Here is a 71865-nt window from a genome sequence, read left to right on the forward strand (position 1 = left end):
GAGGCAGAGACGTGATTTTAACCAGATCCCTCATTTAAATTCTTGCTCCAAACCATGTGTCCGATCGCGAATCTGTCAGCACAACTGGGCCTATATTGGCTTGGCTTTTTACCCGTGCAATGAACAATAAACACCCTTCCGAGCCATCATGTAAAGACAGGTGCTTCTGACTTTATTGCCCTAATCAAAAGTGTCTGACTCAAGTGGAATGTGGATTATTGAACCTTCCACTGGCTCCAACAAATGCATTCTCCATAATGATCAGATACAAACCTAAGGCAGGGGAGGATCCGAAGTGCTTTCCACGGGCATGACTCCAGAGCTGTGAGTGGGGGACATGGCGAAGATGCAGGAGGATGTTGGCCTCCCCTTTGCTTTTTAAACCCGCAGGTTGTGTAGTGCTTGTATGGAGTGGGGTGTGTGGGTGGAATCCTGAAATGGACTTAAATTGCCCCCGAATGCTTTTTTAATGACAAATACACGTTTCATTATTGCAGAAGAGGGGGTCTTTGGAAACAAGAACAGCGCACTGGGTGTAACGGGTGGGTGGAGGAGGCCGATGTATATTGTCAAGGAGCTTCACCAATTTTAGGCTCTCAAGATAAACAGTTACCCTCAGACGGTGCCTTGGTTCAATCGGAAAGACAGAGGGAGGGGGAGATGAAAAGACAATCGTGTTCTTTTTATTGATCAGTTCATCTGCCAAAATGCAGTTGCAGGTTTTTTTTTTCGAAATGGGCTGTAATATAAACGCTTGTACATTTCAACCGGGGCAGACTCCACAGTGTAATATATTCATAACGAAGGAGGATGGGGGGAGGTTGGAAGCTGGGGAGGGGGCTGGGAGCTGTTTTAGCAACAGTGGGGTTTTTTTGTGAAGAAAACAAAACTAATGAAGTGCACCATCTCGTCTCCCTTTCCCCCGTCGTGCAAGGACTTAAACCGTGCGCTATTAATTATATGATTAATTATTATTATTAATTTTAAATACACCTCTAGAAAACGTAAACTTAGTTTTATTCTTGTTGGGAGACTCCTTCATCATAGTGTGCATTTTCTTTAGTTTGATTAATTATTTTCGTCTCTTGCAGGTTTAAAATAAAGAGTCTAAATCGACCCTCTAACAAATCGCTTCTTTAAATAGCCAGATCCATATTCCCCGATCATATGTGACGCGTTTGCAAACTTTTTTTTTTCAATTTCCACTTGATTTTGAAGCCGTGTAGCTGTCCGCTTTGGAAACAACCCTAAAATAAAGATGGAGCGTAAACCATGCCTGGTAACTCCTAAAAATGCTACTGCTGGTGACAGGGGATATTACTGGGAACCCAGAGATGAACAATGTCCTTCGGAATTTAATTTACACCTCCAGTCACTGATCTTTCTCTTACAGATTGATGCAGGGACTGCTATATAAATTACCACCCCTCCTGGATAACTGAGCACAATCCTGATTTCCACCAAAAAATCAGCTCTCTGTTAATGCTGCCCCCATAATGATAAAAGATTCGCCGGTGCTCCGATCTGGGAGACATTTGCCATCCAGCAGTTATTAAAAAATGGCTAAATACCTGTAGCCATAGATGGATTTGTGGACTTTTAAAGAAGTGCATGCCCCGAGTTGGACATGACAGGTTAGGTGGTACCTTTGATCTCAAGGAACTTGATTACACTTACGAGTCAAAAAATGGCAAACGAGAACCATAGGGAGACGACTGAGAACTGGGCATAAGGAAATCCAGAATAGGCAACAGTTTTATTGCGCTTTAATTCCGCCAGCATTCTGCGGGAAGCCACGTGAATTGCAACCGACGTTGGCTATCTTGAAAATCTCTCTTCTTTTTATTTCCACAAATCTCTGTTTGTAACAGTGGCAATCATTAGAGGGCCCAGCCCTGCACTGATTTCTCAGACAAAACTCCCCCCTCAGCTCAGGATCGGGCTCACAGGGGATTCTTTCTTTAGTGAAAGCCCTTTGGTTTATCATTAATATTCCATCCTCTTTCTCTTTTTTTATATAAAGAGATTACGTATGCACAAGGGTTGGGGAACTCCTATTCTGAAAATCTAGCGTCGTGTAACTGCAGTGTCCGGTTTTTTTATTAACACATGGGGAAATGATACTTGTTATGGGCCAGCAAAATACTTATTGGTCCGAAAGGAAGCAAGCCCGCGGCTTAATCAGTTGAATCACAGTCCTAATTTAAATAAACAACTATGTTTAGAGAGTTTTGTTTGTTTTTAAAACCGGTGTAAACTCAGCTATTTCGTCGTGAATCCAAAACTGTCCCATCTGTTCAGAACTATAGGTCCAGCAAGGCAATCGACTTCAGAACATCCACTAGAAAGGATTTGTGACATTTTCCGTCGTACATATCTGATGATAATTTTGGTGTTTTAAATATAAGACGAAAGTACACCTAATTCTGTCGTCATATAGATATAATATATTTCACTCTCACCACATAAATACAAAACATCCAAATATCCAAAAACATTCAGAACAAAAGTTAGTAGCAAGTTCTCGGCGCTCGATTCATTCATTATTTTCTCCACTATTGCCTAGAAACTTCAGACGTAAATAATTCACAATAAAATTACTATTTTGTTTTCTGTCCTGCTCTCTCTCTCTCGCTCTCTCTCCAGTTCTGTTTTGTAGTTAATTTTCTAAACTACAGCAACCATTCCATTTTTTGTAATTATTTTTGGTTAAGGTTTGGTGGCACGTATTTATACAGTTTGTAAACGCCTTATATTAAAGGTTAAAGAACGAAAAACTAAACAAACAAACAAACTCGCTAACTACAGAATTCTTTTTTTTCTGACAAATTCAAGTACTGAAACTTAATATGAAGTCGATCAGAATGCGAGAGTTTGGAATAAACACCTTGGTGGATGGAGAAAAATAACTGTAACAAGTATGCGAAAGGACAAACATGATTGTTATACGGATGTATTTTAAAAAGTTATGTTCTTTATATTTTACTTACATTTTGATTAAAATGAAAGTAAAATATAAAGTAATTTGTGAGAGTATTACGGAGGGAGGAGACCCTAAAGATGTTTAATTTGGATACACTTTGAAAGCATTAGAAACTCAATTCGAAAAAACTGCCATTTCAATAGGTATAGATGCAATCACGCCACTTTCTCTCCCTTACTTTTCCTTATTTAACATTTACTTTTACAACATTTTTATGTTATTTTTGGTTCGAAGAACTAGCTCTTGAAACTAGAAAAAGGGGGCGCTGCATTATCTCGAAGTGAAAGATTGTTTTTATTTAAAACAATCTAAAGCCATTGTTTTCTATATCTGCATTTAATGCACAGGTTTTAAAGGCAGTCTGTTCCGATCCTTAAAATATTCAAGATTTTTTTTTAAAAGTTGATAGACTTTTTTCCTGGATTGGGTCTGTATCAAGGGCAAATATAAATAAAAACTAGGATACTAAACGGTTAATGTAGTGCAGTCATCATATACATATATGGGGCCACAAAACCTTGAGCAAATTTGTGCTTAGAGTCACTGAAGTCTTGACGACACATTTAAATCCACCTGATGGTTCCATTTCTATGTCTGTTTGTTTGGAATCGACTTCCCCATCGGTTGGCGTCGGTTTAATTCAGAATGCAGTCAAAATGGTTCTGATTAAACTGCAAACAACTCCCCCTTCCCATTTCCCCCCTCCTCCCCAGTCCGTTTCCCAAATAAAACCGTGGATCATCGTTAGGTTTGCATTGGTGTGCTTCAGAATGCAGTCAAAATGTTTGGTTTTGAGCTGCCTGCAAACCTCCCCCACCCTGCCTTTCCCCCCTGGCACCCTCCCACGCTAAAATACAGGGGTCTCCATCACTAAGAGTGGTGCCTCCCGGCTGTTTTGTCTGGAATCCGTTTCTTTAGCTGCTACACTCGGGTGAGGTGTTTGTCCACTTCCTGGTTTCTCCTCTAAACATAGTTTCGTCCCTTGTTGCATTCGGCAGTGAGTCTGGCTAGGAAAGCATGGTCGTGGGGGGGCTGCTATGGCAGGATGGTGTGTGGAGGTGGGGAATGAAGGGAGGGCTGATGAGATGCTAACGTGTCATTATTCCATAAATATCCCCACAAATAGATACTATAAATATAAATACATAGAGTTACTCAGAGTCAGTCCAGGGCTTTTTTCTCAGCGCCTTCTTTAGGGTTGGTCCTGCAGTAGGGCTCGAAGGCGGAGGAGCTCAGGTACCTGGCTGACAGTTCCTGCAAGTTCCCGGCCAGGGAGCCGGCCATTGTCAAGGGGTTCGAGGCCAGGCGGCCGGCCACCGAGCCCAGCAGGGTGGGTACCGGCAGGCTGAAGAGGTTATGGCCGGCGCTGGGCGAGGCGTGGAGTCCCGCAGCCGGAGGGGGCCCGGCCGCGCTGCTCACCGCCGGCGGGTGCGGGGAGCCGCCCGCGGTGCCCGAGCTGCTGGTGCCCGTGGTGCCGATGCCGAGGCCGGGGGCCCGCAGCGCCGAGCCCAAGGCGCTGGTGGCGCAGGGGGGCAGGAGGCCGGGCAGGCCCGGCGGGGAGAGCAGCCGGCCTTGCTCCAGGAGCCGGAGGACGCTGCAGGTGGCGGCGGTCTCCGACACCACGGACCTCAGCTCCGAGTCTTTGCCTTGGTCCTTTTTCTGCTTCGTGCGCCTGTTCTGGAACCAGACCTTTACCTGGGGAGAGAGGCACAGGGTGAGCGGGGCCCAGCCGGGGGCCAAGGGGCATTGCTCCATTTACCCCCGCCCCGGCCCGGGCGCTGGACAATGGACGCCGGCTTGGCCGCTCCGAAATAGGGGGTTTACACGGCATCGGAGAGGCTGGGGTCGGGGGAGGGGAGGCTTAGGGAGTTGAAATGAACCACTCAGCAGCACTTTGTACGAAGGGGGCGGGTGGGGGGATCCTGCCTAGGATTAATGAGCTCTGACTTTGGGAGCTGTGGAGCACCGGGAGGCACCTTAAAGGGCCCGGGTTCTCCTCTCCTGCAGCCAGCGGAAATATCGCCCTGGGTTTCAGCGGTAGCAGGATCGGACTCTTTAAATCAGTTTTATTTCCGAGCCAACCTTAAGCCTGGAGCGGGTGGCACCCTCCCCATCCCCGGAACAATCCAGCGGGCCCCTAAGCTGCACACTCCGCTCCTCTTCCTTCCCTGGCAGCGAGGAGTTATCGGCTCATCCAGTGCCAGCAACGTGGGTCTTCTCTGTCGCTTCCCTTCCAGCTGCCTCTCTCGGCTCCCACGCCAAACGAGAAGGCCTGGTGCAGCTGCTCTGCGCTTTCCCCACATCTCATAGCAGGTCAGAGCCCCATTCGCCCCTTTCAAATATGATTTTATCTAAAAGAAATACACTCTGTATTTCTATAGCCTCCGAGCCTGTTTAACTTGTCATACATACCTGTCCCGCGGCAAGGAAAGGCTCATTAGCTTGTCAGCGGATTTATTACACCGGGTGATCTTTTTAAGGACATACCAAACCAGGCTTTAGAAGTTTGTTCTTGTTTCGCTGACTTAGGGGTTATTCCCCCCCCTTGCACTTTTAATTGTTCGAACGGACATAACTATTCCCTGAGCAGTGCACAATCATACAGGCCACTCTGTTCACTGCCCTGTCAATACTCCCCATCCCCCAAAACAACAAGAGATGCAGTCACCTAAGGCAGAACCGTTGCTATTGTCCACCAATCTATTTCATGTAATAATAGGTAGGAATGAAAGATAAATACATCCGATTTTAATTCAGCGGCACATACAAAAGTAGGACTATTTACCAACTGTCTATTTTCTGTTATGGAGCAATGGGGGTAGGGAGGGCGTTCCTAGCGTTTTCCCACAAAGCAGCTAATAATACAATTCATTTTTCTCTGGAGCATTACATTATCCTTCCCTTTCGCAGAGTATCTTCCATACAGTGTTTCCTTCCCAGGTAGAATACTTAGCCCCAGGTCACCTCCTATGCTAGACACTGCTCCATACACTGCAGGAAGAGATCCGCAGACTCCAAATTACAGAGGGAATTGGTTCTCCTTATTTTGCAACCGAGGTTCTGGGCGGAAAAAAAAATCTCTCTCTAAAAAGTTAGGGAGATTCTAACTTTTTAGAGAGAGGGGTTTGTTTTTTTCGCCCAGAACCTCTGTTGCAAAGTAAAGTGAGCCAATTCCCTCTGTAATTCAGGGGCCTGACCTGATTCTTGTGAGATGCAAAGAATATTTCTTTTTGTAGTCAAATTTGCACTTGAAAACTTAAAATATGGCCGGTGTTGCAACCCCACTCCCCAGGCCAGGTAAAAAGGAATTTAGAAACAAAACAGAGTTTGTATATTAGTCAATTTTAACACAGCGCGATTCCAGCTCCCCTTCATTGCCAAATTGCACATGGACAGGCTTTTTCCCATGCGATTCTGTGAAAACACCTCCCCACACTCTCACACACTCCAAACATAAACAAACAAACAAATCAGTGTAAAGCACATAAGCAGGCAAAATCAAACAAGAGAAGTTTAGAGGGACACGTAAATATATCGAATAGAAAAGCATTTCTGATCTCTGTATTTGCTGATTATATGCTTGTCAGTAGCGTACTTTTTTAAACTGTCGACAAGGGCATAAAACTTGATTCGAATCCACCCAACAGTACCTGGGAAGCCTTGGAGCTGTGCAAACAGTGACAGCTGCCTGCATGTGGATTTGTGTTATGAAAGGTGGTTTGCATTGCTGACACTGTATCGCCTTTCAGATCTGGACACCTCCCAGCCCGGAATTCAATGCCACATATTTGGAAAGCACCCCCCCGACAGCATCATTCTGATAATGCGCATTGTGTACCGACTGTCTCATCAGAAACCTCTTCATTTATTGAGTTCCAGAAGAGATTTGCTACATTCTGTAGCTCAGTTTGTGACCAAACCAAGTTGTCAGCTACTTTCAGCCCCACTATTTTCTTTCTGGGTGTAGCAGCTGTGTCTGTGTGTGTGTGTGTGTGTGTGTGTGTGTGTGAGAATATTCACAGATCACTGTGGTTATGGGTGGGGAAATGGTTTGCCACAAAGTGTGCGCCTGTGTCTGCCAGGAGGCCTGTGATACTGTGTGGACCAGGCATTGCGCTCTGGAAACAGAAGCAGCCTTTTCCAGTCTAGTCGATGTAAGGCTGTGAGCAGGTGTTTACGTGGACTGGGCTTCAGCTGTATCCCCGAGGAGTGTGTCTGTGCTGGGACTCGGTGTGTCTCGGGAAATGGGTTGGGTTGGGTTGGGTTGGGGTGGGTTGGGGTGGGGTGGGGGAGGGGAAGAGGTCTCAGAGGTACCCAGCAGCAGGTGCTTTCTCTGCACTACCTGAGTTTCCGAAAGATTGAGCTGCCGGGCCAGTTCGGTCCTTTCCCGTCCCACCACGTATTGGCACCTCTGGAACTCCATCTCCAGCCGGTACAGCTGCTCCGCAGTGAAAGACGTTCGGGTCCGTTTGGGGCGGTCCAGATCAAGTCCTTTAGGCAGAATAATCTCTCTTATTGAACCTTTGGCATCTGGCAAAGAAACGCGCAGTCACTTTACACCAAGGAACCGCTCTCGGAGCCATGCAACGAGCTGCCGGGCAGGCTTTCAGCCCGCGTCCTCACCCAACGCCAGGATCGCTTAGGTTAACCAGGCGGTAATCGGGCTGGTAAAATCAGGGCATCGCATGGGGCTACCGTACCCAGGAACACAGGAGGCGCTCGGGTCAGAGAGCTGTACATAATTCCCCCAGCCCGACTTGCTTTTGAAGGGCGTTTAATACATTTCACTAGAGATCTCAGCGCTGTAATAAACACCAAGCGTCCGTGGGCCCTGTTCACTGTGGGGTTATTCGTTGGTGCTGCTGGGTTATTGTTCTTATCGGTTAGCAAGCCACAAAGCAGCTGTACAGCCGTTCCTGGGCAGGGCCATTTCGGGTTTACAACACGTTTCGTTTCACCGTGGGGCGGTTTGGGATTTTAAGTGCACCTCGCGCCCCGAATGGCACGGGAGAGGCAGCGTTATGGCAGCTTCTTTCCCCTTGAAAAATGCCAGGAGGGTGAGGGGGTGGGGGAAATTAAAACAAACCACACAGAGAAGCCTGACTTATTTTAGCACCGGCCTAAAGCAAGCAGGACAAATCTTATTAGCACAACTGTCATGCTAGAGCTCGATTCAGATTACACTAAAGCATTCCCAGCCTCGCTTTCCGTAATTTTACCTCCATAATACACTTTAAGTCATAGATAACCACATCATTTCAATCTGACCCCTCTCTGGGGTCAATCGGTCGCGCAAGGATTAATTATTGTTTACCAGGCCTGCTTTGCACTAATTTTATTATAATTCTATTCCCCTCTCCCCACACACCTTAATAAAACGGTAATTTCCACGGGCAATTTGTGCGGAGCGCTATAAAATCATTTCATTAGTGGACCGGGAAATGATCCGGAGGATGGGGAGGGGGGAATTAAAGACAATAAATATACAGAAAGTTCATTCAATCCTTCCTGTCTTCTTTTTAAAGCTATGTAAACAGTGATTGTTTAAAAACATAATTCTTCCACCGTCAGTTCCACCTCACATTATGGACACCGGGACAGAGGACACAGCAGAAACCCCTACATTTTATATATCCCCTCCGCACACACACACACAAATAAAAGAACCTAAAACCCCCACAAACACCACACATGCACTCAGATGCAGAAGGTGAAATACATTATTTTCTCCGGGCGTCTCCTTTCTAGTCTCCGAGGTGCGCAGAAGCAGCTAAAGCAAGGACTTTCACGTGGGGGAGGGAACCGTAGGTGTTACGAAATTAAACAGTGATCGCTGTTTATTCGTCGCATTGACCAAAATCCCTCGGACATACCGTCAGCCCCGCCGAGGGGACTTTGACACTTGCAATGCTCTCTGTAGACCAGGGCACCGTTTGGGAAGTCTATGGCGAATCCAGAAAGGCTGTAAATAATGTATTTCACAGCCACAACGGTTGGTGTTTAAGAAGCACCAAGAAAAAGTGGGAAACAAATGTAAAGTAGATAAACTTCTCCCATGAGCCAAAGAGGTGCATTGATAAAAGAGACAAAAAAATAATTATCAGACCCTATCGAACAGCTTTAGACCTGGAACCACTTGCCACTGGAAATACCGCATTACTATCTACAGCGGTATCCCCCCTCTGTATCCGGAGTAAAAGAGGAACAGCTCGAAACCCCAACATCTTTTTTTATATATAAAAATTCCGATCTCTCGCTCATACACACACACACACACACACACACACACAAAATGCCTCCAAAACTCCTACCTCTAACTAGGATCCTCCTGCAATAGTCCGGGTCTGCAGAACTAGATTTACTTTTATTACACTCTTCCGACACGGCCGAGGCAGAATAAGTCCCTTGCTGATCCTTCAGAAAAGAAGTAGAAATATTTCCTTCAGACCCTTTGCTTTCCTTGCCCTCTTTATGTCCGTTCTTCGAGACCCGGTTCGCTTCAGCCTCTGAATTGCATCTAACGTCCATTTTGTCTTGTTTCCCAAACATGTAGTGCAATAAAAAAAAAAAGAAAAAGAAAAGAAAGTCTTGGATATTGCACAGCCTGAGGTCAGGTCGGTGGGGATCTGGAAAAGCACCTCTCGCCAGGAAGGGTCGGCTTTGATCCCAACAGAAAGGCAGCTTGCTTCTTCCTCAATCCCTGCGTCCTAATGTGACTGTCCAGCTTCCCTGAGCCCCAGTGATCAGGTACTCAACAGTACAACTCCAAAATGATTTAATGTCTGCCTTATTACAGAGACATGTAGTTGTTAGACACACAGAGGGACGCGCACTCGCTGTTTCAATTGATTACGGGTAATTTTGCAGCCTCCACATTTAGGTTACCTCATGAATACACTAAATTGTTTGGATAATATATCAGATCGTAATGGATGGTTTGTGTGCTTGTCCCCAATCAAGTAGAGTTTAGCCAGTGAATAAACTGAAATGATTGGTCTTGCTTTCAGGAAACACACAATCAAAAGACTGAGACTTCCAGAAAGGGGGGTGGGAAAAAAAAACTTTTGACAAGATTCACCCTGAATTGTTAGCACCATTAGCAGCCATTATTAACTTTCTTCAGTCTGCCTTTGACCCTCCAGATTATATAGTGGCTTTATCCAAGACACGCCAAATAAATCTGAATAAAGCTGCTAGGAAAGGCTGGAAAAATGCAGTGGCAGAAAAGCAGCCTGGAGTCTAAACAAAACAAACCAACCACTACACACAAAAAAGTTTTCCCCTGGAGAGGGTCTATCCAAGGAAGCCGAGGATCAGCCCAGCAGAAATCCTCCTGAACACATCTCTCCACAGACAGCCATCTTAAACTCCTACCTCTCCTTAATTCAGTTCAGATGCTTGCTTTTTGTGTGTGTGTGTGTGTGTGTGTGTGTGTGTGCTAATTCTGCACCTTCACAAACAGTGAACCAATTGGTAGAGCCTGCTCATTGAAGGGAAGAAAAAAAAAAGCCAGCTTTGTGTTCAGATAGATCCAGGAGGGGAGAGAGGGAGAGAGAGAGATAGCCTGTGAAAAATCTCCACTGCGTGATCTACTAAAGGATAAAAAAAAAAAAAGTTTTACCCTGTCTATTTCATTGTCTCTGCTACAATATCTTTGAGAACCGCAACAGCCAGTAATCCAATAAGACCATTGATTAGGCTACAATGATTCAATTCAAGCAAATGGCCTTGTGCAAAGAGCATGCTCCAGCCCTTCTTGTCACCTTGTAGGGCAGAAGCCCTCTTCATGCTGCTCTCCTTATTCATTCCTTTATGGGAAATGTAGAGCAAAAGGAGTGAAAGATGGCAATTATCTAATTGGACTATTAACAAACAATTCTCTGAGTGTGGCTGTCTGGCAATGGTGCTTGGGTGGGGTGAAAGGCCACATGTTGCACTGGCCCCATTCACAAAGAGTTTAGGGGCCGGAGGGAAAGAAAGAATTTTCTTTGAGAATTTTTCACACAAATCCAGGAGTGTCAGGTTTTCCTGTCTCTCTGTGCCTGATTCTTGGTGTCTGAGGGGTGGTGACTGGCATCTTTACCCAGCTGAAGATACTGTGCAGACCACTAACATTGCAAACAGCATAGCAAGCCAACATCAGATTGCAGCACCCCACCCAGTTATGTGCATATTGCACACTGCTCAGCTTCGTGGGTCTGATTCTGTTCCTATTGGTGTAACTGCATTGACTTCAAAAGAGTTATTAGTGATTCATGCTGGGATAACAGGGCAGACCTTTGATCTATGGATTAAGTTTAAGCTAGTGTAAATAGGCATATTTCAGACCAAGAAATAAAATCAAATTTAAAAAAGTGAATGCAATTTACACACACTTCAGATTATTCAGTCTCTAACAAGTATTGTTCAATAATTGCCCGGATCAGCTCAACTAGATTTTTTTCTATTATAATTCTGTCAGATGTAGATAAAGAAGTCACTCCTGAGACCTGGATCAGCTCCTGTGTTTTATATATATAATTAATATATATATTATGCAGAATGTCTCTAGCCTGGAACAGGTTTCTTTCTCCTTAAAGCAAATGATTTTCAGCAATTTCTGATGGTTTGTTATTATTAGTTATTCTTTGTTCTGAAGTAGTGGCTAGAGCTTCAAATCAGCTGGAGGCCCTACCGTGCAAGACACTTTCCAGATATTTAAGGAGGAAACAATCTCACCCCCAATCTAAGGGCCCGATCCTGTGAGCTGCTCCGTGCATGGATGCTGCACAGGAAGTTGATAACAGACACAACAAGTGGATGTAACAAACAAACAGATAGGTTAGGTAAGAGAACAAAAGGTAACAGTAGTAGGTATACATTTTTGCACAAATGAGCTATACACACAGCATGCAGGTAGTGAGGTATACATCTATATGGTTGAGAAGCGTGGCAGTAGCAGTCCTGGCTGGCCATCTGAGTCTAAAAAATTCTGAATAAGACTATTATTTTAAACATTTGTACATAATAAATGTCCTAAGACAAAGTAGGTAATACAGTGTTTTCCATAAAGATCTATTGTGAAATGTAGAGAGAGAGAAATTATAATTATATTTGTATAGGTGTGTGGGTGTGTGTATGACATTTCTCCCCCCATGTCTTTAGTTATGCTAATATCTAGGAATAATAATAAACAGGTAGTTATTCAACTCAGTTACTCTGTTTGAGGCAGGTATTTGGAGTTTAATGTGCCATTACTCTCTGCCTTTCCTGCAATAAAGCACCTGATCCAAAGCCCAGCGGAGTTAATGGGAATTTTGCCTTAAATGAATGATCTCCTATGGACCTGGCTATAAAACCTGTTTGTAAACATTTAGGTAGCTCTATGTAACACTATTTAGAAAAATGTTTTTCCCCTCTTAAGTCAGCTAAATTTGCCTGCATACATTTAAAATACAATACAGATGCCTAGGGAGGTTGTGGAATCTCTGTCATTGGAGTTTTTAAAGAAAAGGTTAGACAAACCAGGGCCGCCCGGGAGGGAAAGGCGGGGGCAAGTGGAGCAATTTGTCCCGGGCCCCACAGGGGCCCCCACGAGACTATAGTATTCTATAGTATTGCAATTTTTTTTTATGGAAGGGCCCCCCAAAATTGCTTTGCCCCTGGCTCCCTGAATCCTCTGGGTGGCCCTGAGACAAACACCTCTCAGGGATGGTCTAGATACTTTTAGTCCTGGCTCAGTGCAGGGGACTGGACAAGATGACCTATTGAGGTCCCTTCTAGTCCTACATTTCTCTGATTATACTTTCAAAAACCATGAAAGTGTCTGGAGTGATAAATGATGGGAAGAATAAGAAATAATCATGACCCCAGCCCAACTTTTAAACTCTGTGGGAACAAACTTCACCCACATGGAACCTAATGATTTTAATGGGGGTCCACCCATATTCACTACATTGTAGGATCCAGGCCAATGTTGGTAAACACTGACTATCTCAGAGATCACTTATTAATTAGCTCCCCAGTTACCAAATTTGCTCTCCCCAACACATCTTACTTTTCCCATTACTTTTAAAATAAATGTTAATGAACATTATTTCTCCCCAAGAACTGAGAGAGATGGAGCCTGATTGTGCTCTCATTGGAATTACCATAAATCCGAATAACTCCACTGAGTGCAGAGCTGTGCACTTTACGCTGGTGTGAAACTGGAATTGGAACTAATATCAGGATTGGACCCAATTTAAAAAAAAAAAAACCCAACAACTTCAAAACGAAGACCAAATGCACAATACATGAACCCACAGTTCATTCCCTGAAAAACAGATTATAATATTCCTTGTAGAACGTGGTTTTGAAAAGCTTATATTAGTATATTAACTAAATAAATACTAAATACATTGATCTACTAGATATACTACCACATTGATGGTTCCCTGTTCCCCACAGTTTATCTTGTTTAGTATAAAACCATGTGACAGTATAAAGTTTAGCCGCTGATTATGCTGCTTTTTTGGTCTGTATTCCAACTTCCTTTCCTTCAGTAACACAGAAAAGCCTTGATTTCTATTGATTTGCAGCTTTTTCTTTGTCTATGAAATATTCCTGGTTTAGGAGGTCTGAAGTCCCACAGCCTCTCTCATAGCTGATTTTGCAGCCAACATGTTACTGCTTATTTTAATCTGTGTGGCTTGCTAAACTGCTGTGGAGCTACAGTCCTTATGCCTGAAGAAAAAAAAAAAAAGAAAAAAACCCTCAGCAAAAGGATCTTGTGATGTAACCCACTTAGTTTATTGCATAAAACAGACTCTTATTCGAATAGTTTTCCTCATGGATCTGAGTTTCTGACCATCTAGAGAGCCTGGTCTGGAGGTTCTTTGACATCCAGGGATTACAGGATCAGCCCAAATAGGCTTTTTCTTTGTTTGGAGGCTACAGCCTCATATGGTGATGACACTAGTCCCAATTCAGTACTGAGATGTGCAGGTGAAGTGGCAGTGGATCTCTAGAGGCAGCTGAAAAACACAGAGCTTACGGGCAAATTCTGTGGACTAAAGCCTACTCCAGATGCAGCAGCGGGAGGAGGAACTTGTAACTCGGGTTCTGCACACTTTGCCACATATCTCTGCTCAACAGGGCATATGGGCAGGTTATATAGGGGAAGTAGGAGAGTCAAGGACGGGGGTACATGATTCCACATTATGCAAAAATGAGCGTCCAGTGGGTGAGGTGGAACCAAACAAAATTCCAGCGTATGAGCTAGCGTAACAGATTTTGAGCAGGCTGCTGACCTCCTCCAGGGAACAGATGAATGGAAATATGGCAGGATAAGAATCCTGCTATCAATAGTTCCTACCCAAATCCCAACACCCTTGTTCATTGTGATAGGCGAACACATGAGAAATGTATGAGAAACTTCCATGGCCATCAAATTGTGCAGACTGTCCACATCACACTTTTGGTGCTCTGAGGAAAAGTTAGTCTTAGGAAGGCAGAGTGCACATCCCCATCTGAAGGGTCTCCTCTCTTTTCTACAGGTTCTGGTACTGTGCTCATCATTGTAGTATCTGAGCACCTTCCAGAAATGCATTAAGCAATGGGATTAATAACTGTCCAGTGAGGTTCATTCTTTCACTCATCTATTCCTTAAGAGTTGTTTTAACATATACATGCTGCTTTACATTAGAGAAGGTACAATCTAAGAAGTGGCCCTTGCATTTGGGGTGGAAGGTGGCGAGGTTAGTGATGGTCCTTAGTTCCTGTGGAAGTTCACTCCACAGTCCAGGACCTGCAAACACTCTGTTTCCTGCACAGATGAGCTTTACTCTTGCAGTGGACAGTCCCACTGTGGCTGAGGAGCCAAATTGTCAACCACAGTCCTCACCCTGGAGCTTTAGGCAATCTTTTAGATATCCTCGGCCCAGGACATTGAGATCCTTGAACTTGATTTGATATTCTATGTAGAGAGCAGAGGACAGGTTTGATGTGCTCACAGTAGCCTATGTTGATGGCTTAATGCCCAGGTATATCTTGTTGCTCTAGTCCAGAAACATGCAAATCCCTCTACCATATCCAAAGGATATGAGGTGATGAATTCATCCTACACATAATGTTCACAAAGACCATTACATGTACCACAGCAAAGGAAAGACAATTCTATCATAAAAAGACCACCTCATAAAAGAGGACTATACAAAGACATTGATATGAAACGGGTCACAACTCAGGGTTCCAAACGGCATTTCTTAACAAACATCTGCACAGGGCTGTGATGCCTACCTATTACACATTGGTCATTCCATGCCTGTTCTGCGAATATGGGCTCTAAGCAGTTGCTAACTCAATTGTTTATATTAAATAATCACATGCAGAAGTTCACTCCCACAGCTGTTTACACAGATGCACACCAGCTTGCCAACCTGATACACAAATAAGAACTGCCTGGCTTTTTACTTCAGTGCAGACTTGCAACTATTTGCCAGATTCTCTCTGCCTTGTTTAAATACGGGAACTAAACTGAGCCCATTGGAAAGTAACAGTGACACTGTCCTGGACATGAAAAAATGTGAATTGAGATGCAATGTTATCTGAAGATATAATAGGGAACTGAGAGGCTGGACTCTTTGAGTTTGTCTACACTGCAAAAAGAGGCCCACGGCAGTGAGTCTCAGAGCCTGTGTCAACTGACTTGGGCTTGCAGGACTCACGCAAGGGGGCTAAAAACAGCAGTGTAGACATTCACACTTGGGCTGGAGCTCAAGCCCTGAAACCTAGAGGGGGGCAGTGACCTCTTTATTATTTCCTCCAGCCTTTGGGGATCCAAAGACTCCTTCAGATGGAGTATTTGTTTTTCTCCAGTGACTTTAGCAACAAAGGCCATTTGCAGTGTGACATTTTTCTAAAGCTGCTGCAAACTGACCCCATAACAGATAGCAGCAGTGTGAAGGAGTGTCCACCTCCCACAAGGCAGAGCAGTTTAAATTAAGTCAATTAAGCTGGAAAATCTTAATTAAGCAATAAATCTTAATTAAAGATGAAGTTCATCTGGGAAGTCAAGTATCAGGGGGTAGCTGTGTTAGTCTGTATCCACAAAAACAACCAGCAGTCCAGTGGAAAGCTTATGCCCAAATAAATCTGTTTGTCTTTATGGTGCTACCGGACTCCTTGTTGTTTCAGCTGGGAAGGAGCAGTTGGGTTTGTCTACAGGGATGATGCTGAGAAGAGAAGGGGATGTAGGGGAAGTAGTCTACAGTTGCTCCCTGGGAGGAGGGAGTTTGGACCCATAAACCTGAGGGAGGAAGTAGTCCAGGAAAATAGCAACAGGGTCTGGGAGCAAGCAGACTGTAGTTGCTGGACATAGGGGCCCTGGGCTGGAACCCAGAGTAGTGGGCAGGCCCAGGTTCCCCTACCAGCTGCTGGTAATGTGGCACAGGACCTGGCTTTGGACAAGAAGATTGCCTGGAATGGCATATGGACAGCAGATCCAGTGGGACTTTGATATCCCAGAAGAGGAAGACTATGCAGTGACCTGGCTGGAGGGCTGAGTCATGAAGAGGGAGCTTTGTGAACTGAGGGAGAATGTGGGGTGAGCAATCATTAGAAGGGAGGCATCTGACCTCAATGGAACTAATCCACTGACACAGCCACAAGGAGATGCCCCAATGGTGAATGAATCCTGTTACAAGCAGAAGTAAAGACAGAGTAGCTCCAGAGGAGATATTTTTAGGGATAAAGGACATGAGAAGCAAGAGGAAGACCAAGGACAGGGAAGGCCCACCATGCAATGAGGAGGGGAAAACAAGAACAGAAAATATAGCAGTGGCTGAAGCATTAAATGCATTTGTTTCAGTTTTCACCAAAATAGTTAGTAGTGACTGGATGACGAACATAGTGACCATCAATGTAAATGAAGTAGGATGTGAGGCTAAAATAGGAAAAGAACAAGTTACGAATTAGACAAGCTAAATGTCTTCAAGTTGGCAAGGCCTGATGAAATATATCCTAGAATAGTTAAGGAACTGGCTGAAGAGATCTGAGCCAGTAGCAATTATCTTTGAGAACTCATGGAAGATGACAGAGATCCCAGAGGATTGGAAGGGGGCAAATATAGCACCTATCTATAAAAAGGGGAATAAGGACAACCCACAGAATTATAAACCAGGCAGCTGAACTTTGGTACCTGCAAAGGTAATAGAGCAAATAATCAATTTGTAAGCACCTAGAATAAAAAAGGTGATAAGTAATAGTCAACATAGATTTGTCAAGAACAAATCATGTCAAACCAATAGTCTTCTTTGACAGAGTAACAAGCCATGGATAGGGGGAGCAATAGAGGTTTTAAATTTCTACTTTAGTAGGGCTTGTGATTCTGTCTCACATGACCTTCTCATAAACAAACTAGAGAAATATAGCTGAAATGAATCTACTAAAAAGTGGGTGCACAAATGGTTGGAAAAGTGTACTCAGTAGTTATCAGTTGTTCACCATCAAGCTGGAAGGGCATATAGAGTGGAGTCCTGCTGGGATCTGTCCTGGGTCTGGCTCTGTTCAATATCTTCATAAATGATTTGGATAATGGCATAGAGAGTACACTTATAAAGTCTGTGAATGATACCAAGCTGGGAGGAGTTGCAAGCGATTTGGAGGACAGGGTTAGAATTCAAAATGATGTTGACAAACTAGAGAAATGGTCTGAAGTAAATAGGATGAAATTCAATAACAACAAATGCAAAATCCTCCACTTAGGAAGGAACAATCAGTTGCACACATACAAAATGGGCAATGACTGCCTGGGAAGGAGTACTGCAGAAAAGGATCTGGGGGTCATAGTGGATCACAAACTAAATATCAGTCAACAATGTAATACTGTTGCAAAAAAGCAAACATCATCCTGGGATGTATTAGCAGGAGTGTTTTAAGCAAGACATAAGAAATTCTTCCACTCTACTCAGAATTGATAAGGCCTCAGCTTAAGTACTGGGTCCAGTTCTGGGCATCACACTTCAGGAAAGATGTGGACAAATTGGAGGAAGTCAAGGAGAGCAACAAAAACGATTAAAGGGTCAGAAAACATGACCTACAAAGAAAGATTTAAAAAACTGGGATTGTTTAGTCTGAAGAAAAGAAGACTGAAGGCGGGACATAACTGTCTTCCAAAGGTTCTTCTAAAGAGGAGGAGGATATTGTTTTCCTTAACCAGTGAGGACAGGACAAGAAGTAATAGGGTTAAATTGCAGAAAGGGAGATTTAGATTAGACATTAGGATAAACTTCCTAACTCTCAGGGTAGTTAAGCACTGGAACAAATTAGCTAGGGAGGTTGTGGAATCTCAGTCATTGGAGTTTTTTAAAGAACAGGCTAAAGAAACTCTCTCAGGGATGGTCTAGATAACACTTACTCCTGCCTCAGTGCAGGGGACCAGACTAGATGGCCTATCAAGGGCCCTTCCAATCCTACACTTATATGATCATTTTTTGAATGGGTTGTAATTATTCCCTAGAAGTCCATATGAGGGACCCTCTAGCAAAGAAATGCAGGTCACACCAGTGAAGCTCACCAGGGAATCTCCATCCCCTGGTACACTCAGGCACCATCTAGAGCAGGGGTTGTCAACCTTTCAGAAGTGGTGTGCCAAGTCTTCATTTATTCACTCTAATTCAAGGGTTCGCGTGCCAGTAATACACATTAATGTTTTTAGAAGATCTCTTTCTATAAGTCTATAATATATAACTAAACTATTGTTGTATGTAAAGTAAATAAGGTTTTTAAAATGTTTAAGAAGCTTCATTTAAAATTAAATTAAAATGCAGAGCCCCCAGACCGGTGGCCAGGACCTGGGCAGTGGGAGTGCCACTGAAAATCAGCTTGCCTGCCGCCTTCGGCACCCGGGCCATAGGTTGCCTACCCCTGATCTAGAGGCTAGGATCACATGACCGCTAGGAAACCCACCTTTACACTGTGTCCCTTAACACCAGCATGTCCAATAAACTCAGGCAGCACACAGAATTTGAGATAATGTGACAGTCAATAGAGATGGTTGGAAAATTTTGAAATTACAACACTTTTTTGAAATGTTTTGAAATTAGATTATCAAGTAGTAAGTTCTATTTGTTTGTTTGCTTTTAAAAAATTCATGAATAATTTGAAACCTGTTCCACAATTTTTTTTCCTGTATTTTTGTCAACTATAACAATAACTATAACTATAACAATTAGGAAACCTGGGTTATTGACTGTATAAATATTTGCCCTGAAACTCTTGAGCTATTAGGAGATGACGGTTGGACCATATGAAAAGAGATTTTTACCTACATTTACAATACATTATTGGATTTGACCTATGGCTTGGGCTCTGGGAGAGTTTCATTACTGTTACTAAACACATTCCTCAAATGGGCACCTATAATAGTTCAGTATACCTACTAATGACTTGTAGGAGAAAGTGGATGAAGCGTTAGCAAGAATGGCCAATATTACAGCTGTTTTGGTTATTAAAATCTGTGGAGGATTGTGGGAGGATTTGGGATGACTTCACCTTGTGATGGATATTTTACCTGATGGACATAAACAAACTGGGAGACTGGACAGCAGAATGAGAGATTATGTTGATCACGGATAAATATAAGGTTATGCACATTGCCAATTATTAGCTACATTGCTCAAATAATCTGATGGGCTCTGAATTTGCAGGTGCCTCTGAGGAAAAAAACCTGCAGCAGGAATCATCAGTGCCTGTTTCTTCTCAGTTTTTTTTTAAGGAAAATATGTTGCTTGGATGCTTTAAAGGGGGGATAGAAAAGAATGCAGAAAAGGCTATAATGATAAAGAAATATGGTATAGGCTTATGTTAATACTGTGTTCAGTTTTGGTCAATTTCCCTTATGAAATACACAGCAGAGACTAAAAAGTTCCAGGAAACACTGATGAAAATAATTACAGGTATGGTCGGATTTATAGATGAGACGAGACTGCAAAGCCTAGAATTACTTTGCAGGGAACAGTGAAGAATGAGGGGAGACTTGATTGTGTCAATCAGAATTATAAAGTGTGCAGCGAACATTGATCAGACCTTCTTTTTACTTTGACCCATACGAGAACGAACTCCAGATTAAATGAAAAGGCAGTAAATTTGGAATGAAAAGTAAATGCTTCTCCACACATACAGCCAACCTGTGGGATTTGCTACTGTAGAAGGCAAATAGCTGGACTTTGCTACAGTTGAGGAAAATATCCTGGCTTGATATAAAAAAGGACTGGTAATGTTATGACCACTTCATTATACAAGCTAGGACAATGATTGGGTTTATCAAATCTCACAGGATGTAAACTGATCACATGCAGAAGGCAGGAAAGACCCCCCCCTTCCTAAGCTCTCCACCGACATACAGCATTTCACAATCCAACTCCAGAGGGGTATATTTTATTTGTTCTTTTGTTTTTGCTCTTCACTGAAGTATCAGGTAATGGCTATTACCAGAAGTATGAGGCTGAATTTGATAGATTAATGGTGCCACATGGGAAACTAATGGACCATTTTTTCTTAGACACTAATAAATGTTTGTAGGCTACCTTATTTGTCTTCTGAAAAAAACAAGACTCTCTTCCTTGGGGGATGTAAGCCATATACCCTGTGATTGCTGTGGAACAGCAGCAGGGAAGAAAAGCCAGTCCATGTTAAATACAGGCCTAGATGCTCACTTCTGCTTTTGAAAGCAAATGGAAGTGCATGTCTAGGGAGACATGGAGAAAGCTGGGGGGGAATATTGCCTCCATGGCAATTTCCCCCAACTCATGGAAACCTCTCCACTAGTATTCTGCAAGGTTTAGACTTTGTAAATTAAGAGATCCCAAGGCCAGCAGGGACTGTTGTGATCATATAGTCAGATCTCCTGTATAACACAAACCATAGAACTTCCCCCAAATAATTCCTAGAGCTTCTCTTTCAGAAACACATCCAATCTTGATCTAACAATGCCAGTGATGGAGACCCTTGGTAAGTAGATATGAAGGATAGGCAGGAGGGTGGAGCTCAGGGGTGAAAGCTGCTCTCCAAGGTACTATGCTACCCACAAACCTGTGGGGCAGTCCATTACAATTTAATGCCGGTTACCCTATGCACTATGGAATCTGTAGAGGTTCTGGGGGCAACTGCCAGTGGAAGATTCCTGAGAACGATGCTTCATCTGAATTGGGCTACCATGGAGCTGGAGGAAGGTCTAGGGGAATCAGAAAGCAGTGTAAGAAGACAGAGGTTTAGTGCAGTTGGCTCTGGCCTTTGGCAGATCTTTTAGCTTCAAGATCTGCAGAATTTGGGGACCAAACTCCCTGGCCATTTTGTTGGCTGGATGCCAACCCCTCCTCCCAATAGAAAAATTGAGAATTCACTAAATTTCCAATTCCCAACACAGAAATAACAGATTGGGGAGATAACAATTCCTTGGGTCCAACCCCACTGAATTCAAGGGAAGTTTGCCATTGACTAAAATAGGAGTTGGATTGGGCCGCAGTGACTTATAACTAGATGACACTGTTGAGAGAGAATTATTTGGATAAAAAGAGACAGAATCTCAATTTTCTTACAATCTCTCTTGCAGACCAAACATTGGTAAGTTTCCCATGAACAGGGAGAAAAAAGGCTTTACAATATTGTACCTGCTCTTTAATATTAATTTAAATTTCAGAACGATAAATCTCAAGTTGAACTGTGTCTTCCGTGCCTCCCATTAGCTGACTAGGATGTCTCTGTCACCCAGCAAGCCAAAAGGAGATGACAATTTGTTCTTTGTATTACAGTAGCACCTACACGCCCAACATGAGATTAGGTTCGACCCATCATCTCCAGCATCCATCTGTCTACCGACAGGCCAATGCCCAGTGCCAGGCAGTGGCCCTGAGGCAGTGCAATGAGGCAATGATCTCTCTCTCTCTCTCTCCCCATCTCCCATCTCACTCTCAGAGGATCCAGGCTACTTACCCACCCCATCTGGCTAATAGCCATTTTTATTTTACCATGAATTTACATTTTAATTTATTTAAACATTGTTGTTATCCTAGCCATCAGTCCCCCCCCTCCACAGGAGTTCCACAAAGTTGAAGCGCGCTGTGAGTGAAGAGAAACTTTTTTATTTTTTTTTTTTTGCTTTTTATTTTAATTATTATTAATTTACTTGTGTATAATCTTGTATTTAATTAATTAATTTCTTACTTTTTTCTCATCCTTATATCATTCTTTCTCATACCCATATATCATGTCTTTCCTCTCTTTTCCAGTCTGAAGAGTCCTAGCTCTTCCTCCCTTCTTCCCCTCTCTACCCCCTAATCACCCCTAATAATTTTTTTAGTTCATTTTTTCTGAAACTTTTTTCTTTTTTAATATCTTTTTTGAGGTTTTTGAGACACATCTGCACACTGTATAGAGTACTGTAGATGATGGATTTATATATGGGCAAATATATATATTCTCAGTCTTATTCTTATCCCTTTTTAATGATTCCTAACATCCTGTTTGCTTTTTTTTTTTTTCTCTGCACACTGCACACTGCACCAGAGAGAGAACTATCAACGATAACTCAAAGATCTTTTCTGACTTTAGTTGTAGCTAATTTAGCCCCATCATGTTGTATGTATGTATTTTTTTTTTTTTTTTTATTTTTATTTTTACATTTATATTATTTCATTCATTTTTTTTTTATTTTTTTGTTTTTTTAGTTTTTCTTTTTTTTTCTTTTCTTTCTGCTCTGCTTTCTGCTTTCTCTCTTAGAGTAGTTTAGTATCATCTGCAAACTGCCCACCTCCACCTACACTTCCTTCTCTCCAGATCATTTATGAAATAAATGAAATAGGATTGGTCCTAGGACTGACTTGGGGACACCACTAGTTTACCCCTCTCCATTCTGAAAAATTACCATATTCCTACCCTTTTGTTCCTGTCCTTTAACCAGTTCTCAATCCATTCCCCATGACAGCTTAATTTTACGTAAGCCTTTTGGTGAGGGACCTTGTCAAAGGCTTTCTGGAAATCTAAGTACACTATGTCCACCGGATCCCCCTTGTCCACATGTTTGTTGACCCCTTCAAAGAACTCTAATAGATTAGTAAGACACGATTTCCCTTTACAGAAACCATGTTGACTATTGCTCAAGAGTTTATGTTTTTCTATGTGTCTGACAATTTTATTCTTTATTATTGTTCCTTTTTGTTGTGCTTCGTGCTGCATGAACACATCGTCAGACAGTCCAGGCCTCAAAGAATAGGCAAGGCAAACAAAAGATGGAAGAGGAAAAATTATCATGATCCCCAGTTTACAGATGGAAAAAATGAAGGAACAGAGAGGTTAAGTGACTTGTCCAAGGTCACAAGCCAAGTTTGCAGCAAAGCCAGAATTGACTCTCGGTTCCAGTGGAGTGCTTTACTATAAGACCATCCTTCTTTCTCAGTGTTACTATAAAACAGATATATTTGGGTTTAGATAGATTTTCCATTTTGGCAGGTATCACCAGAATAATTTCAAAATATGTAAGTGATAGTAATCATTCACTGTTACTTAAATGGTCTGTGTTTAGAGCTAATTATTAAGCAACACCAGCAAAACACATGTTACTGAAAAACAAGAGTCACAGACATTCTTGGAATGCTTTATTCAGAAGCATGTGTATAGTCTAAGTGAAACACTAGCCACTTTTGGCAGAAATTCAGATGTGGAAACCCTTTCTGATTCAGATAGATCCCAATCAGGTTCTGTGGCTTTGTGTTTGTCTTACAGTGGCGCAAATGCACTGATTTCAGTAGAATTGCTCCTGATTTACAGTGATACAACAGAATTAGCATACTGAATTTAACAAGTAGAAACTGGTAGAAATTCCACTGGCCATACAGTATGCAGATATCCTCCAGGATTGATTTTTTCTTAAGCCTTTGTTTTCTTCTGAAGGGCAGAATTTGACCCTTCAGAGTCTATTCCCCACCCCCCGCCACCCCTATTCACTGGAAGTAATTCATGATTCTATTGGCAGAACTCCTATTAACGTCAATGGGAATTCTACACATTGAATGAAAGGAGAATGAGTCCATAAGTGTTTAAGAATTATGCTATTAAAATACTACAATGCATTTTATATTTATTTAGTGTGCTTCATATGAAGTATCATAAAAATGCTTTGCAGAGAGACGGCATAATAGGGAGACAGCAGTTCACAGAGTGGTGTAGAGTGACTGATTTAGATAGAAAAGGACAAATGATGCATAAGAGGAGAGGAATAGCAAAGCTGGATTTTCAAAATGGTAAAGATGCAAGTAACAGTCCTCACAAAGTACAGACATCAAAGGGAGAATGGAAAGATGCACTATTGAGGTGGGTTAAGCACCTATCAGACTAAAGCAAACAGGATGGTTTCAAGGTGCTATTTGAAAACACAACAGTGGCTTTCAGGCAGGGAAGGATGGAGTGAGTTCCAGCCAGATCACAGTGATAAGTGAGGAAAGGGCCTCTCCCATCATCTTGGTCATCCCCTTGTTGATGTAGAATATTAGCAATTTTTGCCTGGGTTAGTTTTAAATGACTCCAGTGCTTGGGTTTCCACCACTTCAGCGGGATCACAGCAGCATCATAAAGCTTGTTTGGGGGAACTTTAATATTCATTCAGACAAAATTTCCCTTTGGTTGATTTAATCCCTGTGATTAGCACAAAGGAAAAGGCAGTTTGCCCAGGTGTATTTAGGGACAGAAAACCTCTTCCTGAGGTCTGGTTTTATTTTCTTTCCATTAAAACATTATAGCACTTTACATCTTCATATCATTAAACAAAGTTTAACAAAGTAACCTACACAAGGAAAAGGAAGTAGTATTATCCCCAATTTGCAGATGTGGCAAAGGAGATGTAGAAAAGTGAAGTGACTTGCCTAAAGCCAGGTAGCAAATTAGTGCTAGTACTGGGATTAGAATGTAAGAGTCCCTCAGCTCCATGATCAGTGCACTTTATCTCTGGTAGTCCAGAGTAACAGCTCACAGTCCACAGCTGACTGTAATGTACTCACAAAGCTCAAAATTAAACACTTGAACAGTACCAGACCTATCTAGTTAATTAGATCACTCTTAAGGAATCCATGATCTAGGCGGTTTTAGGAGCAGCTTCTCCTGTCTCCCTCTTTGGAGACTAGATATGCCTCTCTAGGTGTCCTTAAAGCTAATTGTGGAAGCCACCCTTCTTGACACAGCGGTGATTTTATAACTGCGTTCCTTTAGAGACAGACAAACTGGGGAGAGACAGAACTCCTTCCCCCATCTTTTGCCGGAGTTATGTTCCTAATGACCTAATCACAGGGGCCAAATGGAAACACAATTAATTGGTAGTGTGTTTTTCCTAGCTCCACCCACAGTCCAAACTCCATCCACTCATGAAGCCAAAATAAGATGCTACACACTGGGGATTCTGCAGATCTCCATAATGGCCCAGACTCTAACACCCTTACTCTGGTTTCATAGCACTTTCCTCTACAAGTAGTCCCTTGGAGATAGAGTGACCAGAACTGAACCTAGCAGTGCAGGTGAGGGCATGGTGGGTGGGACTTTCAAAAGTGCCTAAGGGATCCTAACTCATGGAGAGTTAATGACAGCTTGGCCTTTAGCTTCCATAGGCATTTCTGAAAATCTCACCCATCACTAATTTACACAATAGTATTCTATTCCTTTCAGTATTAGTCTTCATCTCCTTCTTTTGCACCTCAATATTTTGTTGGCTTTTTTTTTTAACGGCTGCTGCACACTGAGCAGAGGTTTTCATTGAGCTGGCCACAGTGATGTCATTTTTCTGAGTTGTTACAGCTAATTTAGATGGGGCATGAGCAGGTCAAATGAATCCTTCTAATGGGCCTGACTTTGCATTTGTCAACATTGTATTTCATTTTCCATCATGTTTCCCCCAGAGATCTTTCAGATATTCCAGTAGCACCTAAGAGCCCCAAGATCAAGGTTCCATTGTTGTAGGCACTGCATAAACACATAATAAGAAATGTTCCCTTTGCCATCTAATCCATTTACCATTTAAATATCCCAAAAAAATGGTAAGGAAAAGTGTTATCATCCCTATTTTACAGATGGGGAAGTTGAGGAACACAGAGATTAAAGTACTTACTCAAATGACAGAGGGAATCTGTGATAGACCTAGGAATTAAAACCAGATGTCTAGATTCACTGTCCAGTGTTTTAACTTCAAGATGATCCTTCCTCCCAAGTGGGGTATCTTATCAATCCTCCTGTGTTCCTGTGAGAGCCAGAGGGAGCAATAGTCAGATGGGTTAGGGTATGGTGCTATAAAATATGTAGATAACATGCATGACTGTTATCAGATAGTGTGATATCTTTGCTTTCCTGCTACCTGGCTGAAATTGGCAGTTGATAAGGGCAAGCTGTCAGCAATTGAACCCAGCTAAGCGAGGTGATGTTAATAGGCTGGGGGAAGACTGTTATGTAGGAGGGGTTTTCCTCCTAGGTAATGAGAGGATATGTGTGGTTCAGCAATGGGGGTTGATTTTGGATCAGCTATTGCTGGAGTTACAGGTAGCATAGTGACCAAAAGCACTTCCTCCCCCCCCCCCATTGTTATCTGGTTAGATATTTGCTACCTTTTCCCTCCGCTGTAGATCTTATTGCACCTCAGTAATCCATGCTACTGTGACTTCTTGATTGGAATACTGAAATGTGATCCACATGAGGCTATACTTGAAGACTACTTGGAAGCTTTATTTTCTGCTCACCTCTTTGGTACTGTTAGTTATCGGGCATATTATTATACTTCTTCTGCAACGATTGCACTAATTCTTTTTTGTGCTTTTTTGGTGCAATTCCAGGCATTGACTTTGTCCTAAATGTCTGTGGAGGAGAGGCAATTGTCCTGATAGTCTATGAGACACCACACAGCAGCTGATTTTAGCAGGCATGCTCATTACATAGGCCCTGATCCTGCATCATTCTTGTCAGTAGGAGCTTTTCCATGGATTTCAATAAATCTACTATCAAGCTCGTAGTTTCTAGATTCAAACATCTGGCAACTGATCCCCATGGACTTTTAGTAGAGAGCCTTCAACTCTGGAATTCGTTTCCCCTCCTTGCTCTGAGAGTGACTAAATTTGTTAATATTCATCTCTTTCCTGAGTCTCTGGCCTGGTGGATTAAAGTGTGGCCTGTTCTTTTTCTTCTGGGGCAAATAGATGTGCATTAGTGAGTAACGGACACGTGTGGAGAGATGTTACTGTACTCATTTTAGAAATCTAATAACTATGTTAAGAACAGGAGTATTAAGAGTTGTATGGAATTACAATTAAAAAGGAAGGCTTGTGAAATTCCAAACAGAAAATTAAGGTCAGTTTGGGCCATTAACAAGGGAATAAGAAGAGTACTGAAAGAGACTTTGTCAGATCCATGGCAGATTGTGAACATATGATTTGGAACCTTAAGCTTCCTGTGAATATCAATACAAATCAATTATTTTTGTGAGAAACTGAACATAAAGAAATTCAAATGTGACCAAGAATATGATTTTTTTAAACTTGTGACATTAGCAAAATTAAATGGTTGAAAGATACTTGTAAAATGCAGGGATTTATTTTCCCTTTAAAAAGGTTATGTTTACATAACGTTAAGGGATTTCTCCCCTACCCCCACAAACACGCTAGTTAAAATATTTTATTGAAATGAAAAGCAAATACAACAGGCAATGGGTCTTTGTCCAGCAAAACACTGAAATATATGCTTAATTTTAAACACATCAGTCATCCCAGTGATTTTGATGCTCACATGCTTAAAGATAACCTGTGCTTTAGTCCTTTGTTGGATTGGGGCCGTGATGATGTAGGTGTCGAAAGAATCAAGATCATACTCTTCAGAGAAGATTTTAAATGCTCTTTGTTTACAGACAGAATTAAACATAGCTAACAAACCCACAGATCAAGCACAACTTTTATGTTGAGCCACTTGAAATGTCTCTAGAAATTACCTACTGATGGAATTTGGAGCTCATTGAAAATAATTATCCAATTATTTAAAAATGAAATAGAGTTGTGTGAAGACCTTGATGCCTAACTAATTTTTTTTTTTAAATTGAAAGGCCAACTTAGCACATTGGATAATGTACAGTATGAACTGAAGGTCATGTGATGTAGATGGATTATTAGATCTGAGAGGCAGTGGATAATGCACATAACAGGATTGTCCGACATTTTGCACGGTATTCTGAGATCGACAAAACAGAAGAGCAGTGGGGAAATGTCAATGTAAATAACCATAATAGTTTGTGCTTATTAAATTCAAGGAGCTTCGGTTGAGGACCTGTAGCCCTAACCATGCAAACAGTTATGCACGTGCTTAACTTTGTACATCTGAGTAGCCCCTCCGACCTCAGAACCACTAAAGGGACAAGACGGGCGAGACAATATCTTTTACTGGACCAGCTTCTGTCGGTGAAAGAGACAAGCATACACAGAGCTCTTCTTTCATGTTACTTTTGAAAATTTAGGCCACAGATGCCCTGGGTGAAATCTCAGCCACACTTATGAAAATGGGAGTTTTCCCATGTGCTTCTGTAGAGATCTAGAGAAACAGCTGCTCCCCCATAGTCCCTTCATTTATATGACACCTAATGGTCCTCTCTAAGAACAAGAGGCTCAAGAACCCTGAGTTTAACTTAATTCCCTTTAGAAAAAACTCTGAGGTATTTTTAAAGTAAAAAACAAAATTACCAAAACGTGATGAAAGATTTCATTGTTTTTATACACTGTCACACACACATTGTACATAATTGAGAGGCCAGAAAATCAACAGGGAATGCAATATAAAATAGCCCTCTCATGGGGGCCAATCCTAGTATTGCTTTAGTTGCTTAAGAGATAATGGCAATGGAATGGAATATTGTCACAGGATAATTGTCTCTTGCTGCTAGATAAATATCAAGGCAGAGTGGAAGCATATTATATATATATAATAAACATAAGAGCGAAGATGAGAAATGTATTTTAAAGTAGGAAATATTGATCCTGTAACAATGGTCTAATCCAGCAATTATAATTGTTCATTTACATCTGTTCATTTCTGTAACATTCTCACGTATGTTTTGTTGTTCCCTGTGCAATTATTTAACTGTATTCAATTTCGCCTAGAGAACTGAATTGTATGTCAGCCAATCAGAGAACACCATATGCATGCAAGTACATATTTTAAAAAGCATGTTTGTTTTTCATTGGCTAAAGTTGTATAGTTCTGTAATGTAAATTAATGTGATGAGTTGATAGATATTCCACTTGGTATCACTGTGCATTGGGTAAGTAAGGGACAAGGATACAGAAGGGTATTTTGGGAATGTAATGAAAAATGTATTTGTCTGACACACAGCTCACACTTCCATAGCATATTGTAAATGTGTTGCATCTGAACTATTTTTTTCCTTGAATAGATGCTTCATAAAGAAAAAAAATACATTGAATGTGTGTAGACTCCTAAACCAAACATTATCCCCGTACACAAATCATTTCAGAGAAAAAAACCCACCATGATCTTTATGTATAGCATCCACAATGTACACCTTATGTATTGCTTCCCCATCTGTACTGACAGCTGGACTTGAACTCTGACTCCTCTGTTTAACCTTTCATAGAAAAAATAAACACAGGATATATTTTTAAAAGCATTTTCTTTAGTAAAAAGGATCATCAGGTCATTCTGGCAGGTGTAAATGTGAAGAAAGGAGAAAAAAATTATGGTGACAGAGATGTGTAACAAAGTAATTGGATAAAATGAAAATTAAGCAAAGAAATTGTAGGCTGAACGTCAGGAAACATTTTCCAACAGCCAGTGTTATCTTTTCTTTCCTCCCTGAGTTACATTAGTGGTATAATCTCTCCAGAAGGGATGTAATTCTCATGGGTTATTTTTATTTAAAACTGGACTGAAAATTATCTACTACAGACTGGATTAGATGGCCTAATAGGTCATTTCCATATCTAATTTATATTAATAGATCATTGCAGCATATTAGTCTGATAAAACAACAAAATGATTTTCACATAGTGACTCCAATATCACAAAATATTTATAGTAATAGTGGTAACAGAAGAATTTCTTAGGTAATTATATAAATCCAATTATCATAGTATCTGAGCATTTCACAATCTTTAAATATATTTATCTCCTGTGAGGTAGGGAATTTCTATGATCTCCATTTCGCAGCAGGGCACACTAAGGCACAGAGACTCAGGGCTTGTCTACATGGAGACGCTCAGGGCAGTTAATCCAAAGGTACAAATTTAAAGTGGGTTAGGTAAGCCCAGGTGTGGATGCTCTGATTCAGAATTCAAGTGGCCTTAATTCAATTCAGAATTTCTGGTTTCCATTTCAATACTCATGAAGGAGTGGGTGTATCTGGATAAACAGCTCATCCCACTGCCCACGCACCCACGAACCCTTCTCCCCGTCATCCCAAACACTCGAATCAGACACTAATCAAACATTTTAACCGAAAAAATATTTCATTATGAAACTACTGGTGTTTGCAAATTATTCGTGACTTTATTATCAGGAGTGAATTAGGTCTAGATAATTGGACTTGGTGACAGACTTTTAAAGTCTTAGTGATCCTAGCATTTAAACTGGGAAGTTGCTGGGTTTTATTTTATTCTTTCCTCTGGCAGTGAACAACTTCTGTGTCGTTTGCAGCTGAAAATATTCTAGTATGTCCCTTCACTACAGCCATTTATTGCACTGGGAATCGGGGGCGGGGTGTACGCCTGCTACACTGTTTTGGCTCTTGTACATTCCAGTGTAAGTGGTCTGCTTTTCCTCTCATTTGCACCTGTGGAAATCAGGAACCACTCCATTAAATTAAATGGAGTTATGGGGGTGAACAGAGAGACGACTTGTGGTTAAGGTACTGTGCCTATTTTATATAGGGTCAGTTCCTAGCTCTGCCACAGACTTTCTTTGTGACCTTGGGCAAGTCACTTAGGGCCAGATTGTGACACTCATATTCACACTGAGTTATTTATTATTTGGATTACTATAAGACTTGCTGTCCAGGGCCCTGTTGCTAGGCACTTACAGAGCTTACAGTCTGACTGAGTTGTAGCTTACTGAACAAGTAGTCACACTGAAGTCAATGGGAGAACTCTTGGTGTAAGAGAGTAGTTGATGTGAGTAAGGATATCACAATCTAGCCCGTCATCTCTCTGTGCCTCAGTTCCCCATCTGTCAAAAGAGGGATAATATACGCTTCCTTTGTTTGTTTTGGGGGCAAAAACTGTCTCTTACTCGCTATATGTGTAATGACTACCTCAGTGAGGTTCTGCTTTTTCTGGATTGGAGCTACTACACAATTACTAATTACTACTACTACTAATTCATAGATTAAGGGCAGAATGGAGCATTAGGAGCACCTAGTCTGACCACCTGCATAACACAAGCCTAAGAACCTCACCCAATAATTTCTGCCTTAAGCCTGTGTCCGTTTGAGCTGTAGCATATAGTAAAACTGGTAGGGGGGGAATTAGGCCAGGAGAGAATCCGAGTTATGAAATATAATTAATTTGCCAGTGGCAACTGCCTGTGTTCATTACATAGTAATATTGTTTCCTTATCCATCCAGAATTTAATCTCCCCTTGGGATTTGTATGCAACTGTGCCCTTGTCCTTTCTTCATTCTACCCTGTCATCTGAATGGCTTCTTCAGTTACCTTCCCATCTCTGCACCTGCCACCAGCAAAACAGGGGGGATTTGCTCCTCCAGAGGAAAATGTTGACTGCTGGGGGGGAATAGGGGTGGGGGGAGCCACATCTGAAAAGACAGTTAAGCCCAGTTTCCCTGCAGCCAGAGCCACAGCAGGGCTGACAGTGGTCTCAGAGAGCGGGTGCTCAGTGTGCCACTAAAATCATGCAATGGCATCTCCTGTGTAGTGGCCTGGTGTGGCCCAGGGAAAGTATGTGGGGATGGCTTAGTGGCCGTAGTTAACTCCCCCTGGAAGGAGCAGCTTTCTTTGCCCAGGCCCAAGGCCACTGGGTACGTCTACACCGGAGCTACATCAGGGGAAGGTGGCTCTGTGTGAACTCACTTGTTCCTCCGGCGCCCGAGCTGCAGCTCCTGGCACTCAGAGCCACCCTGTCTTTCCTTGTCTTGGAGTCTGTGGTTCCCAGACTAAGAACCACCCCCGGCCCGGCTCGGCGGTGGGAGGTCCCGGGCTTGGCAACCTGCCGGTGGACAGCTCGCTGCTAGCACAGAGCAGAGCGCAGGCCGGGCGCCGGGCGCTGCCCTGGGGGCGCAAAGCGATCGGCGAGCCGCAGCCCGCAGCGCGCACCCGCTTCCCTCTCCCGCCAGCCAGGGCCCTGCCCGGCCCTTGTGGCTCTGGTGAGGTTCGCCTGGAAAGGCCACAGGAAGCGCCATGAAAATCACCCTGAAGGCAGGACCAGAGCCCGGCAGCCCTGCCTCTCTGGGGTGGTTTAATAGACCCCGGGCTGGTGCGTAAAGGCGGCTGGGAGGGGACAGTCCTGCCGGTGCGGGTAGGGAGCATTAGCGAGACTAGGGGCCTGCTGCCTCCCTCCTGGACCGGGCCCCCAGTCTCCTGCCACCTCAAAACTAGGGGGGCTTCCCGCTGCATCCCCAGCAGACCCGGGAGAGCGCTAACGTGCCCGGCACATACCCCAGATCCCATGCGCGGGGCTAAGAACCAACGACCCCCCCCCCAGGGTACAGACAGTTAGCAAAATACCCCCTAAGGCGAGTGGGGTCAAGGGGAGCCCGTAACTCTGACTTCAGGGAGCTGGGGGAGCGGGGCCCCCATTTGCGCAGGAAGCTTGTTCTCCTCCTGAGGTCCCCACTCCTTTTCCTGCAGTGTCTGGGACCCTCTCGTAAAGGGAGAGGCGCCCGAAACTTGATACAGGAGGCGGAGGAGGAAGCAGCAGCTTTTATTTTGTCCACTTGCTTTGATTCAGGAGCGCTTCTCTGGGGTTCTGCCATGGCTCGGGTTCTACAATCCCAAAGGAGCCCCCATCTGATCTGGTGGCTGACTCGCGGGGATTTCTATGCAGGGCACAAACATCAGGCGAGAGGAAACAGAGGGAGCCAAGAGCTACTTCTGCAAGTCACCTGAGAAAATGCAGCGAGGCCGCCAGAATTCTCACCCCGTCTCTGAAGTCACGTTGGGTCGGGGCATGGAGCGGGCTTCAAACCTGCACCTCGCTGCTGTGTTTCCCCGGCAGTAATATACGAACAGCTTCAAGTTCCGAGTAGGCTCCTATTGGTTTCAACTCCGTTTCTTGAAATAAATGCCGCAGCTCGCACGCAGTAAATCCGAATGCAGCAAAGGACCTCCAGAAAATAACACACAAATAACTCAAGCACAGGGTTGGGTTTGTTCAGCTGAAAGGAAAACTAGGAAAGAAAGAAAAAAAAAGAGGGACTCGTTAATGCATCCCAATACAACAGAAAAAACAACGAATCCTTAACATCCTAATATTTCTATCGGAAAGAAAATACACTGAGGTCATGTTTTGGCATCTTAAAACTGAATTAATTCTACATGAGTCAATACAATTCTTGGCGACACTTAAAAATATACAACGAACATTTTACTTAGTGAGCAGTTTGACTAGAATACAGGTGCACAGATAAAATGGGATATGATAACCGCGCGGCTCCCCTCTGGGCTTCACCCTTTGAAAACGGGCTATAGGCTTCAGTATTCGGCTACTTTTGAATACCCAGTTTGATATTACGTGTTGTATTACCTCCTGATCGTTTAACTGAAAACGCTTCAAGTCACACGAGCATTCAGGATAGTTTCTGGATATTTAAAAATCTCCCTCCTAAATACGGTGCCACGGATTTTATAATATTGATTCGTGAATAGATCCCAATCCTTCCCGATTCTGTCTTTTCCAACGTGTTAGGTGGAAGGTTTGTTTTTTAAAAAACAAAAACCACCGCGATCTTATGTTAACATATTTTCCCCTATCAAAATTTTCTTTCTCGCCTTCGGCAGACCCAGACTTTACAAAAAATAACACCCCTAAGAACAAAATATTCTAACAATGAGTCCGAACGAATGCATTGCATAGCGAAAGATCGAAACCATTAAAACAAGTCACACGCCTATGAAGTTCATTTCTAAGACGTCTTTAAGACCATATCTTCCATTGACTTGAACGATTTTTTTTGCCCTAAGGACTGCAGGATTGAACCGATAGAGCAAGTCAATATTCCCTAAAATGCGACAAAGAGTCCTGGGGCACCTTATAAACTAGTATTGGAGCATAAGTTTTGGTGGGTGAATGCTCCAATAGGTCTGTTAGTCTATAGGGTGCCACAGGACTCTTTGTCGCTTTTTACAGATCCAGACTAACTCGGCTATCCCTCTGATACTTGATTCCCTAAAACAGGGGTAGGCAACCTATGGCACGGGCATGAGGGCTGATTTTCAGTGGCACTCACACTGCCTGGGACCTGGCCACTGGTCTGGGTGGCTCTGCATTTTATTTAATTTTAAATGAAGCTTCTTAAACATTTTTAAAACCTTATTTACTTTACATACAACAATAGTTTAGTTATATATTATAGACTTATAGAAAGAGACCTTCTAAGAAAGTTAAAATGTATTACTGGCACACAAAACCTTAAATTAGAGTGAGTGAAGGAAGACTGGGCACAGCACTTCTGAAAGGTTGCGGACACTTGCTCTAAAATGACACTTTTTAAACAAACATTTTGCAGTTTAAATATTTCCCTCAACTTAAAAAAAATCATGTTAGGACACGCTTGGCATTATCTGGAGTTTGTAAACGGCCTTTTATTCCCAGAATGTCAAGCCAGATCTGCACAGATCCTCTTATTTATCTTCCAGGTAGTTTGGACAGTTTTAGGAAACCAGTGTTAATCTTCCCCTAAAAGGCGTTAGATTGCGGCTTTTCACTTCCCTCCGGGTAGCTATCCCTGCCCGGTACATCCTGTACACTCCGAGGAAATTAGGCACACCGCTCTCTTTAGGAAAATCATCACCTTGACTTTTTTTCCCCTACAAGAAAACCTGTAAAGAGGGGTTTATTAGTCTCCAATTACGTAATGCGGGTTATGACTTTTTTCCACGGTGCTCTCGGCAAAGCAATTGTCAGAGTCCGATGGCCTGAAAGAAGAAACAGATATCAGAGCTCGCAAGCAGAACCTGATCCGCAGTTGCTTTTCTCTTTAAACATCCTGCTGCTGGTCAGACTCACCCTTAGCAATCTCCAGTTAATATTTCATGAACGGAGCTGATGGAAGTATGGGAGAAAACAATAGATTCGCACCAGGAGAACACTAGTTGGACTATGACATTAATGAATCCGTGCTTTTCTTTATCTTTTTGCTTTTCCTTCTTTTTTTTGGGGGGGGAGAGGGGATTGAGGGGGGGTGGAGAAAAGTGTGTCCCTTTTAAGATGAACTTTGCACTCTTCCTAGGCACATGGAATAAATTGCTTTAATCAAATGCATCTGTCCTATGATCTCACATACACGGAGGATGGGAAAGCAATGAACCAACAAACGCCTTCCCCTATGGATAAATCAGTGATCACGCTACTGAGCCGGAGGCAGGGACAAGGTATTTGAAGAGGGCACGTTTTCACGCTCATTCCTTGGAAACCCCCCACTGCAAGATCGGCTAGGCCTTCGTTTAAATCTAGATTCAATTTGAATTAAGCGGCGGGGGCGCGCGACCACGCGTTAATTTCAGGCGGGGTTTCGTTTTGCCTCTCGGGTGATGCCAGTGTATAAGGGTGGAAACCGCTTGGTAAAGCTGCAATCGCGTTGGTTGTGGTTTGTTTTTTTTAAATCATGTTGACTCGGTTCAAACCCGACACCGCCTCTGGGTTCGGTTGGGAGGAGAGCTGGCTGAGCCCAGAGCCGGCTTTGGGTGGCGGGAAGCGGTGGGTTGGGCTGGAAACCGCAGCGAAATGCGCGTCTGCTCCTCTTCCGAAGGCCGGGGACAACCGGAGCGAATCCGCAGTCGGGCTGAGCGCGAGGGAGTCGGGATTTCCATTCGCTGAGCAGCAGTGCCACCTAGTACCTCTGGCACTCAGCTCCCTGCCACAGAGCTGCACCGGAAACTTCAGCAGGCGCGGGTGGGAACCCTGGGCGGGGGGTGGCTATTTTCAGTGGTGCTGGGACAATTTTTAGAGAGGAGGGTGATGAAGGCGCAACCCACGCGTTTGCCTCAGGGCTACTTCAAGCCAGGGGCTGTGGCAGCCCCCCTAGTTCCAGCCCCTCTGGCTAGTTTGGCCCCCACCGGGCTGTGTGCTGCTGCCCTGGACAGAGGGAGAAATGTGGGGGGAGCCCCCCCCAAGACACAATGGGCGATGTAGCTGGCTCGTGATGCCCAGGCTGAGTCCCGGGGCTGTGCGCGCGGGGCAGCGCCTGCCTGGGGAACGGTGCCCTGGCTCCCTGCAGGCAGCGGCTGGCTGGTGTTTGTATGACACTGGCAGAGGGGCTCTGCTAGACCGACCTCCCATTTCCCCTTCTTTTGTGCCCGTAAGTTTCGCCAGCACTAGAACAATCCCGAGCCGAGCTGTGTTCCCCCCCCCCATTGGCTGCATTACGCAGGGCGAGTGTCCATCTGGTCAGATCTTGCTGACCCCCTCCCCCCAGCTTCTCTATTGCTGGCAGAGCCCCATGAAACCCCGCGTCCGCTTGCAAGCGGCCAGCCGGAGTGAGAGCCCGGCTCCGGGGGCAAAGCCGCCCGTGACTTGGCTGGGGCCGGGATCTCTTTCACCTCCGGGTGTTTAGGGTTTTTTTACAGCGGGGGGGAGCGATGTTTTCCACGCGCAACGCGTTTGCGGCCAAACCGCCCCGAGAGTCGCCAGCCCAGATCTCGGTGTGGCCAGGGCCACTGGTGTGTCTCCAGCTTGCAGAGCGCAGTGGGTTACAAGACTGGTTTCCTTCCTGAGAAACGGAAAGCGGGGGGGGGGGGGGGGGGAAATTCCTTCCCTCCTTTTAATGATCTTTAAAAAAAAAAAAAAAAAGCCTGGCCCGGATTTCTGATCACCGCCGGGAGCACCTGGAGCTCGCCTCTTTCTGTCACACAGCCCAAGAGCTGCTGGCACGTGAGCGGCACAGGCACAACACAAACGGACCAGAGATGGCCCCGCGTACTGTCCTCGTGCGCCCGCGGCCCTTCTACACACGGGAAGAAGGTGGGTCCCGGACACTCCCCACTTTGACAGCGCTGGAGCCGAGCACCACGAGCGTAGCGGCCAAGGATCCAACAATGATTTTTAGTTCCTCGCTCTGCTCCGGCTCTGGGGACCTCTGAGTGCAGGAAAACACACCCCGTGTTTTGGGCACCCACCTGGAGCCCTCCCCCACCCCCAGGCAATTTGTCAGAGGCGCGCAGCATCCCCTGCTCCACGGACCTGGAGATCAGAAGTGCTGAACACCCCTGAAAAGTCACTGTCTCCAGTGGGGAGCCCTGCAGGGTTTGCCCGAGGTCCCAAGACGAATCAATGGCAGAGCTGTGCCCCAGAACTCATTCATCCCCACGTCTGAGAGCCAAGAGTATCTTCCACTGCAAAAGTATCTGTCTATCGAGCCCACTGTGCGTAACAATCCTCGCCAAACAGAGCCCGCCGGCACGGGGGGAAACGGAGGAGTTGTTCTTTGTCATGAAACCAGGCATTGAGGGCCCTAAGTTTGGGACTCTTCTTTCTTCCATGCCTCTGGAAGGGCAAAACCCTCTTAAAAACAGTGCCCACTGCTCCCAGCCTAGCACGGAAGTCCTCACTCATCATCTCTTCCCATGTACCCAGGTTTCATGGGTGTGGTTCACTTCCCCCCTCGCTTGGTGCTAGTTTTAGATGGCATTGTCCGGTTATTTTAAAATATTATTATATAATTCCTGCCTTATTCCTTGGAGGAGAAACAATTTTTCTGGGCAATCTATTTTGGAGCGCTGCACTCCCATCCAACAGCATGAATACTTTAAAAGAACAAAATGATTTGTGGCTAGTAATTCTCTCTGGGTCTAGATATACACATTTGAAAACTGAAGACAACCTTCCTTCTAGCTGTGCTGATTCAGTGACTATAACGACCAGGTTGTGGGAATTTTTAAATAAATACAAGAGACCCTATATCCTGGGTCCCATAAATCCCTCAATCTGCGAAGCTAGAAGTTGTCTCTGCTTTCAAATAAACCCAACAATTCTAGCAGGAGCAGCTCGACAGAACATGATGCTTCCAATAGCAGAACATTTGCACATCATTCACCCCTCCCCCGCCCCGACCGTGGCCAACTTCCTTTTCTAAAGTCTAAGGACGTTATGCAGCAGTACTAAGCAGACTCAGCACCTGCTCACGCCAGAGGTGCACTCCGAGACCATGGAAACAACATATCTGAGGACTAGGCGGAGCCAGACGCAGTGAGATGGACATTTGGGTGTGTTCATAAGGTAGAAAAAGAAAGTCACCCAAAGGCTGTTTTTTTGGTTTTTGTTTTCCCTTTTAAAAAACCTCTGGGCATAGCTGGCGTAGCTGCCAGCTAATCCAACCACAGCTCAGAACCCAGAGTATGGATTTGTCAGTGTGCATCATGCGAGAAAGAGGAGCTTCAGTTTTAAAGAGCAATGAGCTTAGTGAGAGCCACCCTATGTGTCGATTACTTTAGGTTTTTATTTCCGAAGGACATTATTAGTTCAATAACCCGAAGAGCAGCCTCATGTGCTTATTCTAAGTGATATCATGGGGCGGGGAAGAGGGGGTGAAAATCTGATCTTGACTACCACACCCAGCCTAATAGTCTACTCCAGATTTAATAGTGATTGGATTTAACACTCCTCTTTTCCATCACAGCACATTCCTGATCCGGCACAACACAGAAGCAAATAGTCGCATGGCTCGCTACACATTTCGCTTTAGCAATCCGGAGCTTGAGGTTGCTGCACTTTGAGGGGTTAGTCCAGGTACTTATGGCACTAGAAAATAATTGAGATGTTAATCAGAAGCAAATCCCTTTGTAGTGCGTCCTTGGGATCAGTGGGTTTAGAAATGTAGGATCCTGGTAGCATGTATTAAAAACACACCCAAACCCTCAGAGATTATCCGTAGTTAAGACCCTTCTTTCCCCTAATCATCTGCATTCAATGTTTGAGTAGTATCTTACCTTTAACAAAGAAGGTAGGGTCCCCCTCCAGAATTAATCCCTGGGATCAACCAGTGCTGCAAGGCATGTCCATCCTTTGCATGTGCATCCTATTCCTCACTTGCAAGATTGAGCACATCGTCTCTGCCAGCTCTCATGCCCTCCACTAGCTCAGGGCCTGTGAACCCAAAGTCTGCTCTTGAAAATGGATTTTTCTAGTGTTGCCATCACAATATATTGCTACTGGTTCCCCTGCCAGCTCAGCAACAGAGCTCAGACACACATGCCCGGGCGCATTCACTGAAATTCTTGCGTGGAATACATAACATGGCATACGTGGTAATGGCATGTTCTAATAATCAAACTTTCAATCTTTACTTTAAAGAGTAGCAGCCCTAGGGATAATTTGATTTATCGCAGCCCAGCCAGTGAACGACCGCCCTCTAGTGGCAAAACCGACACAGACAACTTCCTATGGTCAAAAACAAACAAAAACCAGAGAAAATAAATATTTTTTTTAAAGTACCTTTCCCCGCAATTTTTAAAGTGTTATTTAAAATACTTCTATATTTCCAGAAGTAGCAATATCCCTTTCTAGTTAAAAAGGCAACTGTCAAGTTTATTTATACCTTTTACCTGGGGTTGTAATTATTCACAACAGAGCAGGGAAGGAACAGGGGGGTTGGAGGGACCACTACTGTATTGCTGTTTCAGGGTGTAAGGCTTGGAAAGAGAAAATGATCTTAAAGCTACTTCTACCATGATAGTAAGAAAAGAAATGACTTAAATTCAGTCAGATTATATCAGCTAGGCCCCTATGCTAATTCCAGATTATGGATTTTTAAAAGAAGTATTCCAGTTTGCTTTACTTTCCCATTTTTACTTTGTAATGTGAATTTAAATTAAAATAATAAATCCAATAGCTCTGATTATAAAGTAATTTTTACTTTATTTTCTCCAAGTGTTATTTTGCAGCACTTTTCTTCTTTCCTCACCCCCACCCTCCAAAAATCAAAATAGCCCCAACCCTGCTCTTATGGGACTCAGCTGGAGGCAGGCAGGGCCAATGGGCTACACCTGCCATTCTCCAACACATATGCTTGTGAATATCTAAAACCAAACTTTTGTGCATGGAAGTTAATGACAATACTTAGCCCTTACCTGGTGCTTTTCATGTCCAAAATGTCTGACAAATAGTAGGCCTACTTGTGCTCCCACTGAAGTCAATGAGGCCTACACATTATAAAGTCCGCATGAAAAATGCCTAGTGAATGAATACAAGTTTAGGGTGTGCGCATGTGGAAATCCAGGGATGCATATTCCCTGCATGCAGTTTGGGTACGTGCAAAAGCAGGTCATGAACTTTAAAGAGTTTAGGCCTGGGGTTTTGTTACTGATGTAAATTAGAGCAGGATCAAGTTCAATAAGTCACTAACCACTGAAACAGCTCTGTATTCTTCTCCCAGTTTAACAGATGGTGGTAGAGGTGGGAAACTGAGGCAGATGTGACTAGCACAAAGCTACAGAACAACCTGAGGCAAGGGCTGGATTGTGAGTCTAGATTCATTATGTCAGTGTTCACACCACTGCCTCATGCATCTCTATTTTCCTTGAATCTGAGATTCTACAGGTAGACTGATGCATTTAAAGAAATGCATTGGCTACAACTGTTTTTGGGATTATCCATGCTGGTTTGGGAGGATGAAACACCCTGTGCATAATCCCATTCGGAGTAGTATTGAGACTCCTATCATGGAGCTTGATTGGGAGAAAGCTAACGTGCACCTGCTCTTTTATGCAAACTTGGTATTTTTACTAAGCATTAACAGGTTAAGAAATAAAACACATATCAGTCAAAGCCTTAGAGAACTGTATTTAGAAACAACATTGTAACTGGGATCAACAGGCTATAATTAGAATTTAATAATCCTAGTGGAGGAGTAATATGCACGCTGCTTGAGAAATTGAAGCCTTTTTCTGCACTTCTGAACATTCTGCTTTATAGATTGGACTCCAACTTGCTTGACACAATGCCTGTCCTACTGAGGCAAACATGTTACAAATAAGAACAATAAGATCAACAATAATCTAACTCTAATACCATAAACAAAGGGAATAATCAGAAACACCTCCTGCTCTAGTGGAATCTGCGCAATTGGGGCAAACAATTAGCATGGTTATTTAACAAAAATACTCAGGAAAAATAGGTTTTCTGGACTTTGGAAAGACTCTGTTCCTGGCAAATTCAATCCAGGTTTTCCCAGAGATGAATATTATGTTCAGCCTGATCATTTATTTATAATGTCTAGCTAAGCATGGGCTGATACTCAATGTAATTAATGAAGAGTTTTTTAAAAAAGCCTAGAATAACTAGAGTACCTCCACACTTCAGACAGCATATTTAATGTAATTAGCACTGGGTGAATAGTTAACCATAACAAAACCACCTAAGAATTCATTTGTGAACAATCTACAATTAATAAGTTTAACAATTAATTATTTGCAAATGTTCAGCCACCTGGGCAAAGAGTTTAAAATATTCACTGAATAGTGTATTTCCAAAAATATTGGAAATACAGTATTGGTGAATATTATTATTCTACTACTAACACTTTGTGCTTAGAGAGTGCTTGTTATCTGAGGTCTGGGAATATTTTACAGGTATTAATTAATAAAGCCTCAAGAGTACTGTGTGGTATGGAAGTAGCAGTATCCCCATTGTAACGATACATAAACTCAGGCACAGAGAAGTTAAATGACTTGCCTTGGGGCATAGCATCAGACAGTGGAAGAGTCAGCAATAGACGACAAAAGTCATGATGTCAAACTTATTTTCCTAAGCAGCAACTACACACAGCTACTAGGAAGTACAGAAGATACACAAGTCCTGTTGAAATTCCATGGGAATCGAGCTACCTTTAGGCTCCTTTGAAAAGTGGAATCACTTTAATTTAGTAAGGCTGTTTGGAATTTCTTGTACATTTTCTACTAATGCAATTTCAAGTTAATGCTTTATTAATAAAAGTTGACTTTACAGGGATTTCTTTCAGGGTCAGCTATTAATCAGACCTCTTACTTAGGCTTAGTTCTGATATCTGATTAAAAAGAAAAAGGCTGGAAAAAATAGGTGCATCTCTGTTTACTAAAGGAAACACAAATCATACCATACATTGCTCCATAGGTGTTTTTGGAGGGGTTCCCCCACCCCTTAGCTATGCTATCAGCAAATAAGATCAGTATGTGGGCTATCCCTATTGCCATGTATGGATTTTTACTTCTTCATTTTGGTCTACCATCTTAGATTATCCTTATATGAAGACTCTGGGCTATCCATAGGTATAAAGACCCCTGCATATAAGAAAATGCACAGGGGTCTTTGTTATTTGAGAAACAGTAAGTCCTCACCTGGGTAGGATGCATGAGGCAAGGACACATTTTCACAGGACATATTGGCTCATGTCCTACATCAAACCATGGCCTTTCTCCCTCATAAGACCAACTCTCTGCACCAAGACTCTTCATGGGCATACAAGAGTCGTTCTATTCTTCTATCAGCCTCACTGTCAAGCCGCTGTCTCCATTCTTTCCCTTTCCAAAGATTATCTTCTATGTGATATATCTGGTACCATGGTCAAGCTTCTCTTCTGCCAATGAGCAGTGGGGATTTTCTGGTCAGGCAGCCAGTGATGGTGCTGCTATCCCTCTCTCACCTCTAGACTCTGGGTTAAGGTTGTCAGAACCAGGGTCTCTTCCAACTGGCCATTTACATATATGACCTCCTCCTGGGTCTTGTGACCCTATTAAAGCTGGGACTGGCTGGGACCTTAGGTGTCAAACCCCAGTCCTCTTAGGAGCTAATAAGTTTTGACCCACCGCCAAATGAGCTTTTAACAGTCATCAGAACTAGAAGTTCAACTCGGACAGAGGACTCCAGTCCTGCGATATGATTGGCAGAGCTCTGGGATGTCCTGATTGGTTCCCTGCTCCTATTTAAACCAAGCAGAAAAACGGGAAGTAGTTGTCTGTGCAACTGGGTTTTCTCCTTCTTAGGGCTACCTCCTCTGTGCTATCTGCTCCTGCTGCCTGCTCCTGACTTCCTGGTATCCTGACTCAGCCCAGTCTCTGACTCTCTATCCACCCTCTGGCATATCTCAGACTCTGAACCTCAGTATCTGACCTGGCCTGGCTCCCAATACTAGCTCTAACTGGTAGGTCATGACAGGGGCCTTGAGCAGTCACTCACTCAGCACATACCTAGACCAAGGACTGTAGAAGGATAAACAACCTTTGGCTTGCACCACAGGAACTGAATGGAGAAGGGGATGGAGAACCACACTCAGGGACAGTGATTTTTGCCTGGAGTAGAGGCAGATTTCTTTAGCCATTTAATTTTCAGCCTCTTAAGAGGTCCCCAAAAGTAGAGGTCCTGAAAACAGGTGAGTTGAAATGCCTTCTTCCCATCTCCTTGGTTTTTTGTTTTGTTTTGTTTTTGTTTTTTGTTTATAGGGGTTTCTACCCCTAGGTTTAGGATTTTGGGGTTTGATGGGGGTAATAGGTGCTACAATAAAGTAACTTCTGGATGTAGTGAGAGCATCTGAAACCATAGTATACATGCCCTCAGCTTCAGTGCAAGTTACTCATATCCATCAGGAGGGAGATAGGGATCTGGATGGATGTGATTCATGCTGTCATGAGGGCTGGCAACTCGTTCACTCTCCTTTTATTGTCCTCTCGTCTACACTAGCACACTTCCATCTCCTTCAGGAGGATAGAGGGGAAAGAAAAGAAAACCCTCGTAGGTTGAAGGCCAAGGGAAGAACCTGCCTTGTGTTTTGATTTCCAAGGAGATACAGTAATGGAATAAAAGCCTGAGAAACTTATCTTGTTTAGTGCAGGCCCTGGTCTTGTAAACGAGAGCGTCACCTAATTTATTATAATGGTGATTTCTGCAGCATAGCCTGGCATTAGGTGTTAACTGAGTGCATTTGGATTCTTCTTTAAATTAACGAAGTAGCAATCAATGGGAAAGAGGGACTATAAAAGCCTGATCCAGGAATGAGGGATGAGACTACAGAAAAGAAAATAGATCTTAGATCCAAGAACACACAGTGATTCACAGCAGAGAGCCTGACTAATATGTATTGAAAGATTTTGCAGCTGAAGTTGCTGTATTTTGTGACACAAGCATCTCAGTATGCCGCCAAGTATATGACAAATTGGTTTTTGGATTTTGAAATGCTGCCTACACAGTGGAACACTTTAAAAACAACCAATGTATCATACTCCATTTCCATTCACTTGATCCTGTCCTAAGGCAACCCCTGCCCGTGCAACCTACTGCAGCAAGCCCTGGCATGATGTGTGTGCCTGCCTCAGTTTCCCCGCCAGCCACCCATACAAAGGAACGTTGTCCGTCTTAGTGGTAAATTCAAACCTTTTTTTTTTCACATAAAGTGCTACACTCCAAAGCTCCCATGTAATAAAGAAGTTTCTCTCAAAACCTCACAGCAAAACAAAGTTACAACACAGCAGCTGTTCAATTCCATCCAAAGGTCATCACTCCCAGGTTACCCTCCTGAGAATCATCAATTCGTGATCCCAGTACCTTTAACCTCTGTTCCAGGGCTCACTTACTAGGCCTCCTGCCTGAGAGTTTCAAGACCCACTTCTCTTCCATCAGAATTTTTCTGTAGCCCCAAGTCAGACCCTGCCCCTGCTCAAGGACCAATCCCTTGTTTTGGGCTCGTCTTCCTACAGCCCTCCCCTCAGGCCTACTGCAAGGGGGCTTCCCACAGTGTTCCACTGACCCACGCCTCCCTGCCTGCGAGTCCTAGCCCTGTGCCTGAGCTCCACCTTCCTGTTTGGGGCTCAGCTTCTCCTAACAAGTCTGGTTCTTCCCAGGGACCTCTGCAAGAGCTGTCCTTTAATTCACAGAGGTTCCCCAGCTCTGGCCAGGCCTCCCCATCTAACTTTTGCTCTTCCCAATGGCTGTCTGTACCAGCTTTCCCCTGCTGCTGCTTCTCCTCCTCCTCCTCTTTGGCTCTTGCCTTTTCTCCTCAGTTAAAGTTAAAGGAAAAGAGATCACAATCAAAACGTGCTTAAAAATGATCAAAATGAAATGTTGAAAAAAAAAAGCATGGGTTGTTGTTAGTTTTTTTTTGGTTCATGAATATTTCTGAGATTTTTATTTTTCATTCTAATTCTAGAGAGGAAAAAATGTAAAACTCTCAAAAAATATCCATAGGATAGGAAAACTGTTTTCCACTCAGCTCTAGTTCTGAATCCTACATCCCTTGGAGAGTGCCAGGAATCCACACACTGCCCCTATGTGTTGGAGAGTGCCTTTGAATCTCTACACTAGATGAAAGATATAGAAAAACATTAAACCACATGTAGGCAGCTCCCTATTGACTGCATCTGAGGAAGCTAGCGTGTGTTGTTTATTCCAGCAAGTACCTAGAACAACATACTGTGCTCATGAAATGGGCTCCTGGGACACAAGTTTCACTTAAGAATATATAAATAACAGGTGCTCAAGGCCTTGTCTACACTACGGGCTAAATCGGCACAGCTGAGATTGATGCAGCAGGGATTGATTTAGTGGGTTGAAGATGCAATAAGTTGATGATAGAGCAGTCCTAAGTCTTACATGTTTAATGCCCTCTTTAGGGATATTCATGTCTATGGGAGTCAGGTACATGCCTATCCTATTACACCTTCCAGAAAATATCAATGTCCATGTCCAGCTTCATGTTTGAGTGGTAAATTCTGTTAGCCACTTAGATTGTGTTATCCTGCTTCCCAGGGCTCCATGTCCAAATCTGAGCTAAAAAAAAAAAAATCCTACTGAAAGAATGCCACAGATTTTACTTATTGAGTCCAGCTATTACTATGGAAATGAAATAACCAGCCACTCAGGAGCAATTCTACCTCCATTCCCATCCCCAGGCATGCAGAAGTGAATGCAGGTAGTGAAATTGGGACGGTTCTGCTGTGCTAGAGAGGTGGCTGGTCCTGGATTGGGGCAGCCAACCACGGGGCTGCACAGCCTCTGTGTCTCATGGAGGCCTGCTCTGGGTGAACTCCCTACATAGCTGTGCATGGTGTTGATGAGAAATAGCCAGGGGATCCAAGATCTACTCAAAACGGATGCCAGAGTGTCTTGGTTTGGGCACTGGGAAGTGGATCTGGCATGTAGTTATCCTGACATTGCTTTTTTATGTACTAATCTAGAAATTAGATACATGCCAAATTCCACAAGAGGATAAACCCAGTTGAAATCTAAGGGAGACATAAGGTTATCTTGCATTCTTGTTTATGTTCTCCAAGTCACTGCTCTTCCTAGCCCATACCCTGGGCATCATTTTTGACGTTGACTCCTCTCTAGCTCCTCATATCCAGGTTGTATCTACTTCTTGCAGATTCTTTCTGCATAATCTCTCTAAGATACGGCCTTTTCTATCCATCCACACAGCTAAAGCTCTCATTCGGGCTCTCATCATCTTGTGTCTCGATTACTGCAACATCCTTTTCTCCAGCCTTGACAAATGCCATCTTGCCCTACTTTTAGCCATTCAGAGTGCTACTACAAAGATCATTCTCCTAGCCCATCATTTTGACCATGTCGCCTCTCTCTTGGCATGCCTCCACTGCCTTCCTCTTCTCTGTCATATCAACCATAAGCTACTTGTCTTTGCTTTCAAGGCTTTTCATGGCCTACCCCCATTTTACCTATCGCTCATTCAGTATAAAAAAAGTTGACTACCTGCTTTTGATCAGCCCATGAGGCCAGCCTCCATCGCTCACTTGTTAAATTGTCAAACAAGCACCTTCAGGCTTTTTCCCATGCTGCCCTCCATGTTTGGAAACATCAACAGAGCCAGTTCAGTGTTCTACTTCAGATCCCTCCTTAAAACTCTCCTTTGTCACGAGGCCTACCAAAAAAAAATCTTGACGATGACGTAGGCTGTTGGTGTGTGGAATTAACTGCCTATCACGGTGATAAGTATTGTTTTATTGTACTCCCCCATTAGTCGGTCACCTGTTCTCGTTTGTCTTATACTCAGATTGTATGTTCTTTGGGTCAGGGGCTGTCTTTTTGTTCTGTGTTGCACAGCACCTACCACAAGGGGGTGCTGGTCCATGACTGGGGCTCCAAGGTGCTATAGTAATCAAGTTATAATTAACAGTAATCTCAACAATAATCAAACGTCATTTCCAGAGTGGCCCAGTTTCCTCTATACTTGCCTGCAAAACAGAAACCATAACGCAAGTGTCTGTTTCAGTGATGATCAGTCCATGTGGTCACATAAGGCTCCCTGAAAAATGATCCCTCTTATCCAGTGGGGGACATATTTATGAGTTCTACCATTTAAACAATAGCACTTCATAAATGCCATCAAGGCGGGAGCAATAAGCATAAATGTAACCGCACATTGCTTCAAATGATTAGACTGTATGTTCCTGGGTGCGGGGGGGGGGGGGGGCGGGAACCCACTGGGAAAGTAAATTGCAATGGGGCTACGACAACTTATGAGGATCTGCCCCATAGAGAATATTAATAGTTGGTTGACTCCTATGGGCATTGTCAGACCGTTAATGAAATGGATGTTATTAAAACCTTAATCTGTAGTGAGGGTAAAACCTTGAGGTGTACACGTATTTGGTGTCAGAATTTCAAACAGGAGTTCCCAGGCACCCTCTCCAGAACATCATTTCTCCATTCGTTTACTTGTTTTAACAGAGTTTTAATTAACAGTTATAAAATAGTTATAACCTAGAAATGAAGGTTTCTTTATGAAATGGCACATTGCAAAGATTGACTTAACCGGGCCAGACCAGTGACACTCAGTGATTCAGGAGCCAAATTAGCAATCAACATTACCCAAAAGAGCCAAAGTAGTGTGAATTCATGGCTTCATTTACTATAGCACTATTCATATTTAAGCAGTGTGACAGGGGAAATATTGTAAGTCAGTCAATAACTTAGTGCAAGTTGATAACTTAATGGCTCAGTAACATAGCAAAAGCATCCTGATTGGTTAATAATTAAATCACACAGTGTTTTAATATCATGGGCTGCAAAGCGCTGCGGGAGACTCAATGAAGAGCCACTTGTGGCTCACAAACTGCAGTCTTGAGTGTCACTGGGCCAGACCCTCAGCCTGTGTAAATTGGTGTAGCTTCATTGAAGCCAATGGAACTTCACTGATTTACAGTGGCTGCGGATCTGACCCAGTAACTTTATAACAGTTTCTGCCCCAAAGAGTTTACAGGCTAAGTTATTTCATTGCCTAAATAGGAGCAGGGCTCTTTAGAAAGTCTGGCGCAGAGATCTGAAATCTGCCTTTCTATAGTTACATGTGACTATCTTTGCAAAAGAGTTGGATCCAGCAAAAAACATCTGCAGCCTTCCAAGTCCCACAAGTCCTTGAAGGCTGTGGATGTGGATGCTGTGGTAGACAAACCTGTTCAAAGACCCAAACAAATCCGTTCTGTGAGTGTGAGCTATGGAAGTGGGTAGGCAAGAAACAGTTAATGCAAATAACCTCCCTGCCTCCCACACTCAGATACTTGTGTGGGTTTGTTTACCTCTCTGGAAATACATAATAGAAACAATTTCAGAAGCAATTAAAAAATAAAAAAGCCCAACAACAGGCTGGTAGTTTCCTGGGAGAATCTCTCTCTACATTAACTCTTCAGTAAAATGCCGTGGGCTTGTTTGTTTTAAGAAGATGTTAGGAGTCCTTGAAATTATTTTTGATCACCTTTAATTTTGGACAGAGGATTACACACCCACCCTCTATACTGCAGCAGAGAAGAGCACATTTGTGTGCTGGGATAGCCAAAGGAAGAGAGAAGCAAAGCAGAGAACAGGAATGTTGTTTGAGTGGTGAGTTTATAATCAATATTCCCACTAGGCCTTTATAGAAAAAGGGCAAACCCTGCTCTCTCTTCTCTCATTACATTGGGTTGAATGAGTTTAAATGAATGAAGAATCTGGTCAAATTCTGCTACAAATTGACGACTTCTGCAGTAGTCCTCAGGACAGTGCTTAACATAAATAAGCTGTGTATTTCTGCTGTTAGAGGTGTGCCTAAAATGAGTGCTCAATCACAGATTAATGAACAAAAATAATTATGGTACTTTGATGTGGGCAAACGAGCTCTCTAGTGGAATGGCTTGCTGAGCTAATTGCTTTCATTCATATAAACATCTGATGATACAGATGGAGATGGATAAAGTGTTTGTGTGCGGTAGTAAAGAAACCAAGAAGGATGGTTCCTGCTGTCCCCCTGGCACGTTAATGTAGGGCCTCTGCATATTTTAAAACGGATCTTAATTATACATTAAGCCGATGGTTTCAGGATGCTACAGCTTCTCTCTTTTTTCAATTCACACTGGGTGTAAGATGCCTTTGTAAAATCATTTAATTTCCTATGAATGTATAAGATAATGGCAGTGAGAATTTAGGCAGGCATCCCTAAGATCAGAGGCTCTCCGGGGAACCAGCCTCTACAGCTATAGAGAGTTCCACTCACAGCAGAACTGGTGTGCAGGCAGGGACAGAGTTTGGGAAAGCCTCATATGTGAAGTCTACCATGTGTGGCACAGAGGCCAGCTGCATGGAGGCCCGTTGTATGCTACGATGGAGTGGGGTGTTTGGGGACAGGGGGTGGCTCTGTGTGGCTCTCCAGTCCTTTTCCACTCGGTGGGGGATAATGGGCATATGGGGAATAGTGACTCTGTTAGCATTCTTCCTCATTTGATCCTACAGAGATCCTGGGTACCCAGCCATGCATCAGACAAAAGATTTGGATCTTTCTGCCTGTTTGTTCTGCATGCTCAAAGAATGGCATGCATAAGGATGGGGTATATTTTCAGGAAAACACATGGAGAATTAACTACACAGCTCCCATGTCTATTGAGTATAGCGGTGACACGTACCTCTCACTGAACTATGGAAATGTGCTCCTTAAAACTCTGTTGTAAAGCACTTCCTTGCAATATGCAACTCATCAGTTTCTGTGTAGGGCAACTTTAGAGACATCAATCCATAAGAGACATCAATAATTCACCTAAAAGCAATATTCATAGAAGCATAACATTAAATGGAGGCACTATAGGGTATAGAGGAATATTTTTCAAGTAGATATTCAGAAAGGAGGGCATCTGGTCTTCTTTTGATGAGACAGGAATTTTCACAGCAAGCTAGCACCTCAAGTGTTAAGAGTTCAGAAGCCCAGGTTTGTTGTGGTTCAATGGCTTAGCCTGACTTTGGATCAGATACTGGTAATTGTACTGGGTGGCAAATGTGTTCAGATACTATTTAGACGAGGGTCACCTCTCACATATCTATAAAATTGCGAGAGAGATGTGGGTGAGTGGACTGGTTGGTTTCAGGGCTGGAGCAGCCAAGCAGAAGTGGCCTGGGGCGTCCTGCCTGGAAAGGGCAGATGAAGGCAGAATATCTTTGGTAGACAGAGGAGAAGCACACACCACCAGTGGCACTTAGTGCTGCCTTGAAAAGGTCCAACATGGACTGCCCTGCTCCATCATCTCTATGTGCCTGGCTGCTAGCAGGCATGCAGGATGGCAGGATCCTGACCATGCCCCTAGCCTGCACTCCCACAGGTTGCTGTAGTGAATATTTTTTCTGGGTGTACTGCTGGTGCATGGAAAGGCTTCCTGCACAAGAGCACACAGACTTTTAGTTTTAAGACTACCACACATCTCGGTAGATGGTCTTTTTGTCCTTGGGGATTTGTAAGGAAAGTTGGACATGTTTTGGGGTTCTGTTCTCTAGGGGTTTTTGGCAACCAGCAACCTCCAGGGATGGCCTGTGTTGGCTGGTGGAGAGGATTCCTTTAATACCCAGATTGACAACGTGGTGGTCCAGGCAGGAAAGTGGTGTGCTTCCCCATATTTCTGAGGCTAGTCTGTGATTGTCCAGATGGCTGGAGGACTGAGGCAGCTTGTGAGAAAGCCATACTAATCATACTGGCCAGGAAATCCTAGGCCAGCACAATGTGGCACCGTCCAGCTAGATTTAGATGAGTGGCTGTGTAATAACTTCTTAAAGAAAATGTATGAAGCCAATACAAAAACTGTAATCACCTGCAGCCACAGATTTTATGAACAAGTAGAAATGACATGAAATAGCAGCAATATTCACAGAACAGCCAGCCACTGCTCTGTTTTCATTCATATTTCAGTACTGCTGGGATATTCGTGTGGACAGTGATTGCTTTTCATAGACTCTCCCTTGACTTGAACCCACCACTTTTGCAGAAATACCACTGTTTCTGTGAAGAGTATACATAGCTATGTTCCCACTCATAGTTGGTGGAGAGCAGGAAGATAGTTGGGAAGCAAACCCATATGGTGCTTCTAGATTCAGAAATGACAGCACCTGAGCTCCTGCATCCCACCACTAGTGACATCATGAGCATTAACACAAGCAGAAGGTATATTGCAACTTCTTGCCCAGTAACCTCTGTACCCAGGGCCAGCGCAACCCATTAGGTGACTTAGGCGGTCGCCTAGGGTGCTAACATTTGGGGGCAGCGGCCGCCCCGGTCATCGGTGGTATTCCGGGGGCGGGACCATCCGCCGCCTTTGTTGGGGGTGCCATTTCGGGGGCGGGACCTTCTGCCACCTAGGGCACCAAAAAAGCTGGCAGCGCTCCTGTCTGTACCTTCTTCCACACAGCCCTTATGCATGGGATGAATTGCTTGAGCTGATCTGCAAGGCTCCTTTATCCTGTCCACATTGAAGCCCCTCTTGAAGACTCACTTCTGCTGTGCTGGGTATGATGAATTGCAGTGACTTGAATAAAAATGGTCTATTGTTGGACCTCTATCTTCTTCTCTGACTGTTTTTGGATTGTAAGCTCCTTTGAACAATGACCACCCAGTCTCGAATGTTTGGAAAGAGTCAACCACATCTTGGGCAGTGTCATAAATTAAAAAATGATAATAGTGTTAGAGGAATGTCTCACTCTTTACTATGAAACCAACCCATTGTTATGTACTGATGGCAGCTGCTTTTGCGGGGGATGAGAGTGCAAGCTCTTTGGGGCAGGACCCATCATTTTGTTCTGTGATTGTACAGCCCCTAGCACAATGGGGCCCCAATCCATGACTGGGGCTCCTAGGCACTACTGCAATACAAACAAATAATAAATAATAATAATAATAATACAACATTTTAGTGCAAACTAAGGCTTTTTACCCTATGGCTTAAAAAAAGAGAAAAGTTCCTTCCCTGTGTTTGAAATGAGCACTAGAAATTAACCCTGTTACTGTCACATGGCTTTATGGATAATCTCCTTTTAGGGTAAAGTTCAAGCTGCACAGAAAGCCAGCACAAGCTCACACATCACTTAAGCCTGATTTTGAGGGCTCAAGTGGGACTGAACTGGTGCATAGGCCATGTGCCAGGCCCTCTGCTAGGTTCATCATATAAAGTGGATACCCTTCATAATCCAATAGTCGGATGAGATGCTTTTCCATTAGTATCCAACATGCTGGGCATTAGGGGTGCTGTGATGCTCACAATATCCCTTGGAAAGCCACCATATGCGTATTTATAATAGGCTAACAGCTAGTTGCTAATTTCTGTGGTTTTGGGATCTCACTTTAAAACTTCTAACGCTGATGGTGTCATATCAATAATAAGATGAATAATTAAAACCTTTCCAAGAGGTAGAGGTAGATTTGTCCTTTTGAACCTAGGTTTTTGGCTAACCAAAGTAGTGTAAAGTTGCCACCTCTGTTCTAATAGATTACTGCACATAAGTCACACGTTTGAAGTGCTGTACAAACATTAATTCCAGAAAAACAACTTTCTGCTATCTTTGGCGGCGAGCATCTTTGTTATAAAATGAAACTGTTGGACTGAGCTAGTCTCATCTACACTAACATTCTGTTCACTGCATTAGTTCTGTGGTGACTTGAGCATTAGTAGAACCATGTTAATCCCCTTTGTTTATTTGGAAACCCAGAGCTCCTGCATTGCTTCTCAGCAATGTTTTATTAGCAGAACCTTGGAGTGAGGTCTCGCATTCCAAACACTAACATCAATGTATTGATCCATATGTTTGTAACTGTACCATGAAGCAAAATTAAACTATTCTCATCCAAATAACTGAACCAAATGCACTTAGTAATGCTGTATCCTTTGCTTTGGTTTGTTTGCACCTCGTTACCTGCAATGGATCTTCCATTCACTGGCAAGAATTGCTGCACTGAATCTGCCAATGGCAGATATTTCTGCTTCTTGGACTAATTCAGAAAGAGGTTCAAGTTAGTGAACAGAAAAGGCTGAAGATGAAGAAATTCTGGTGCACCTATTTTTAACGTGCAAGATAAAGTAAGGGAAGCATAGCCCAGAGGAGAGTGTTTAAGTGGCTAACAAAGTGGAACTGTCAGGGACCTGACACCCAGTTAAGCACAAGCAAGTCTTTCTCTAGCCAGAGGCAAGGGAGTAACAAGCTGACTCCCAGTTCTGGGCAACCCAACAACCATCACATAAGCTAAACAGATTGAGCTCTATTAGTTTTTACTATAAGGCTTGTTTTCTCATCCTTTAAATCATTATCATGGCTCTTCTCTGAACCCCTTCTAATTTATCAGAATCCTTCTTAAATTGTGGGCACTAAGAGTGGACACAGTATTCCAGTATCAGTCACACTTGTGTCAGATATAGAGATAACATATCCTCCCTACTCCTACTTGATCTTCCCCTGTTTATACATCCAAGGATCACATTAGCCCTTTTGCCACAGTATTGTTCATGTTCAGCTGATTATAGAGGCACTGCTTCCCTAGATAGTCTCCCATCTTGTAAGTATGGCCTACATTCTTTCTTCCTATATGTATACATTTAGCCATATTAAAATGCTTGAACCTGGCTTACCAAGCGATCCAGATAACTCCATCAGGTGACCTGTCCTCTTCATTATTTACCACTCCCTTAAGCTGTGTGTCATTTGCAAACTTTATCCATGATAATTTTACGTTCTCTTCCAGGCCATGGCTAAAAAGCATAGAGCCGGGAACCGATCCTTGCAGGACACCAGAAGGAACACACCCATTCTGATTCTTTGTTTACAATTACGTTTTGAGACACATCAGTTAGCCAGTTTTTAAATCCATTTAATTTTTGCTTTGTTGATTTTGTATTGTTCTATTTTCTTAGCCAAAATGATGTGTTGTACCAACTCTAATGCCTTACAGAAGTCTATTACATCAACACTATTACCTTTATCAATCAAACTTGAAATCACAGAAAAAAGTCAAATTAGCCTGACAAGGTCTATTTTCCATAAACCTACATTTTAAAATGTCAGTACTGACTGGACCTGACTACCCCAAAGTGCACTTCAGTATGCAGAGATATTCATGCTCACGTAAGAATGGGGAGCACTGATACTGCAGTGCATTTCCGAACAAAAACAAGCCAAATCCTCCAGTTGTTAGAACGGAATTCTGCAATGTACTGAGTGCTTTCAATTTCCATTGATTTGAGAGTGCGTAGGTCTTTGCAGGACTAGGATCTCAGTCCTTACTCTCACACTATTCCCATTGGAGTCAATGCCTCATGCAAACTGTAGCAGTCATAAATCTGTCCTTGTATAATTTCTATAAAATACTTACAAATACCTATCGTTTGCATCAGACTTGTTGAAAAAGACAAAGCTTGAACCTGGCTAGACATTGTGTTACGTGGACTTGGATAGTGGAGCATTTAAAAGTACAGTATATTGAATGTAATGGAGTTTGATTGAAGAGCATCTAAATAGCAGATCTGTTGACAAAATAATGGATGGTTATATGCAGGAAGAGTTATCATTGATTATCTAAAAGCCTCTCTGTGCACAAAGAAAGGACTTTCTAATTTGAACTTTTGTAATCAAAGAAAACCAGATGAACTACAAATGGTAATATACATTTATTGGTATTGGATTAATTAAATCTTGCAGGTTTGCCCAAAACCTTTTCAAGTGTCATCTCTAGAGCAATGTTTATTTGCACTAATGAAAGAAATGGAATTCAGAAATGGCCTTTAGGAAATGCGTAAGTTGTGCAGTCCATTAATATGAAAAGGAAATGCAGACTGCAAAAATCTTTCTCAGTGCAAGTAGCATTAACTCAATTTGGACTAGCTTGTGCTTACCACAGTTTGCTTTTAAGCATTTGAGCCCAAATATGTAACACAGTGACAGTGGGAAATGCTTTAGATTAAGCAGCTAATGTAAAAATCATTTACTGAATATATTTTTTATCAAATTCTCTCGTTGCTGCAAGCTCCAGGCTTGATACTTCAAGTGGCTGAGGATGTCCTGGGAATCGTGAAGCCATCTTTTGTCCTACTGAAGATCAATGGGACTGAAGGATTCGGCACACCTTATAGGACTGTGGCTGAAATCTGAGAAGCAGGTGACAAACTCCTAGAATCACAGGAGATATGGTTGGAAGAGACCTCAGGAGGTCATCTAGTCCCTAGGACAAGTCATGCCACCACCATGATTACAATCCTGTGATGTGAAAATGCTGTAGGCTTTCTTGCTAATTAAAACTGAACTACAAAAGTGTTGGAAAAATCATAGTGCTAATAAAGCCTTTCCGTATTAGGCCTGAGTAAACCAAAGTTATGTTATGATTGTCCAAACCGTGTTGGAAAGCTTACAGAACTTATTAGACTGAAGGCCGTGTATCTACCTAAGTCAGCTATTTCGCTTATCAGTTTTGTTTGGCTCCCCAAGTGTATGCAGCTGCGTTCACATGTATGCATCCAAAGTATCTAGTACAAAGGGTCAACGGATGTATCTTGTGTCCCCTTCAGAATAACAAATGTATCCTCAACAGCTGTATGTATCTTGTAGCCCCCACAAAATGATATATGTATCCTGCATATCCAATTATCCCCTAACAGATGCATGTACAGGTTCTACAGGTCAACCAAATAACGTAGACAAACGTAGGCTAAGTTGTTTGTTTCGGGGTATAAAGGTAGGCCCATCTGGCCATGTAAGGTGTGTCTCTTTCTCTGGCACTAGCCGAGAGGAACACCCGCTCAGCTGACCGATCAATAAAGGGTGTGGTACTCGTCTTCCTGTCTCCGTGCCTCCTTGGTGTAATTAGGTAAGCTCCAGGGGAAAACGAGCCCTTTTGGCTAACAAAAGCAGCAAAGAGTCTTGTGGCACCTTATAGACTAACAGACATTTTGAAGCATGAGCTTTCATGGGTGAATACATTTATTGGTATTTCACCCACAAAAGCTCATGCTCCAAAACGTCTGTTAGTCTATAAGGTGCCACAAGACTCTTTGCTGCTTTTACAGATCCAGACTAACACGGCTACCCCTCTGATACTGAACTACAAAAGATACACATGAGCCATTTTCAAGTGTTTTAAGGGTGCATTTATGTAAAAAAAAAAAAGAGCAGATTAAACAGCAAAAAGGATTTCTAAGTCTATTGCCTAAAAATGATGTACTGGTCCAGTGAAAAATAAATAAATAGCAGCCAGTCATGTAGTCTGTCGTACCAGGGACTAAGCCCTGAAAAGCCAGCTGAAGATCAGAATGCAGCTCCCAGTCCCTGCTTCCCTAGCAGCTGGGCCAAGCTGGGATGAACACACCACACCTTGGAGCTCCACCATGGAGCTCCACAACCGAGGAGCTAGCTTATAGATTTTAAGGCCAAAAGGGATCATTATGATCGGCTAGTCTGCTCTCCTTCATAGCATAACATTTCAGCAGCTGCTAGCTCAGTATCGTGTGGGGGTACTAGAGGATTTCCAGGCTTTGTTTAAAGCCTTACAAGAGATGGAGAATTTCCCACATCCTTTGTAGCCTGTTCTAGTTACCCTCACTGTTCAAAATAGCAAAGGACAGTGACAGTGCTCATCGCTTTCAGTGTCTCAGAGTGAGGGATAAGAGTGAGAGTTTTGGTTTTGAAGGTAGATGTGCTTCCAGAAAAGTCACTAGCGTGGGGCTAAAAATTGGGCAAGAATTGGGCAAGGACTTCATGGTTTGGCCTCAAAGACAAAATCCTTTACAGTTTAAAAAACCAACCAATATAAGGTGTCCTAGACAGTAGCTTCATGCATCAGTAGGAGAGACGAAATTATTCTGCAGCCCTGCCGGAATGATCATTAGTACAATGGTAGAGTCCCAGCATTGTCTGCCTCTCATAAATTATAGGTCTCTCCCCTTCATTCCTGGTGGAATGTCCCATATCACATACGTGTCCTTTATTTACACTGTGCATCTTTTCATGTTACTGGGAAATTTGCTTCCATTGTGCCAATGAAAAGCAAAAACTGAAGTTCAGTACAAGAAACCTTAAACTGCAATTTAGTCCAATAGATACATACAGTAGCTGGTCATCTGTGTGCATTACAGCTCTCCCTGATCAATAGTAATTCAGTGCTATAGCATGCTGTATCATCATCTGACAGATGTTTTAAGACTTGATTAGTCGTAGGCTCTTTCCAGGGCCCACTGGGACACTACTACAATGTTCAATTATAAAGTCCTCCTTCTGAAAGTATGAAACAGGGGATTTCTCATTTCCCAGATAGGAGACGCCTCACTGAAATGCCAGAGATTTCTCACTTCCCTGTTTCTAAAAGCTCTAGCTGATTTTTTCCTAACGGAGTCTTGAGGATGGAACTCAGATCTCGTCCCCAGCAAGACAAAAAGATGTGCACAAGAGTGTTTTGGGTGGTGTTTCCTCATGCCTGCTTCATCTCTTCTTTAGTGATCTATGCTTTTCTGGGGGCTGTCATGTTTTCTCACATTGAGGGTAACAGAAATTGTAATGAAAGTAAAGAATATAAGGATTTTATGCTGAAGCTGTGGAACCTCTCTAAAGATTTAACAGGTATGTGCAGTAATAGAAAAATGACTTCGCTTACAGGGTATTACCAATCCCCTTGTCATTCAAATTAGAACGCTTAACTTGTGACTATATACTTCAAAATAATGAAGGGTAAGCGTGGAGGCAGCTTTTCCTTATGTTTACAATGTATTTATTTGCTTTAATTATGATTTCCAGGCTGTAAACTTCCACGATCCCTATGTGAATGTTTGACTAGATTTTTGTAGTGCTTATCTACTTCTCTTTTTCTTGCATCACTGGAAAGATTTAAAGTTACCCTGGGTAGCTAAACAGTGACTGATTTCTTAGCTATTGTAACATCCCTCATGTGGGTCTCCTTTAGTCACCTAGTAATCGGAGGTCAGCCTGCTGCCTTACAAAACAAAAACATTACAGTTCAGAGAGTCAAAGGAAAGCTGGATCCTAATAATCATTTATATGAAGGATGGGTCCAAATACAGGGGATATAATGTCAGGATGGCAAAGAAAGAGAGGGTGGTAGCACTTATTCATTGTCTACAGCAGACTACATAGATAAAAGAGCTTTAAGTGAATGGTCACTGGCTCTTTCTGAGGGCTTGTCTACACTTAAAAAATTAACAAAATAACAACTCCAGAATAATTATTCCAGAAGAGTTATTTATTTCAGTATAAACCCTCTGTGGACACTTATTCCAGAATACGAGTGCCTTTTTTCAACTGAGCTTACTCTATTTTGGAAGTGATTTTTATCAGGAGGGATTACAGGGAGTAAGTCACACTCCAAAGATGCCTATATGTGCAGGCTATAGGAGTAGCTGCTAGAGATAATGCATTTGGTATTTATCCACAGGTAGGGGCCATGGGTCTCAGCAGTAGACCACAAATGGAGACTTTTCTGTTTATCTTCTGATTACAAATTGTTTTACTTTCTTAAGTAAAAGACCATGCTGGTTGCACCTCTTTTCCCTCTCACCTCTGTCTCCCCGTAGTTCAATTATTCAATCAGAAGAAGAATAAACCAGGTACCTAAAAGAGAAGAGCTGGATGTCATGAAAGACAGATGTCAAATTTTGTGTCATTCTCTCTTTGGTATATCTTCTATCTTTCTCTTTTTAAAAATTACCCAGTTTCTTTGTACTCATTTTTTAATATTATATGCTTTCACCCATCAGCCCACCCTCCTCTGTTTCTTCACCATAGCTACTAGCCTGACTCTGCTTACAGCATGGGCAAGATATGTTTGTGTGTGGATATGTTCTTCTTTTAAAGTAACAGAGCCAGATTCTCAGCCGGCATAATGGAGTTATGCTGATTTACAGCAGCTGCTGGTGTGGCCCAGCGTCTTGAAGCAGTTACCGCATGCTATTTTGTTATTGTAACAGAAAATATGACAGAAAACGAGAAGATATTTAAGAAAAGAGTCCATGACCTGTTTACCAAAGCTAAGTCGGAATGGTTTGCCGATCCAAAAGAACAATGGTCTTTCCTCGGGTCTCTCTTTTTCTGCTGTACTGTGTTCACAACAGTGGGTAAGTTGTGAGGTAAAGTACACTTAACATCTGATGCTAATCACTGCATTTAACTCATGGGTTTCATCCAATGAATTCACAAAGGACGACCTATATTTGTAGTGAGTAATTCGAGTTAAAATGTTATCCAGTGCTCTGTATACCAGTATATTCTAATGCATTTTAGCACTGAGGTTGTTGTAATTGGACATGCAAATTAGCTGCTCAGGTGCATGCACACATGGTCATCATGACTTAATGCAACTTTTTTGTAAAAAAGAACAAACAGGTTTTCTCTACTGTTTTGGTTCAAAATGTGCTCTTGCCCTCCCCACTGTTGTGTATGATGCTGGGTGTTGCCCTCCACCACAGAGGTGGTGATCTGATTTTAAAGAGCTTCACAGTTGTTGAGGTTGAAAAGTGTGTTATAAATATAAGGCATTATAATTAATTCTTTCTTGCGTATCCACTGAGACATATTGAGAATGGCTAGTCAAGCTTCTATAAAGTACTCTTGAAATTTTCCAGTCCGGCTCCAGATGTAGACAGATGACCTAGATACAAACAAAAATGACCTGTTCTAGTCCCTTCTCTACAACATTATGGGGTGCTACTTACCATGTGCTTCTGCTGTTCTTCTTGACATCAGTCTCACCCGTTGGCAAGCGCAGGCAGTGACTAAGTCTTCCGCATAGAACCACTCAGAACGTGCATGCCTGAGACAATGACCAACACCACCCTTTGTGAGGGAAGGTCAGGAGGCAGCAACAGCAATCCAGAGAGGCTAACAAGGAAAGGGACAGAGACAGAAGATTTCTCGGGTGGATGTGTGTTTTTTTTAAAGAAGGTAACATAGTCAGATATCCAGCTGAAACCTATATTTATTCAACTGACCAAAATTCAGTTAAACTAAATATGGGTATGAAAAGTTATCTGACATAATCCTTCAGCATAAGATATGACAGAATCCACAGTTTTCAAACAACATGCACACCCCCATGCCTCTATAAGTGCTTGGACTCAGAATTCATTCTCCTGTATAACCTCAGCTATACTCCTCCCGTTTCTGCTATTAAGAAATCAGTTTCAAGATCTCAAGTTGTGTGGTTAAAGTCTCCTTCCCACTCCTTAGACCAGAGGTTCTCAAACTGTGCTCCGCGGACCACCAGTGGTCCGCGAGCTCCATTCAGGCAGTCCACGGATAGTTCCTTCTAAGGTGCGCTCCTGGGTGGCCGCACCTGAGAGAATGAAGGACCACCCACCTAATTAGTGGAGCCGTGCAGGCATGGCTCCACTAATTAGGTGCTTGGACCCTGGAGAAGACATACATGTAAGATGAGGTGGTGGCCTTGGGGGGAGAAGAGGGTAGGTGGAAGGGGGCAGTGGGGCGAGAAGACGGGGTGGGGGGAATTTGGGATGTGCAGGGCTGCGGCAGCCAGAGAAAGAGGCAAGTTCCCCCAGCTCCAGGACTGCAGCTGTGAGGGAGAAATAGCCCTTCTTCCCAGCCTCAGCTCTGTGGTGGGGGAGATACCTCCCTTCTTCCCATCCCCAGCTCGGAGGCTGCTGCGGTGGGGGAGAGAAGGAGAGACCCCTTTTGTTCCCAACCCCAGTTCACGGACTGCCACAGAAGGGGAGAGAGGGCACATCCATCGCATTAGAAAGGTTAGACTACTGATATTAAAATATGGGTTGTGTGCTTTTATTTGTAGAACAAAAAATAATTAAGTTTTTTTTTATATAGCGCTTTTATCCAAGCGCTTTACAATAGTTAGCTAACAGTACAAACAACATTTGGAAAGATCATTAAGTGGTCCGCCAAGACCCTCAGCAATTTTCAAGAGGTCCGTGAAAAAAAAAAAGTTTGAGAACTACTGCCTTAGACTACTTTCTTTGGTTACCCCTTTCTGCCCTTCCATGGCTGTTAATCTTCCTCTTTGTTACATTAAAAAAAAAATCCATCTGTTTTCTTTACAGCATAGAATCGGCATGTAATCACACCAGGGTGGTTATTATACATGGAATGTCCTGCACCACTGGTTTTCTAGATAAGACTGAACTACCCCACAAGTACCTCTGCATATGTAGGCAGCGGATGAGCTACAACCAGAGTGGGTGTGTCTACATCTGCACCTTTTCTTATGGGACTTCTGTGAGAGAGGCATCAGGATTTTATTTATTTATTTTACTGACTCAGGCAAAATCCCCCCTGACTTCAATATAAGAGCTGATTTGTGGAATGGGTCTACATGGAAGTTTGGTTCTCTTCCGTCTCTGCAATTTCATGTTCTTCCACATATAATATTTTGCTATTGCAAATGATTTAAAAAGGAAGACAAACCATAGTTAAAACTAGAAGCCATTAATTTCAATGGGGAGTTTTGCTTGAGTAAGGACCAAAGGATCAGTATGGACACATTTTGCTTAAACATCAAACCAAATTGGCTAGGGATATAATCTAGTAAGTGCTGTAGCTGATGTTATTTTGGGGGGGGAATGCAACTTAAGAGAGTCTCACACTAGGAATGCAAAATAGTTTCCTCTCTGGCAAGAAATGAGGAAGAATAGATAGCAGGTGCTAGTAAGTAGTAGTAAATATTTATGACATGTAAATGTGTCCAAATCTTACATGATTTAGGACCTTAAGTCTTATTTTCAGAAGTGAGTTAGGTACTTAGAAGCACTTTTACTCCCATCCTATGTGCTTGATCCAAAATAAGCCCTATTTGTCAACCTTCCCAGGAAGCTATAAACCACATCTGTTTGCTTAGGCTCTTTGGAAGGCCTAAGATGCTTGGGGGTCTAGCGGAAGTGAGGAGCAAAGGATATTCATTTTTGTTGTTGATTGAGAGCCATTTGTGTGGGGTGAGATCAGCTGTTGCTTTGTTATTTGGCTGGATTATATTTGTAATAAATGTTAAAGCAACTATAACTTGTGGTAGGCACTTTTATGTATATGAATCAAAAGGAAAAAAGAAATCACGCTCCACATATTAATTACAGTAATTAATCCTCACCACTCACCTCTGCAGAGTAATAATTAGCATCCCCATTTCACAGATGTGGGAATGGAGACACACAGGATAAATAACCTCCCAAAGGCCACATACTGAGTTAGTGGCAGAGGCTGGATTAGACCATAAAGACTATAGCTATCTTTAGTAAGAATGAAGGTGACCTGGCAATTATACTCCAGTATTCAGTTTAATAATCTTAAAGACAGACCCCAAAATCATCTGAGAGGAAACGGTGTTGACTAAGGAAGAGAAAAGCGTTTTTTAAAAAGGATTCTTTATGCCTTTTTGGAGGACAAAGAAGAGAACTTCCATTAAAAACTTTAATACAATTTCTCTCTGTTATCTTTTCCCTAATGGAAATGCATTAACTTAGGGTTAGGGTTTTAATTTCATATCCAAAGAAGCAATGGCATAACTGCAGGAAAGGAGTCCTATGTCCTAATTTAATTTGCAGTTGTATATCTTACACTACCATTTTGTTACTTAAATTGATCATTTGGCAGTGGAAGTCTGGTAATAATTTTGCATTAGTTGCATTTGATATTGGTACTTTTTAGACCACTAGAGTAAAGTGTTATTGGTTTCCAGCCATGCTCTTCAATGGAGAAAATGTGTGTCCCCTAAAGCCCAGTTTTACAACTCTCCATATGTCAAATGCAACTCCTGCCATTAAAATCAGATCTAACAAACTGTAAACAGTTTCAAATCATTCACAGTGACAATTATGATCAACAATGGCCCTGAGTCATAAGTCAAGGTGTTGGGATTCATTGTTCCAAGCTATTTAACAGAATAACCAGTTGCAAAAATTCAGATTAGAATCCAGATCTGAATTTACCAAAATATAGGGAGTTTTGATCTGGTATTCCATTCTGGGTCAATTTCTACATATGAGTTACCACATGCAAAAAACTCTCTGCTTTCAGGTAAGTTTTATGGTTTGTACATATGCTCTTTCAGAAGGAATACAGAGAAGGTCCTTCTGTCACACCCATCTACAAAGCCCCCGGCCTAAGAAGTTTTTAAAAGGATTGTGATAAATGCTAAAAAAAAACAACAACAAAAAAAACCTCACAGACTATTGACTAAAATATCACCACACAAACTATTGACTTAAAACTGACAGTATTAAAAAGTTCAATGTTTTGAATAGAAAATAAATTGCAGTGTTCTATTTTTATTTTGTTTTTAGGTTATGGCCATAGCTACCCCGTAACAAAGGTTGGAAAATATCTGTGTATGCTATATGCATTATTTGGCATACCTCTGATGTTCTTGGTTCTGACAGACCTGGGAGACATCCTTGCAACTATCTTAACCAGGTCTTACAATGAATTTAGAAAACTTCAGTCAAAAATGTTAGCCTGTAAACCAGCTAAACTGTGTTCTGGATGCATCTGTAAGAAAAACAATGAGATAAAAACTGGATCATCATTGCTTATGCAACACAAAATAGTCATCCAGGAACCTTTAAGTATCACGGAAGTGCTGAAAAGCCAATCCTCTGTTAAAAGGAAGTCACTGCAATATCGGAATGCTGAAATATTTGAAATGCTAATTGCAAGAGAAAATCAATACCTTATGCCACCAAGAATTAACAAATTTGAAAGATGGAGTTCATGTCCTGAACTAGATTCAGGGAAGATGACCTGTGTCATTGAAAACTTTGGCAAAGAACTTGAAAAGCTAGATGTGCCCATCTTGCTAATGGCACTAATTGTCTTTGCATACATCTCCTGTGCAGCAGCTATTCTTCCAAAGTGGGAAAAACATATGAATTTTGAGGAGGCTTTCTATTTTTGTTTTATCACCTTGACAACAATTGGGTTTGGTGATATTCACTTGGAACATCCCAACTTTTTCTTGTTTTTTTCCCTCTATATTGTCATCGGTATGGAAATAGTCATCATTGCTTTTAAGCTGGGACAAGAGCGATTGATTGGCTTGTACAGAAAGGTGATTTCATATGTTAGTAAGAAGACGTCAAGACAGTATGAGAAATATCCATGTAAAAAATAGCCATAATTTCTCCCAGTCACATTCACTGGCGATTGCAATCAGATGAAATTGTTAGTGCGTTTTCTTCTCTCTGATTTATGCAGGTCTTAGAGGGGACCATATTTCCCCATCATTTACATGAGTTCCACTTGTTCTGAAATCATGCTGTAAACTGGTGGAAGGCCTCAGGAGAAAATAGACAGGTGCAGTCAGCAAAGGTTTTCCTCAAGAGATATTTGTAACCAGAAAAAATAAAAAACCCCACAACTAACATTTAAAAAACCCTCCCTCAGCCGGGAGTCAGCTCAATCTTATAAGCCCTGGTAGTGGAAGTCTGTCTACCCACAGGCAGTCTCTCCTCTCTGCCGCCCAAAGTGTTAAATTATGGTTCTTCCCCATAGCACCTGCAGAAGCACAGCGAAAGCTAACCTCTTGTTCACCAGGACCAGACAGTGGCCCTGTCCCCTGTTACACACCTACCCACTTTTCAATGGCGGAACTTGGCTGAGATAATTAAACATAATTAAGGTATACACCCACCTAGCTGTTCATTCATGCTATTAACACATCTAAGTTTCTTAATGATCAGTGTAATGTTAAAATTTAAAAAGGCCAAATTTTCTCAAAACCCCTCATCCTCTCCAGCTGTTTTGTAGTGTTCAGGCAGTGCAAAGCAGACAGAAAACTGCTCCTAAATCGGTAGCTGGGGATAGGGTGACCAGACAGCAAGTGTGAAAAATCGGGACGGGGGTGGGGGATAATAGGAGCTTATATAAGACAAAGGCCCAAATATCGGGACTGTCCCTATAAAATCAGGACATCTGCTCACCCTAGCTGGGGATTCCCCTTGGGTAGGGAAACGCCTGGGTGACACAAAGCCAGCCAGCATAGCTAGCCCACTTCCTGCCCCAGCATAGCGGGACTGGCAGGAGTACACTGGACTCTGGTGATCTCTGACTGACAAAGCAGCCATTAGGTGATCATTCTAGCTGATGTAACTAGTAGCAGTCTTAGGCTGCTCTAAGTTATGAATGGAGCCAAATGGGCTCTTGGCTGGCCCCAGAATCAGAGAAGTGGAAAAATGGCTTAGCCACCTTTATCCCCTCATTCACTGCTCAGCCAGACCTGAGGATCTAGCCCAAAGTTTGTTACTGTGAGAATAATATTTCTTCTATAATGTTCAACATGTTTTTCCAGTTAGGAACAGGATATTTGAAATCAAAGTTACATAAATACCATAGTTTTAGAAACTTTACTGTCCTGCACACTGAAGCATTCTACTGTAAATCAGTTCCCTGTATTAAGGATCAGCATTCGTATCCTTTCAACTCTTTGTAATCAGTGTAATGTACATAAGTTTATGGTTTTCATCTATAACATGCAGCTGCTAATCACAGTTTCTGTTCTAGAGCTAGCAATTTGTGCGAATGCATGCAACAAACCTGAGACTGTGTTACAACTTATGAACCATAGCTACTGGTATATTATTAGTGGGACAGTATGGTCTAAACTGACTGAGTTTGGGACTGGAACCCTAGAAGCCCTGAGTGCTAATCCCAACTTTGCCACTGACTTGCAGTGTGGCCTTGGGCAAGTCACTTCACCTCTGTCACTTCCCCATCTGAAAATAGGGAAACACCACTTACCACAACCAAGGGTGTTGTGCAACTTACATAGTTAATGCTTGTCGAGTACTCTGAACTTGTAAAGCACATTATATGTGCCAAGTATTAGGAGTAATGATTTTACTGAACAAAGAACCTATCATGCTAACCATACATCTTTTTATGTATCAAAACTAGATACACACTCTATAAAGGGAACCACTGCATTTAACCAACTCTGTCTTAGCTTGTAAATTATAAGCATAAAAATTGAATTTTAATGAAGACTGTAAATATTATAGTGCATTTTGACTATTATGTGATGTATGTTATTTTTATTAGCAGGTTTGCCCGTTAAAGTTGATATTTTCTGAATATTTATATGGCATCTCTTGTAATCTCAATGAAGAATGGTGATTTATATTCAGTACTAATTATTAATGGCTATTAGTAGTAATTAAACACCGATGATGTATAAAATACATGCACTGATATAGAAAAATATGTTGTATAATAAAATTAAAAATAATAATAAAGAGCATACAATTCCTGGTTAACTGTTTAAACACTAGCTCAATTCAGGCTTCAGTGTTTCTCTTTTAGCTTCCAGTATAATGTGAACCTCGGTTATTTTACTCTGTCTCAAAACATCACCATTTCAAACTGAAATCCCGGGACTCCTTAGTGTGTGGTGCAGTATCAGTGTTAATCATTAGCCTTCAGACTGTGAGAAGCTGTTCTATTTTAGTTGCACTAGGTAATTGTGAGAGTCTGGAATTGCAGTGAAACTCTGTGAAAGGATTCTCTATAAAATTTCTCTTTACTTGGAAAATTAAGAGAAAAAAACACTACCCCTCAATTTAAGAAGCCACCTTCTCAATTAACACACAAATGAGCACTAGTCCCCCTAACTGAGCATTTTGCTGTAACCCTAAAAATTCTGCCCTCTCTTGGCTGGTTAGCTCAACCCTCTTTATAATGGATTACCCACAATGCTTCACTCACGAGTTAAAATCTATCTCCGTTTTCAAAACCTGCCAATTAACTGACATGAGCAGTCAACAGACAGTTAATTCATCTTCAGCCTTTAATGCCAGAACGTCCACAATAAAACCACACTAATTAAACAGACAAATCACAAACATGCCTTCAGCAAAATGGCCACCCAGCTACTACACTACATTTCCCGAAAGGCTTTAGTCTAGCCTCAGAGATTATGCCTCTGAGACTTAAACAGCCCCATTGTGCAGCCACTTCATTACAAGCAGCTTCTTACTTCTCATAATCAGCAAGACAGGATATGCACATCATTCCTTTGTAAACTATCCCTCTCTACACTGCATAATATCACATCGATTTTATCATTGTATTTATTTGCTCTTACCCAGAAGGATCAAACCATTTCTTCTAAGATTAAAAATACTCAGAGGTACAGAGACCTTTAAACATTTCTTTTCACAAATATGCTCTGTAAAACTTGCACGGAACAAACCCAAACAAAAAGTTCTGCCGAACAGCAAAAACAAATTAGCTGTTTACACCCCTCCATTCACCTACATGCCACACTGACACAGATTTGCATTTCCTAGCCCTTTTATCCAGGATCCCAGCAGTTGCTGAACACTATAATAAAGGCAACCGTCTGAACCTGCAAACCCTTACTCATGCAAGTAAGCTTACTTATGTATTTATATGTATACATACTCCTCCTAATCACCACAGGTTTTTCCTCCACATCTAAGTGGGGCTAGGAAGTATCCTCAGTTTTAGAGATGGGGAACTGAGACATGGAGATTCAATGACCTGATTATAGTCATATAGGAAATCACAGAAACAGGAACTGAGCTCCGATGATATGAGTTCTAGCGCTGTGCCTTAAACTCAAAGCCATCCGTCCTCCCAAGTAGCCAATGGGACTAACTGCATAAGTAAAGGATGCCACTGTGCGTATGAATTTGCAGAAGTATATTCTTTGATCACAAGCAAATGATAGCTGGCTGATGAGCAGCTCCTGTACCTCACAGTAATATGTGATGTCATCATATATTTTATACTTATTAGGGCAAACATTGCAAAGACTTATATTTCAGGAATTATGCAAAAATATATCTTGTTAATAATTACTTCCACATTTTAAAAACATCTGACAGATTAATCATCATTATTTTATTATAGTAATGCGCAGAAGCTGAGATCAGGGCCTCAGTGTGCTAGGCACCATACAAACAAATATTAAGACTCACTCCTGTTCTAAAGAGTTTACAGTGTAAACGGACAAGCCTGTCTCATGTCACTCTTAACCTATCCTTTTTTTTTAATACATAACGAATAGACTAGGATTCCATTATTCTAAGCTATTACTAAATGCATCATTTCATCAATGTACTTAGATATAGAGAAGATTATTTTGAGTGAGGTGCAATAATTTATCTTATGTTGTCTATAAAATTCGGTTTGGTCAATTTATTTATTGGGTTGAACTCCTGGACTGTGAAGTAGATGTGGTCCTGAGTATCAATAAATAATTATTGTAAATGTATGTTAGTGCTGGGGAAAATTAGCCTTCCCTCACTTTACCCTCTCTCTCTGATCTTGCCCAGAATGATTACAAGAGACCCCAGAATGCTGACAACATGCTTTTGTTTATCCACCGTGCCCTGTAATACATGACATTCTATATCTCAGGGGAGCGCCCTGTAACCCCCATATTCCTAATTTATATATATTTGTGATATTGCATATAAAGCATGCCAGGTGAGGTATAAGGGGAAAGGTTATGATCTGCTGAAAGCCATGGTTCTGTCTAAATATGTATATCATCAATGCATATGAAATTATAAGGATTATGTTGTATGGTTTTTACTAAAATCTGCAGTAGGTTTTCGAGCACCCAGATACTTGCTCTCCAGAGAAAACAACAAGGTAGGTAACCAGTGCCCAGGTGGGTGCCAAACAGACATCACCAGCCATTGTCCAGCAGAGGAGCTGCAATTCAATGACTCACTCACAGGAGACTCACCAGGACATGATATTGCATATAAAGCATGCCAGGTGAGGTATAAGGGGAAAGGTTATGATCTGCTGAAAGCCATGGTTCTGTCTAAATATGTATATCATCAATGCATATGAAATTATAAGGATTATGTTGTATGGTTTTTACTAAAATCTGCAGTAGGTTTTCGAGCACCCAGATACTTGCTCTCCAGAGACAACAACAAGGTAGGTAACCAGTGCCCAGGTGGGTGCCAAACAGACATCACCAGCCATTGTCCAGCAGAGGAGCTGCAATTCAATGACTCACTCACAGGAGACTCACCAGGACATGCCTGGACTTGTGTTCTCCAAGCACATGGACTAAGCATATAAAATAGAACATAGGGGCCCCATGGTTTGCCTTTTCTCCTCCCCCAACCTATGCTGCAAGCAACAAGGACACTGAGAAGACTGAAGACTCCAACAGAGGAGACAGGCCCAGGTTTTAAGGGTGAAACCTGTGTACTATGAACTACAATATCCAGTGGGGTGAGAGAAAATGCTTAATCTAGAGGTTGCCCAGTCTAATAGGGTTGAGAGTTTAGACTGTGTGCTTATATTTTCTTTTCTTTTGGTAACCTCTCTGATTTTTTGCCTACCACTTATAATCACTTGAAATTTATCTTTTGTAGTCAATAAATTTGTTTAAATGTTTATCTTTACCAGTGAGTTTGCTTGAAGTGTTTGGTAAATCTGCTTAGCTTTACAAAGGCTGGTGTATATCCACTTTCCATTGATGAAGTGGTGAACCAATTAATAAACCTGCACTGCTTGCCTTGAGCAGTGCAAGACGGTATATTCCTGAGGTACAAGGCTGGGAGCTGTGGGGACTTGGCTTGTGCCTTTCTCTGTGTGATTCATGAGTGGCTCTGGGAGTACTCATGCAATCTAGCTAGGTGTGGGGCTCCACATGCTGTTGTGCTGAGCGATAACAGGGCCTGGAGGGGTTTGCTGCTTGTCACTAGCAAAGCATTGTGAGAGACAACCCAGGCTGGAGAGTTAAGGGGGCAGAGCCATCCCACAGTTCCAGGTTGCACCCTGGGGATCCTGTCACAATACAGTCTCTAATTTATTGAAACTGATCCATATCTGGCGTATCAGGATGCAAGTCTGAATTATTATCTCTGTCCCATGGATGTTTTAAATCTTTATTTGGTTAGTGGAATCTTAAGTGGTTTTCTAATGGACTGAAGTCCTTTTTTTATGTACCATCTTGACTAAATGTTGTGATCAATTTTAACTTGGAACATCTATTGGCACCCATTAAACATGACTTGGAATTTTGCAGCCATCTCTCTCATTGCATTCTTTAAGTTTATAGCACCCAATTTGTTTTCCTTTTACCCTTACTTGTCCCCTTTGTGCATGGCTAAGACTCTTTTACCAGGTGAGGGAAAAAGACACTATTTCCTAGTAAGATTTGTATCTTTCAGCTAAGAGCCCAAACTCTCTGTCACTGACATTAATAATAACACTCCCATTCTCTTCAAAGGATGTGGGTTCAGCCTTTAGGGACCTTACCCCCTAAATAATACAACTTCTGTCATTTTACTCAAAGTCCTAAGTGAAGATTCAGTCCTAAAGTCAGTGTGTAGACAATACTCCTACTCAAGCCAATAAGAAAATTGCCTGTGTAAGGTCTGCAGGATCAGGGCCTTTATTAGTATTCTTCCCTTCCTCCCCTTTAATCACATATGCAAAGGACTCCTGGCATTTCTAAACCATGGGCAGCTCTGTGTTTCATTGCCCATAGTAGGGTTAATAAAAGCATTTGCTCCAGAAAAATATGTAGCACTTAGACATTTCACCTGTAGATTTCAGAACTCTCCTCAAAGGTGAATAAGTATAATTATTTTAGTGAGGTATAAAGACATGAAGTGACTTACTTAAGGTCACACAGCAGCAGGGCTGGGACTAAAATCCAGAGCACTGATCCCTGTCCTGTCCTGTCCTGTCCCTTGGTATAGACAAGACAGGAATCTAGATCTTTGGGTTTGGCTAACCTCTATTTCAGGGGTCGGCAACCTTTCAGAAGTGGTGTGCCAAGTCTTCATTTATTCACTCCGATTTAAGGTTTTGCATGCCGGTAATACATTTTAACATTTTTAGAAGGTCTCTTTCTATAAGTCTATAATATATAACTGAACTATTGTTGTATGTAAAGTAAATAAGGTTTTCAAAATTCTTAAGAAGCTTCATTTAAAATTAAATTAAAATGCAGAGCCCCCCGGACCGGTGGCCAGGACCCGGGCAGTGTGAGTGCCACTGAAAATCAGCTCGCGTGCCGCCTTCAGCACGCGTGCTATAGGTTGCCTACCCCTGCTCTACTTAATGCAGGCCTTAAGGGCTCTAAGCCTCCTTTCTGCTCCCCCAATCCTGGTGCTGACTGTGGGGAGGTGGGTGGTTCATCCTCCTGTGTAATTTAGAGACCTAGGGATGCTCTAAGTTAGGTTGGTCCCCTAGGGCAAGACACTCCTCCACACCCCTAGCCAGCTCCTTATAAGAGGGGGCTGGGTGTAGGTGCCATTGAGCCAGCTGTAATGGTTTTATGCTAGCTGGAGTCTCCTTTGTTAGGTCAGTCCTTACCTTCCCCATTAGAGCAGCCTTCTGGTTGCTCTGCAGCATCTATGTGGTACAAAGCAGCCAGCTGGGCTGGGGATTTGCCCTAATATCTGTAAGATTGAGGAAGGGAAGCAATCCAGTAGAGGCTCTTCAGGGTAGCATTTGCCTTGCCCGTT

At 42.6% G+C, this 71865-nt stretch overlaps 2 protein-coding genes and 1 long non-coding RNA gene across 11 annotated transcripts; 2 read left to right on the forward strand and 1 right to left on the reverse strand.

Annotated features, from left to right (window-relative positions):
- Positions 1-1828: 1828 nt before the first annotated feature.
- On the reverse strand, positions 1829-26349 carry VAX1 (ventral anterior homeobox 1). 9 transcript variants are annotated; one of them, XM_039546490.1, is made up of 5 exons: positions 26334-26349; positions 26091-26219; positions 9295-9530; positions 7326-7513; positions 1830-4678 (listed from the first exon to the last, which is right to left on the reverse strand). In XM_039546490.1, the coding sequence occupies exons 3-5, from the start codon at positions 9509-9511 to the stop codon at positions 4145-4147; spliced, it is 939 nt and encodes a 312-aa protein (XP_039402424.1). In that variant the 5' UTR covers positions 9512-9530; positions 26091-26219; positions 26334-26349; the 3' UTR covers positions 1830-4144. The 9 variants fall into 9 exon arrangements, with proteins under 9 accessions (XP_039402427.1, XP_039402419.1, XP_039402425.1 ...); XM_039546493.1 differs by lacking the exons at positions 26091-26219; positions 26334-26349 and adding an exon at positions 10605-10711 and having other exon boundaries at positions 1829-4678; positions 9295-9516; XM_039546485.1 differs by lacking the exons at positions 26091-26219; positions 26334-26349 and adding an exon at positions 10062-10327 and having other exon boundaries at positions 1829-4678; positions 9295-9516.
- A 76-nt stretch (positions 26350-26425) lies between these two features.
- Positions 26426-27310, forward strand: LOC120409138. Its single transcript, XR_005601147.1, has 3 exons — positions 26426-26515; positions 26599-26719; positions 26806-27310. It is a non-coding gene; the product is annotated as an uncharacterized LOC120409138 (long non-coding RNA).
- Positions 27311-57774: 30464 nt separating this feature from the next.
- Positions 57775-64511, forward strand: KCNK18 (potassium two pore domain channel subfamily K member 18). The gene is made up of 3 exons (XM_039546071.1): positions 57775-57991; positions 59353-59499; positions 63685-64511. Exons 1-3 carry the CDS (start codon positions 57775-57777, stop codon positions 64509-64511), a joined length of 1191 nt encoding a protein of 396 aa, XP_039402005.1.
- The last annotated feature ends 7354 nt before the right edge of the window (positions 64512-71865 follow it).

This window comes from Mauremys reevesii, linkage group 7 (assembly GCF_016161935.1).
Source record: "Mauremys reevesii isolate NIE-2019 linkage group 7, ASM1616193v1, whole genome shotgun sequence".
Lineage (NCBI taxonomy): Eukaryota > Metazoa > Chordata > Testudines > Geoemydidae > Mauremys > Mauremys reevesii.

Excerpts from the sequence above, each read along its gene's own strand:
- VAX1 (XM_039546485.1), bottom strand. Across the intron at positions 7,514-9,294 it reads CAGGAGGATCCTAGTTAGAG|ATGCCAAAGGTTCAATAAGA; the intron begins GTAGGAGTTTTG and ends TTTCTTTGCCAG. Across the intron at positions 4,679-7,325 it reads TCAATCTTTCGGAAACTCAG|GTAAAGGTCTGGTTCCAGAA; the intron begins GTAGTGCAGAGA and ends CTCTCTCCCCAG.
- KCNK18 (XM_039546071.1), top strand. The coding sequence starts at position 57,775 with ATGGAACTCAGATCTCGTCCCCAGCAAGACAAAAAGATGTGCACAAGA. Across the intron at positions 57,992-59,352 it reads CCTCTCTAAAGATTTAACAG|AAAATATGACAGAAAACGAG; the intron begins GTATGTGCAGTA and ends TTATTGTAACAG. Across the intron at positions 59,500-63,684 it reads TACTGTGTTCACAACAGTGG|GTTATGGCCATAGCTACCCC; the intron begins GTAAGTTGTGAG and ends TTTTGTTTTTAG.